Source organism: Jaculus jaculus, chromosome 4 (genome assembly GCF_020740685.1).
Source record: "Jaculus jaculus isolate mJacJac1 chromosome 4, mJacJac1.mat.Y.cur, whole genome shotgun sequence".
Taxonomy (NCBI): domain Eukaryota; kingdom Metazoa; phylum Chordata; class Mammalia; order Rodentia; family Dipodidae; genus Jaculus; species Jaculus jaculus.
In genome coordinates this window covers 179,834,086-179,889,610 of record NC_059105.1, presented here as the reverse complement: position 1 = coordinate 179,889,610, position 55,525 = coordinate 179,834,086, and the positions used below count along the sequence as shown (strand labels likewise).

Sequence of the window (55,525 nt, the reverse complement as noted above, 5' to 3'; positions counted from 1 at the left end):
GTCTCCCTTTGTGGCAAAGGTTCAGTGTATATGCTTATTGCTTGTAATGCAAACCACCATGTATGCAGATATCATCTGGCCCCTGTGTTACCTTTTGATAATTGGGGCTTGGGACCCTGACATGAAAATAGTACTTGATACACTTTTGCTATATAAAGCAAACCATCCTTTACCACTGGGCTCAGGGGTTTTGTGTCTTCTGCCAGCCTCTGTGAAACTGACAGCCATTATTAATTTGTAAGCAGAGTCAAACTTTCAGACTCAGCTCTTGACAATAGTCTTGATCAGATTGAAAACAAGTCCCTTCTGTGTATAATTTGATGAGAAGTTTTATCATGAATGAATGTGGATTCTGCCTGTTACTTTACCTATTAAAATTAAGTTCTTCATTTTAAGAAATACTTTATAAATGACATTGATATTTTTATACTAAATCGCTCGGTGTTCCTGGAATATGACCTATTTGGTTGTAATAAATTCAATATTTCCTTACTGGATTTGGTTTACTAATGTTTTTGAATAGGATCTTTTGCATTGGTATTCAGGAAAAGCGTTGGTCTGGAATTTTCCCTTTTTACTTCCTCCTTTTCCTCTCCTCTCTTGTGGATTTTTTAAAGCCATATTTTCATATTCTGGACATGTTGACCTTAGAGAACAAATTATGAAACTTTCCTTCCTTGCTATGCTCTTATTTGTGTAAAATGGTCTAATTTTTTCCTTGAATACACAATAGGATCCCCTAGTACAACTGTTTGGCCCCTAGTAGCTTCTTCCCTGAAGATGTTAGTGCGTATCTAATCTCTTCATTATATCTTCACTTTATCACATCTTATTTTCTTGTGCCTTTGCATTGGATGGCCATGTTTAAATATATTTTCCTATTCTAATATGTGTATCTGTTGACATAAGTTCCTTTTCATTTCTTGTAATTTCTTTTCTTTCTTTCTTTCTTTTTTTTTTTTTCTTTTTTTTTTTTTTTTTTGGCCTCAGCCACTGAAATCTAATGCCAGACGCTTGTGCCTCCTAGTGGACATGTGTGACCTTGTGCTTGCCTTACCTTTGTGCATCTGGTTTACATGGGATCTGGAGAGTTGAACATGGGTCCTTAGGTTTCACAAGCAAGCACCTTAACCCCTAAGCCATTTCTCTAGCCTCTGAATGAACTTTTGACCTTCATAGTTCCACTGTTTGTTTTCCTTTATGTATTTCTTCTCCTACATTAATATTTTCTTCTAGTGCTTTGGGTCTTTCTCCTTGAGCTCTAAACATACCTCATTAATTTTGACTTCTTTTCTAAAATAAGCATTTGGGCTGGAGAGATGGCTTAGCAGTTAAGGTGCTTGCCTGTGAAGCCTAAGAACCCATATTTAACTCTCCAGGTCCCACGTGTGTGACACCAACATGACACAAGTACACGTGGTCACACATGCACAAGGTTGTGTACATATGTGGAGTTGGATTGCAGTGGCTAGAGGCCCTGGTGTGCTAACTCTCTTTTTATCTTCTCTCACTCTGAACCTCTTGCATTAAAAAAAGGTCAATCTGTTTGGCTTGCCTCAAAAAAAAATTAAAATAAGCATTTCATATTATAAATCTCCAAATAAACACTGCTTTAGCTACAAATGTATTTTATTCATAATTCAAAATAGTTTCTTCATGACTTTATTAACATGTAATTGGCAAATTATGAATATTTATAGTATATATAGTTAGGTTTTACATGTGTATATTTATTGAAGTTATTAAACTAATATTGTTATCATGTTCCATACTTATGTCATATTGTAAGATTATTTAAGAACATTCTTTGGGCATTTTTAAACTATCCACCTCATTATTATTAACTATAATCAATATTCTTTATACTAGATCTCTAGAATTTATTTATCCTAATTAAAACATTCAAAATAGTTTACAGTTTGTAGTTTCTCTTAAGATTTCTTTGACCTGTTAACTATTAAGAATTATGTTTCACTTCCAAATTTTGTGATTTTTTTTTGTAGTCTCTTCAGTTTAAAATTGAAGTACATAGTATGTATATTTTAACACTTTTAAATTCAAACATTTTAACTAGAGTGTTTTCACCTCAGTAAATATACCGTGTGCCCAGGAGAAGAATGAACACACACCCACAGTGGTTTCAGGGTGCCGCAGTCACTCTCATTGCTGGCAGAAAACACCTGACCAAAAGCAGCTGATGAGAGGAAAGGGTTTATTCTGGCTTATAGACTGGATGGGAAACTCCATGATGGTAGAAAAAAATGTGGCTGGCCCTCACCTCCTGGCCAAGATCAAGTGGACAGTAGCAGCAGGAGAGTGGGCAAACACTGGCAAGGATAATCTGGCTATAATATCTATAAGCCTGTCCCAAACAACACACCTCTAGTAAGAGTCCAGTTCCCAGTTGCCATCAGCTGGGGATGAAGCATTCAGAGCACATGAGTTTAGGGGGGCACCAAACTGCCACACAAGCTATATAGCATGTAAAAATCAGCTTGATAAAAGTGGTTGATATTATTATTTATGTATGTTTATATTTAAAATTTCAATGTATAACATTGCATTCATTACAGATTACATAATTTATAAAATTTTTAAAAAAAGCCTTTTGTCTATGGACCTGATGTTTAAAACCTTATTATAATTGATGCCAAATTTTCCCAAATATGTTTACTAATTATTAGAGCAAATCTTTGGTATATTATGACAGTATCTGCGCTTACTAATAGAAATACCAAAAAAAGTATCTTGAATAATATGCAGTATGAGTTTGTTGGAAACCCATTGGGAAGTAAACTAATAAAAAGCAGAAGGAATTGGGTCTTATTTGTGTAATTTGGGACTTAGCTTGTTGTTTGTTGGTTCTGTTATGGTATGTTTCCTTGATGGCATCTCCTAATGAAAAATAATCACCATCACTGAGCCCCAGCCATGTGAAAGCATGTGTAGTGCACTCCACACATGGAAGTTAACCTTCGTATCCTGACAGGATAGCTCCCTAGTGTGTGAATATCTTTGTGTTCACTTCTCACATGAGGAAGCTAGTCAGTTAACTAACCTCAGGTCCATAAGAGTAGAGAGGATGACCAGGATGATGTTTGTGTTCAGTACTGCAGTTAAACATCTTAGTTCCTGGACGTGAAACGTTTATATCTCATCTCTCCTTGCAGTTACAGAGGAGCATAGTTTGCATCTCTGAGGCATGAGATGAAGCACTGGGAGACCACACATAAGCCTGTTCCAGTAATGAGGTCATAGAACTGCCAATAGGAAAGTCCCTGAAGTGCTGGGTTACTGCTAGCTCAAGTCTTGCCCTAGCATCCATTTGGAGTTTCTAGCAGATGACTGAAAAGTGAGGAATGAACATTGTGTTAAGGTTCTAGGATTTGAAAGTTGTTCATAATTGTGTCAAAACCTAATACACAAGAAAAACTGGAGTTAGGGCCCAGATCTGTTAAACTTTGAAACCTAGGATTTTTGTTGTTGTTGTTTGTTTGTTTGTTTTGTTTTTACTGTTTCTCTTTCACCAAAGGTGTAGGAATCAGTGAATCTAGCAGAAACCAGAGACAAAAGATAAAGACCTGGTGCGGTCAGGTATGGAAATGAGTGTTCTCAGTCATGCACTTACTTGAGTGCAGCTGTCAAGCATCACCTGTGTGTCTGCATTATGCTCGGCATTGAGGGTGCATCACATAAACAGTTCATAAATACCACTGTCCCCGTCAAGTAAACTGAGGAAGGTAAAACTAGCAGCTTTGTGCATGATGCTAGTGCCTAGCAATCCTGAGTGAGTCACACGTTTGTGATGCCACCTGGTACTTGAGGTTCAAGCTAATGTTGCTTTTGGTTTCCTGTGATTTTTAGGCCACTGTGATTAGAGATCAGTTTGGCAGATAATCTGGCACCTTGAAGGCCCTGCAGGCCTCCAGCCTCAAACTGCAGCAAAACACCTTAAAATATTAGGGAGAACAAGAAAAAAAGGCTCCCAGAAAGAGAGAAAAAGCAGTTCTCTGAGAGAAGAGTGTGTGAGCTGAATAGTTTATCTAGGCCCTTTCAGTGCTAGCTAATAGGTAAGCACCATATAATAGGATTTTAGGGTGAATTTAATTCCCTTATTCTGTGAACAGTGGAACCTAGATCCAGAGTAGTTCAAAGGGCTGCTACAATCACAGAGACAATAGGAGAGCCAGGAACAGTCCTTCACCACGCACTCCACGCTCTTCATTGACAAAAGTGGAAGCCCAGCAATCTTAGTAAGCTTAGAGAAATATGATTGCTGTCTGACATTGCTTCAACATCCAAACATCTGATCTTTTTTCTATTTTTTTTTTGGTATGTTTGTATGTATGATGTTTGCATGTATGGGCACATACACACAATGGCACGCATGTGGAGGTCAGAGGACAACCTCAGGGTATCATTCCTTGCCTTTGTCCTTGCTTAAAACAGTCTCTGCCTCTGCAACACCAGACTAGCGGAGCTTTGAGATTCTCCTGTCTCCCTCCCATTGCTGTAGGCACTTTGGGTTCATAGAGGCATGTGCCAGTACATCAGCTTGACATGGGTTCTACAGATCTGAACTCTGGTCATCAGGCTGGCACAGCAAATGATTTTAACCAATGAACCATCTCCTTGGCCACTTGATTGTTTGTCTAGTAACCATTATTGATCTCACAAAACTGTTGATCACAACAACTTGACATGAAAACACAGTATACAGATAGTTGGTGAATTACTGCTCTCTGTCCTTCCACCTGTCATGTAGCTCCTAGGTGATTGGCTGGCTTGATTTAATGCACACTATTTGGATAGCTCTAACAAAAGCAAAAACGTTAGATCTCCATTCAACCTCCACCCATGGAAGTGATATTTTTGGCTACTGAACTGTAGAATTTTGATTGTGCCTCCATGATGGTACTTCCTTTGTAAAATATTTTCTATTGTAGATGTTTCTACATTTGTAAATTCTTCTAGATTATTAGCTCCACAGAGTAAGGCACCACATCTTATTCATGTAGCTGGTCTGTTGAATGCTTATGACATATGGATAAACAAATGAAATGTCGCTTTATTTTTATCTTCTGCCATTCCTTCACACTGCATTCAGTAAGATGAATCTGTGACTACTTCCAGGAAAGGCCACTCCTCTCTTTCTTCAGTTACAGTAGATCATCTTAGAATAATTATGTCAACTCTGCGATACTTAATAATTACAGTGCTATCCAGTGGAGGTGATAGAACCTCAAGGTCGATCTGACGTTACATCTTCCCTTGGCCTTGTGAGGATGGACATCCTAACTTCCCACCCTGCTCATTTCTCCCACAGTTGATGGGTCTTAATAAATTGTGATTACTAAATATTTATTATTTGAGAGAGAGGTGGAGGGAAGAAGGCAGACAGAGTGAGTGAGTATGGGTGTGCTGCAAATCAACTCCAGACTCGTGCCACTTAGTGCATCTGGCTTTACATGGTGTCATAGCTTCATGTTGCTGGCAAGAAACACCCAATCAAGAGCAGCCTTTGGGAGGAAAGGGTTTATTTTGGCTTACAGACTCCAGCGGAAGCTCCATGATGGCAGGGGAAAACAATGGCAAGAGCAGAGGCTGGACATCACCTGCCAACATCAGGTGGACAACAGCAGCAGGAGAGTGTGCCAAACACTGGCAAGGGGAAGCTGACTTAAAATACCCATAAGTCTGCCCCCAACAAATCACTGCCTCCAGAAGGTTCTAATTCCCAAATTGTCCCCAGCTGGGGACCTAGCATTCAGACCGTCTAAATTTATTGGGGGGACACCTGAATCAAACTACCACACGTGAGTACTGGGGGGATTCAGAGTTGGGCTATCAGGCTTTACAAGCAAACACCTTGAACCGCGGAGCCATCTCTCCAGCCCAAGCCCCAAGTTCTCTTGCTTGTGTTTCTGGGCTCCTGACTGAGAAGAACCTGGAGTCTACAGCCCTCTCTGGTTCACTTACTCGAGCAGCTCCTGGAACTCAAAGTTAAGTACCCTACTTTATAACAGAGGACATTACAGGTGAACATACGTAGAACTTCTGTTCCTCAAGCTCTTCACCTACCAACAACTTCCATGTGCTTAGCCTGAATACTCGCCTCTCCCCCACCTCTTAAGAAGAGGCAGCATGCATGAAGTAGGTATGTTTTCCTGTTGACTGGGTAGGAAACCCCAGCAAAAGCAGTGTATTCAGATTATTATTTTTTAAATATTTTAAATATTTATTTATGAGAGAGAGAATGGGTGTGCCAAGGCCCCTAGCCACTGCAAACGAACTCCAGTCACATGTGCTACCTTGTGCATCTGGCTTATGTGGGTTGTGGGGAATTGAACCTGGGTCCTTAGACTTCACAGGTAAATGCCTTAGCCACTACGTCATCTCTCCAGCCCCTGTTAAGATGCTCTTTGGCCTCTGTGGCATTCCTTCCTACAGCTTTCAGGACAGGGCCCCTCAGGAATGAGGAGGATCTTGGGACCTACTAATCAGATAAGAGTAGGTCAAAGAGCTTCTTTATAATCAGCTTCAAGGCAGAAAAGCAGGAGGAGATTAAAACATCTGTGACCCACCTTGCAGAACACAGATTATAATTTCAATATCCTGTCTTGGGCAGAGAGTTATGGCCAGGAACTGCTGATGAATTCCAAAGCAGTTATCACAGTATGACAGAATGGCTCAGCTCATTTCTACTTTTTCTTTAAGGCCTGAGTCAGATGTTTCTCCAAGAAGTTGATTTTTCTTTTTCTTGTTTTGTTTCGTCCCAAAGTGGAAAGCTAATGTCCTGACAGTCTTCATGTAGAGATGACAGTGTGGCTCCTGAGCTGTTCACTGTTTCCAGGCCCCTTCAACTGACTGCTAGAAAGGGTCTTTCACTCTACTTCCCTTCTTCTCTCTCTCATTCTCTTTCCTTCCTTTTTATCCCATCTGTTATATATGCATATTAAAAGATAAAATATTTGGGCTGGCAAGATGGCTTAGCAGTTAAGGAGCTTGCCTGCAAAGCCTAAGGACCTGTGTTCTACTCTCCAGATCCCACATAAGCCAGACACACAAAGGTGAGGCAAGCGCAAGGCCGTATATGCCCACTGGGTGGCACAAACATCTGGAATTTGATTGCAGTGGCCGAGGCCCTCATGTGCCAATTCTCTCTCTCTCTCTCTCTCTCTCTCTCTCCCTCTCAAAAAAGAAAAAGAAATGGAAAGAAATGAAAAAGATAAAATGCTTAATACCTTCAGTTCAAATTCAGGAGCCTTGCACACAATCTATGCACTAACTTCCTCTACATTACACAAATGCTCCTTTCACATGGAGAATCCCAGTTCTCAAAGGCATAGGGATTTGTAGAATTAGATTGATTATGTTATTGATTTTACTCCACATTATTCATGTGAGCCTTATTATTCTTGCGGAAAAGACAGATGTTTGGGTTTCTGTTAAACTAGTATTAAATCTTCTTGTTTAAGTTCTCTAGTTGCTTTCTTTTGAGCTCCCCCTCACTTTGTTTTTAAAGACAGGGTCTTGTGTAGCCCAAGCTTGCCTGGAACTTGCATAGCTGAGGATATGCCTCCTGCATCCACCTGCACTGGGATTGTAGTTGTGTTAAGGATCAAATTCAGAACTTTGCGCTACCACTTCTTCAAATATTTTTATCTATTTCTTTTGTAAAAAGTTAGTCTTTCACTTTCTACATTTGTTCAAGACATCATACATATTCTATTATGTTAACTCACTCATGTTCTTTGTTTAGTTTTTGCTTCCGAATTAAGCTAATTTTTAGAATTGTTTTCTGAGTTGCTGCCTCATTGAAGTTTTCTGGCATTCATGTATTTTGTAATTTTAGCTTGTTAAAAATCTATTCTGTGGACATGTATTTCTCACACATTTTCTTGTTGGCAAGGAAATTATTCTGTTCTTTATTCTCTTATAGCTTTGTATGGGACTTTCCTCAGTACTTTCCTGCCTCTAAATTAGTTTCATCAAACACTATTGTTCATTTGTATTCAAGGCAACATCTCATAGCCTAGGCTGGCTCAGAATCACTAAGTGGACCAACTGGCCTTTGAACTTCTGAACCTCCTGAGTGCTGGGATTATAGGCATGCACCACCATGCCTGGCAGTCTCTTTCTGGGTAGAGTTAATAATAATGTGATTTTCTCTGTTTCCTTCCTCTACTTTTTCATAAACGCTTTCTTTTCTTCATCTGTATTATTCCTGTCCTATTCCACTTTGATGATGCTCCTCCAGTTTCTCCTCAGTAGAGCTAGGGTCCCATCCTGGAAGTCAGCCAAGATAGGTGAACCTGGAGATTAGCCTTTGTGGTGATTTGATTCTGGTGTCCCCCACAAACTTCAGTGTTCTGGATGCTAGGTTCCCAGCTGATGGAGATTTGGGAATTGGAGCCTCCTGGTGGCAGTGTATTGTTGGGGGCAGGCTTATGGGTATTATAGCCAACTCCCCCTTGCTAATGTTTGGCACACTCTCCTGTTCCTGTTGTCCACCTGTTGTTGGCCAGGGGCTGATGTCCACCCTCTGCTCATGCCATTGTTTTCCCTGCCATCATGGAGCTTCCCCCTTGAGCCTGTAAGCCAAAATAAACCTCTATTTTTATTTTTATTTTTTTTACAAGCTGCTCTTGGTTGGGTGATTTCTACCAGCAGTGTGAACCTGACTACAACAGCCTCCTTCAACCCCTTTAGTTTTTTTTGTTGTTGTTGTATATGTATTTTTTTGTTTGGTTGTTTGTTTTCCAGGTAAGGTCTCACTCTTGCCCAGACTAATCTGGAAATCACTCTGTAGTCCTAGGCTGGCTTCAAACTCACAGCAATCTTTCCTGGCTCTGCTTCTCAAGTGCTGGATTACAGGTGTGCACCACCATGCTGGAGGCAACCCCTTTAGTTCTTAGAGCAGGCCCTGTGATGAGCTGTTGCTGGATAGGGCACAGATATCCAGGTGAGCTGTTGTTTCCATGAGCTGTGGGGGTCTGCACTGAGTTCTTTTTGGCTCTTTGGGGTTCTCATCTGACATGCATCATTGGTCCCATCACATCCTTCCTTTTCTACTTGTGCTGTGTGCCCTGAGGGTCACTGTGTTTTCTGTTTACTTTTGTATATGTTATTTATTGAGTTTTTGGTTTCGTTACTCTGTTATGATGCTTTGCTTTAGTTGATATAGTTGCTTTGTTTTGATGTGAAGATTGGATAAGATAAAGAATGCCATCATCATCACATATTCCTCAAATAATCAATGGACTCTTAAACCATGAGCATATGGTTTTGAAGAATGTGTTTCCTGCTCTGGGGTGAGGGGTGTTTCAGTGGTTGAAGGTGCTTGCTTGCAAAGCCTCCAACCTGGTTTCAGTTCCCCAGCACCCATGTAAAGCCAGATTCACAGTGTTATCTTCCTTTTAATAAAGTTCTTTGAATGGGAGGAAGTTACATTCATTTCTGTTTCTCTTGTTCCCTCTCTAATAATAATAAAAATAAGATGCTTTATTATGAATAGATTTGTCTTCTCTGCCTTTGTATGAATCTTACATATGAACAATGTTTATACAGGCAATGGAAGTTTTGTCCTTTCTCCACCCTCTTCCTTCCTTCCTTCCTTCCTGTCTTAAAACAAACCAAGTAAGGGTTGAATGTGTCTTCCAAGTTTTGATTTACGTTCAAGAGAAATTGCAGCAGATTGTGTCTGACTCCCACCTGTATCCCTTGCGCTCTCCACTTCTTGAACATTGCCCAAATTCCACTTGCTGATATTTGCATTTCTTTGCCTACAAGATTCCTCTGGCCACCATAGCCTGCTCTACCTACCTGAGCACAGGTTGAAGCATTAATTCTGCTAGGGGATTAATCTACTAACTGGTGAGAGTAGGTGTATGCTTTGCTGAATAGTGCTGCACCCAAAGAAGTTCATAACCTAATTCTGGAAACTCTGAATCTGTCACCTCAGATGGGGAACCATACTTCGTAGGTGGTTAAGTTCTGACCTTAAGATGGAAGCTTGTTCCACATTATCCAAATGAGTTCACACTTATCATATAGATCCTTATGAGCAGATGGGAGATCCTAGTTAAAGGAAAGTCTGGAAATGCCATGTCGCTAGTTTTGGAGATTGAGAAAGGGAGCATCTATCAATAAATACAAGTGGGTACGAGAAACTGAAAAGGTAAGGACACATTCTACTATAGTGCTCCTAGATGCAGCCTGTTAAACTTGGCTGTGAATGGCTGGAGAGATGGCTTAATGGTTAAGGCACTTGTCTGCAAAGCCTAAGGACTCATGTTCAACTCCCCAGGTCCCACCTAAGCCAGGCACACAAAGTGATGCAAGTGCAAGATCACAGGTGTGCACAAGGGGGCACATGTGTCTGGAATTCAGTAACAGTGGCTGGAGGCCCTGGTGCACCAATCCTCTCTCTGTGTTTCTTTCTTTTTCTCTCTTTTTCTTTCTCTCTCTCTCTGTCTGTCTCTCTCTCACTCACACACACATACACACACATTAAAAGGAAAAATAGGCCAGGGATAGAGATATGGCTTAGCCATTAAGGTGCTTTCCTGCGAAGCCTAAGGACCCATGTTCAACTCTACAGCTCCCATGAAAGCCAGATGCACAAAAGTGAGGCAAGTTCAAGTTCACACATGCCCACTATGTAGTGAAAGAGTGGAGTTTATTGCAGTGGCTGAGGCTCTGATGTGCCAATTCTCTCTTCCTCTCTCTAAAATTAAAAAAAAAAAAATTTAAAGGCCAACCTGTTGGGCTTACCTTAAAAAATTTTTTTTTTGGCAGTGATCCCTAAAACTGCTCTAAAAAAACAGTCTATATAAAAATTTAACTGTTTCTTTATTCAAACTTTATAACTATAACCTTAGAAGGACAAATTTATGATGCCAAGTGTTTTGAATATATTCCTTCAAAATTCTTTGGCTCATGATGGGAGCTAGCTCAATGATAAAGACCAGATTAAGAATTGCCTTCCCAACTAATCCTATTTCAAATTCACCTGGACTTGAAACTAAAACTACTAAGATTAAAACAGGAAAACACTTCAAAGTTTAAGAATAGGCAATGACTTTCTGAATAGGACTCCAATAGCTCAGGAACTAATAGCATAAATTGACAAATGGAATTGTGTCAAATTAAAAAGGATTCTACACAGTAAAGGGAACAATTATAGTGAAGAGACAGCCTGAAGAATGGGAGGGAAAAAATTGTCATCTATTCATCTGGTTAGGGATTAATATCCAGAATGTATAAATAACTCAGAAAATTAAACCAAAAGAACAATCCAATAAATATCAGCCAACTGAACAGTTTTGGAAAGAATTACCAGTGATGACCAATAAATACATGAATACATGTGCAACATCCTTAGCTATCAGGGAAATGCACTGAGATTCCAACTTACCCCACTCAAAACAGTTATCATCAGGAAGACAAAAACAAATGTTGGTGAACCAGCAGGGGGAAAGTGAATACTTACACACTATTGGTGGAAATATAAATTAAGTACAACCAATATGGAAATCAATATAGTATTTCCTCAAAGCAGAGGAAACTAGAAACAGAACTACTAGATGATCCAGCTATTCTATGCCTGGGTGTATGTACTTATAGAAAACAAGACAGAGTAACAGACATTCCTATATGTCCATGTTTATTGTGATGCTATTCACAATAGCCAAGGTATGAAATCAGTATAGTTACACACCAGTGGATGAATGGGTAGAGAAATTATGGTGAATGTACATTTAGCCATGAATATTGAAATTATGTCATTTGTAGGAAACTGTTTGGAACTGAAAGTCATCATGTTAAGTGAAATAAACTGTAAAGACAAATATCGCCTATTTTCTGTAATATACACGAATCTATATGAGTACACCATATATGATGAAAATAGGGCACTGTTCGCAAAGAGGAAAGGTAGTTTAGCAGGATGGAGGAGAGGAATAGAGAGCGTAATGGGTACTGAATAGGATCAAAGTACAGGATACACATATTGAAAATCATAATGAAGGGCTGGAGAGATGGCTTAGCAGTTAAGGCACTTACCCACGAAGCTTAAGGACCCAGGTTCAATTCTCCAGGTCCCATATAAGCCACGTGCACATGGTGGCACATGCGTCTGGAGTTTGTTTGCAGTGGCTAGAGGCACTGGCATGCCCATTCTCTCTCTCTCTCTCTCTCTCTCTCTCTTTCTCCCTGTCTGTCTCTAATAAATAAATAAATAAATAAATAAATAAATAAATAAATAAATAATAAATCTTTAAAAAAAAGAAAATCATAATGAAGTGCCTTATTTTGCTGAATTCATACATGTTAAATTATACAGGTCTTCCAGAGTGCAGGCACTCAGGCCATTTCTTGTGTTGTGGCAGGTTGTCTGGTGTTGACCAGTGTTTGCCTTTGCTTTCCTAACGCCGTTTCAGAATAGATGCATGTGTGTGTCCGTGCACACTGCTGCATGGGCACGTGTGCAAGCACCTGTGGTTGTGTTTCCTGAAAACTCAAGATACATCATACTGACGTTTTTGCCCTTTACGAAAAGTAGCTATGGAGCACATGACAAATGACAACAAATTCTGGCAAGAATTTGGGGAAAGGAGAGGCCTAGGAACTGGAAATCAGTATGGACGTTTCTCAAAAAGGTACCACTATACCATACAACCCAGCCATCCTGTTCCTGGACAGATACCCAAAGGGCTGTACAGCCGGTGACAGAAATGCTTGCTCATCCATGCTCATAGCTGCTCCAGTCACAATAGCTAGGAAATGAAACAATCTGGACGTTTATCAGCTGATGAATAGATCATGAAAATATGGTATACTTGTACTTTAGAATTCTATTTAGCAACAACAACTGGAAATTTGCAGGAAGATGGATGGAACCGGAACATTATACTAAGTGATGTGACTCATGTAGAGAGACAACATCTCCTATTCTCTCACATGCAAACCATAAGTTTTCTTCTCAGGCTGACCAGGAATTCACTATGTGATCTCAGGGTGGCCTTGAACTGATGGCGATCCTCCTACCTCTGCCTCCTAGGTGCTGGGATTAAAGGTGTGTGCCACCATGCCTGGCTACAAATCATAAATTTTAATGTTTGTATGTATGTAAACAAGGGGTAGGTGAGAGTGAGTATAGGCTAAAAAACTAGACAGGAGAGCAAAGGGGGAGCGAAGGGCATTGAGAAGGCAGCAGGGTGGGAAAAGTACACACATGATATGACACGAGGAACGGTGTGACTGGGGAGGAGGAGCCAAGGCTCTTTCTAAATTAAAAACGATGGAAATTGCTAGATAGGACTTTTTAAAGGAAAATTTCAATAAATAGGAAAATTTCAATAAATCAAGAACAATTAAAATGCTTCACAAAACAAACCACAATGGAAATACAGCTAGCAAGTTGAGAAGAGATTAATAATACTTAACATGCAAAGTATTTACCTTTGAAAAAGATAGTAAACAGGGCTGGAGAGATGGCTTAGCGGTTAAGGCGCTTGCCTGCAAAGCTAAAGGACCTCGGTTCGATTACCCAGGACCCATGTAAGCCAGATGCACAAGGTGGTACATACATCTGGAGTTTGCAGTGGCTGGAGGCCCTGGTGTGTCCATTCTCTCTCTCTCTCTCTCTCTCTCTCTCTCTCTCTCTCTCTCTTCCTCTTTCCCTCTCTCAAATAAATAAAAAATAACATATTAAAAAAGATAGTAAACAAACTACTATGATTCTAATGTCTTGCTAAGCAGCTAATTATGCATGAGCAAACATTTACAGATGACAGACATCCACAGATTGGTTCATCTTCATTAAGCACAGAACTCTTAAGCAAATGGAATGCTTTATGATTAGGATGGTCGTAAGAAGATAAATAGGAGTGGTAATGGTTCAGTTAACTACATTTGCATAGTCTTATAATTTCCCTCTAGAAATGCTCATTGGTCTCTCTAGGTATCAGGCCCTGGATGTCAAAAATGTTCTTATCTTTGCCCTAGCAATTCCACGGTTGGAAAATCACCTAAAACACATCAGAGCAAACAATGTTTATATAAAACATTACGGTGCTGGTGAGAGGGCTCACTTGGTAAAGCAATTAGGGTGACACAAGCATGAAGACCTAAGTCTGGAACCCCAGAACCCGTCTCCAATGCCAGGCACGGTGATGTGTGTCTGTAATCCCAGAGCCGCGGAGGCAGAGATGAGGAATCTCTGGGACTCACTTTCTAGCTGTTCTACATGAACCAATAAGCCCTGAGTTCCATGTGATAATCTTTTCTCAAAGAATAAGATGGAAAACAACTGAGGTAGACTCCTGACATTGACCTCTGACCTCCATGTGCATATATGCCTACGCATATACTAACACACACACACACACACACACACACACACACACACACACACACACACAAGCAACCTAAATGCCCCACAATGGGAAAATCATAATATTAACTTCAGCTATTTAAGTCCATGCTACTCCATAGTATGCTTTCTGAATTACATGGAGAAATGTCTTTGATAAGGGCAGGGGAGGAGCCTTTCAAGGAAACTCAGAAAAATGCTAAAATCTGCTCAGAGGGTTGATAGAACATGTTTACCAGATCTGTGCTGAGCTTCCTTTTAAATGGCTAATTCGGACGATTGAGGTATATGATTATTTGAGTTGGTTGGCACAGACTAGAACTAGAACTCAGAGGAGTAAGTGGGGCTGAAACTCAGCCAGTTAGCATTGTCCTGGCTCTACTGAGTTGTCAGAATATGCAATCCTGCATCTCTGAACTGGCTGGTTAAAGGCAAATAGTTGCTGACCTGAACTCTGGATTCATTTCCGACTTTCTGGGCTCACTTCTTGTCAGCCTCTGGGAAGCTGTCTAAGTTCTTTGGCCATCATATGACCTGACTGGTCCCTTACTATGCTGTTTTGTGTGTAGCTATTACCATTCCCCATACACTTTCGGGGCAAACTTATCCCAGATTATTTGATCTAACTCTTCCCTGCATTTTGGCTTTGGGCTACGGTTCATTTGCACATCCTTCTTGTAGTCATTGTTCTGATCTCGCCTTCTATGATCAGTTTTATTATAAAGAACAGTATCAAAGGTTGGAGAGATGGCTCAGTGGTTAAGGTGCTTGCTTGCAATGCCTAAGGGGGCTGGGGTTTGATTCCCTAGTACTCACCTCAAGCCAGATGCACAGCGACATATGCATTTGGTGGTCACTTGCAGTGTATGGTGGCTGTGGAATGCCCATTCTCTCTGTCTATCTTCTGTCTCTCCCTCCACTTGCAAGTAAATAAGATAAAATAAAATTTAAAAAGTAAAAGGAAGTAAGTAAGATAAAATAAGATAAATAAGATAAAATTTAAAAAGTAAAAAGAAGAGTATCAAAACATACGAATCTGTTAAGAACAAGCAAGAATGCAGCTTCTTCAGGGCCAGGAGAAGAGCAACCATTTCAAAGCAGGTAGCTTTTCCCTCCAGCATCTTCCTGGAGAAACAGGCTGATGTTTGTGGGCCATGCTTCCTACAGGATGCCCCCTCAATAATTTAAAGTGTGAGTTTGGCTTCCCACCTTGGCTGCCCTCACACATCACACACACATGGCTGTGTGGGCTTTTTCTCTTCAAGTTTGCCCTCTGCCATCTCACACAAGCATCTTCTATCATGTATATATTTAAATTATAAAGTCATGTAACTAAGGGTCATGGGAAACTTTTACCCTGGGAGGATGCAGATACACATCTTTTTTAAAAAAATGTACTTTATTTATTTGTGAGAGAAAGAGGCGGGGCGGGTGGAGGAAGAGAATGGGTGCACCACTGCAAACGCACTCCAGATGCATGCGCCCCCTTATGCATCTGGCTTACGTGGGTACTGGGGAATCAAACCGGGATCCTTTGGCTTTGCAGGCAGATGCTTTAACTGCTAAGCTACCTCTCCAGCCCCAGACATACATCTTTACACCAAATAGAGCTCAGATGGCAGACCAAAGTACAGTTACGGCAATACCAGTTCAGTGAACATTGAGTTTGTTGGGGGGGGTCACTTATGGAGCATAGGGAAGGGTTACTTATAAGAACGTGGGGCCCCCAAAGCAGCCACTTTGATGGAGATTCCTGTGTCACAGTTACTCCTTGGATGCTCCTCCCTCAGCCTCAGGATGAGGACTGACTTACAGAGCATCAGGACCCAGAGCAGCTGCACCCAAGGAGTCTCATTCCACCCTGAAGATGACCTCACCATGGCCACTTCTAGAAGCTCCTTGTCCCTGTGGGGGAGTGTGAGACCCCAGAGCAGCCCTGCAGTGGGACTCACTACGCTCCTCCCTCAGCCTGGGGGTGAGGGCTTACTGACAGAGCAGGGAGACACCACCTTGATGCAGCTCATTGTTCTAGATCTTTCACTCTTTATGCCCTATCTCCTCCTGAGCTCATGAGACTTTGTGTTACAGTACACAGGCTGGCATAAGGTGTGCCTGAATCTCAGGTGGGGATCTAATGACCCTCCACAACTTCTCTCATGAGTTGACCCAACTGCTTTAGATGAAGCTGGCAGTAGTTGCACCTTCTAATGCGGAGGAAATTTGCCATACAGCACCGGGCAGAGGAATATGAGTGGAGCATGTACCATGCAAGAGCTGAGAAGCCTTACGCTTTATTTTACTCAGTCCCCATCATGCTTTCAGCTATCCTTATGTCTATGATTAGAGAATGTGAACTCTCCATGTTTTTGTTTGCTGTATTTGTTTTGCACACTGACTAATTTTCAGTTTCTTCTAAACTGATTAATTTAATCATGAGATTTTTACTATTTTCTTTTCTTCTTCTTCTTTTTTTTTTATCCCAAGGTAGGGTCTCACTCTGGTGTAGGCTGACCTGGAATTCACTATGTAGTCTCAGGGTGGCTTCGAACTTACGGTGATCCTCCTACCTCTGCCTCCTGAGTGCTGGGATTAAAGGCATGCGCCACCACGCCCAGCTAATTTTTACTATTTTCAATGCAATCCTACCTCCTCTAAAGGAGATTCCTGTGGAAAACATTGCTGTTGAACAAAGGGTAAGAGAAAAATAAATAAATATGGTATGTGCAGTCTATGCATCTTCATAGTTTTCACGCGTTGTTACAATGCAATAGTCTAGCTGGGCTGTGAATTATTATTTTTTTATACAAGTGCAGGGGTGGGAAGGATTGGCCAGCCAGGGCCTCCAGGCACTGCAGTTGAACTCTGGATGGGTGTGTCCCCTTGCATGTGCGCATGTGTGGCCTTGTGTGCTTGTGTCACTGAGCGTCTGGCTTGCGTGGACCTGGGGAGTCAAACATGAGTACTTAGGCTTCCCAGGCAAGAGCCTTAATAACCACTAAGCCACCTCTCCAGTTCATGAAGTCTTCATCTAACTATCTGGTGTCTGTCTCAGATGACTTGAACCTGTGTCTGTTTTTTATTGTTTTTTTTTTTTTTTTTTTCAAGGTAGGGTCTCACTGTAGCCTAAATAGACCTGGAATTCACTCTGTAGTCCCAGGCTAGCCTTGGCTCTGAACTCACATGATCCTTCTATCTCTGCCTCTGCAGTGCTGGGGTTAAAGACATGTGCCACCACACCTGGCTGCATCTGATTTCTTTTCAAGGTGAAAAATCTGAACTATGGTTCATTCTCTCCTCTTGTCTCTGAGGTCTGGCTTTTGTCAGTTCTTTGCCTTACTTTGTAAGGGGTGCATTTGATAAGAAATATGTTGGTCATTTCCATTTCATTAATTGACATTTTGCCACAAAAGTGATGATGAAAGGGCCACCAAGAGAAAAAGAGATCAATTTTTTTTTTTTATTAGAATAAAGAGGAATCAGATCATGAGGCATGTTTTTTTTTTGTTCTTTTCTAGTGGTATTCTAATGACTCCAACTGAGTAAGCATTAAAAAGCCAGCATGCTGGGGTTAATGGTCAAGGATCTTGCCTGCAAAGCCAAAGGACTCAGCTATAAACAAAATAAAATAAAAAAGATTTTAAAAAAGCCAGCATGCATGCTGATAAGAGTGTCAAATGCACATAAATATCTTCTCTTTAAATCCATTAGATTTTTGTAGGTTTCATTTCCCCCCAAAATTTACCTGATTAGCATGGACCCTTACATGAAAAAAAAAAATCTTCAGTGTAGCAAATCATTAAAGTTTTAAGTTGAGATCAACAAAGTTGATAAGATTTTTTTCCCCCTCTGGTTTGGGATGATATCCTGAGCTCTGGAACTCACTTATAATGTAGGCCATTCTTTAACCTCTTGGGCCATCTTAAGGGGACATTGGCCTTGCTTCAACTACCACAAGAAGTTTGCACTCTGTCCTGGGCACAGAAAAAGTACTCCCCCAGATGTTTACTTGATCACTAACAAGAATTCTAAGAGACTACTTAGAGTTACTCTGTGTTACCTCAGTAGAGATCAAGATACATGGGCATTTCAGTGGCAACAGTAAACTGATGTCAAGAAGTTAAAATACTAGTTGATTGCATTTTTGAACATCAGGAACCTTGGAACCATTGTCTTTTTGAATCACTGTCTATAGGATAACCTTGCTAATGTTAAAGTTTGGCCTTAGACAAACACTATCAGCCTCTGAGGGCAAGTCTTCCAAAACCAGGAATCAGCAGTTCTCATCTGAAATCTCAGCTGATGGCAAATTGGTTTGGGTCCTTCTGTTATAAGCTAAACTGGTTATTCAGTGTGGTCTGAGGGGGAAACAGTGCCACAGCAGCCTGACACTATCTAATTTTGAACTTTCCGTTTCTTTCTTTTCTGCTTCATCTAGAAAACAGCCACAGAAAGAAGGTGGAGAATGGAAGTTTCCTTCAGATGATGCTCTCATCTTTGCTTTGATCTTTAATATTTAGAAAGAACATGTGGCCAATACTAACGTTGATCTTGCTCCACTGATAGGTGTATACAGACTGAAGACAGCCGCCCTTCCCTCTTCAGTTGAGGAAATGCATCCTGTCACTCATTTGCTCCATAACCTCAGATATATCTTCATTATTTTCATGCTAATAAACATTCTCATCTTATGGTGACATGATGTTCAGGGGGGGTGGGGAGGGGACCTAAGATATTCTACATAAAAGAAGTTTTAGAATCATAAGCTATGAGAAGGGGGAAATGTATGCTTACCATAGGTACTTTACCATGAATTTTCTGAGCTTCATCTGATTAAAATTTCCATCTGAAGGCTAGAACAATTTAGGTTTTTTTTTTTCTTTTTTTTAAGTTTACTTGTTCATTTCTCTTTGAGAAAAACCTCAAGGTGGTGCACGTAGGGTGAGAGAGAGAGAGGAAGAAATTAAGGACTGAGCTGCTTCTCAGATGGGTATTTGAAAGTGAGCAGAAGATTTACCAAGAAGCAAAACCACAGCACAGGCGTCTCTGTTCACTTACTTTCTCAAAGTCACTCAGGCTCTTCTCACTGCCCTTGGTGACTTCTCAGACGCTGCTGGGGTGGCTCGGTGACCAGGCTCTGAAGAACTTGGGAAGGGACGCCACAGAGGGAGCACTGCTCCCCATCCCTGAGAAGCAAGGGAATAAAGACGTTGCCTCCATGCTGGGAAACGGCTCAGCGTTTGGGGACCTCATCTTACTCGTCCATCTGGGCCTCTGGAGCATTCATGGTAAGACACCTACTAAGATGATTTCTGATTTTGTTCCTCAGGACCCATTCTCCTTGTTAGGCTTAGTGGAGGGGCATGTTTGTGTGCAATGGGCAATTGTGGATCAAACAAAGACATTAAATTGACTCCCTAAAAATGTTACAGGATATAAACCACTGCATAAAACAGCAGACACTGAATCCATAGCTTGGCCAGTTTTCCTACAAACATGTCCTGATAGTAAGAAGAGAGAACTGAGTATGTGTTATAAACAGTCCAAATTTGTCAATATTACTCATAGATCTTTCTGGCTTCATTAGCAATGGTGGATAGCATGCCCCCTCCAAACTGACTCCAGCAGAATGCTGTCATGCTCATTAGACTGGGACAGATTGGATAAATGGCTTATACCTGTCTCTGTGGTTCCTTTTAAATAATGTTCTGTAAGTACAACCCCTATGCTTGCTTCTGTGGTCTGCGCTGTAAGACTACAAAAGAATATACGCTAAGAAATAGAAGAGCAGGGCTGGAGAGATGGTTTAGCAGTTAAGCACTTGCCTGTGAAGTCTAAGGACCCCAGTTCGAGGCTCGATTCCCCAGGGCCAACGATAGCCAAATGCACAAGGGGGGCGCACGTGTCTGGAGTTCATTTGCAGTAGCTGGAGGCCCTGGTGCGCCCATTCTCTCTCTCTCTCTCTCTCTCTCTCTCTCTGCCTCTTTCTTTCACTGTCTGTTGCCCTCAAATAAATAAATAAAAATACCCCCCCCCCAAAAAAAATTAGAAATAGAAGAGCAGAGAATCACAGTACTTCTATTTTCTTGGATGCAATGATGATGTGAGTGCCAAATGAGCTTGGGAGACAAGTTTGGATTTTGCAGAGGTGGCACTGGCCTGTCCCTACGGACCTTACAGTGATACAGGACCCACATGCTGCAAAGGGAGATCTATGAACAGCTACCAGAAGTTTCTGATTCCTTAATTCTGGTTTTAAACACGATTTTAAAAAGAAGAAGAAGAAAATTCTCGCACTAACAAACAATGTGACCAGTTTGGCTCTTTCTGTTTTTAACTAGAAAATATAATCACCCAAGTACTATGGAACATCATGTTTCACACTAGAACTGTGTAGTTTGGCATTGAACCTTAGGACTCCAGAATGTCACATTTAACCATGTGGAAAGAAATAACCATGGCTCGCCAGGCATTGTCCCCTATTTGGAATATATTTATGGTGCACAGCCTGGATATCCGAAGGACAATCCCATACAAATATCTAATGTGGATTTTGTCCTTTTGCTCAGACTTTTTCATGACTGTGTTTCACATTGAGTTGACTAGGTGCTTAGATATCAGCTGAAGTTTTCTTCTTTTTTGGGGGGGGGGGAGTAGGGTCTCACTCTAGCTCAGACTGACCTGGAATTCATTATGTAGTCTCAGGGTGACCTCGAACTCACAATGATCTTCCTACCTCTGCCTCCCAACCTTCAACCAGATGCCTAAAGCCAGTCTCATAATGACAACCATGGTTAAATGTTATTAGACAAAATCCATTTCAGGTTATTATTTACTAGCTTCTGTGACATAAAGGAAAATATTTTCAGTATTATACCACAATTAAAGTTCCATACAACTTCCATTCTTTCTCTAAATGTGCTGTAGCCTAGTTTTTAGTGAAAATAGACTTGGTTATTAGAGTTGGGTTTCTTATTGGCTTTGTCACTTGCAGTATTGATTCAGCTACATTTCTTATACTCTCATCTTTAATTTCTTCCTTTTTAAAAATACCTAAATTATGGCCTTTGGTGATGGCTAATAAGTGTCTGTCCATAGCAAGTGTACATGATAAAAGTTTGATGAATGCTATTGGTGATTCTACTAAAAGTATTTTCATCATTTATGTCCCCCAAAATTGAATTAAATGAAAAATAAAGTTTAGCATTATTCTTTAAAGCAGTTGTTTTTAATCTATTAATAACTGTGTGTGGTGCATGCCTTTAATCGCAGGACTTGTGTGGCAAGGTAGAGAGATCACTGTGAGTTCAATACCATCCTGAGGCTACATAGTGAATTCCAGGTCAACCTGGGCTAGAACAAGACCCTACCTCAAATTTTAAAAAAAGACCAATATGTACATATTTATGGAGTACAATGTGATGTTACAATATATGCACACCTTATAAAGCTAAACCAAGTGAATTAACATATATTATCTCACATGTTCATCATTTCTTGGTAGTATGAATATGTAAAATGTATTCAGTCAGCAGTCATGCTGTGACTAAAGCTTATTCCTCTGGTCTACTTCAGACCTTATGCCCAAAATCCCCCTAGTTGTTAAGTTTTAAGGATAAAATATCTTGTGTAAAATATTTAGCCCAAATTGTAGTGAATCAATACATTTGGTAAATGAAGTGAAAAGACTGACATGTATTGGCCAGGTATCTTATGTAGCCATTAATACACTACATTGGAAAGATGGCTTAGTGGTTAAGGCGCTTGCCAGCAAAGCCTAAGGACCCAGGTTCAACTCCCCAGAGCCCACATAGGCCACATGCACAAGGTCATGCACATGTACAGGTAGCATATATGCATAAGTCAGCCCAAGTGTCTGGAGTTTGTTTGCAGTGGTAAGGTCCTGACATGTCAATTCTCTCTCACTATCTCTCGGAAATAAAAAATAAATAAATAAAAATTAGCCAGGCATGGCAGTGCACGTCTTTAATCCCAGCATTTGGGAGACAGAAGTAGGAGGATTGCTGTGAGTTCAAGGCCTCCCTGAGATGACATAGTGAATTCCAGGTCAGCCTGGGCTAGAGTGAGATCCTATCTTGAAAAACCAAAAATAAATAAATAAATAAAAATTAAAAGGATATCAGTAAAAAAAAGAACATTTGGTGAGGGAGAGCTGAGGGTAGCTCAGCGACAACGCATTTGCCTAGCACACATGAGGCCCGTAGTTCTATGCCTAGCAGCAGAAAGTAAAACAAAACAGAAAAAAAGGTAACATTTTGCAAACGTTATTTTCTCAAAGTTATTTGCTCAAGTCCTTAAAATTACATTAATCACGGCCTTGCTGTACTATTTACACTAGCACATGCCCAAAGTGTTTAAAGATAACTTAATAACACTTTACCTCACTAATATGAGGTATTAAGGAGTGAGGCTACATCCATGACAAGATTGGAAACTCATGTGCTGTTCTCTATGAACTTGCTGCTTAAAGTCTTTCTGTATAACCAAATAATGTTTGTGTTTCTCAAAGAAAAGTCAGAGGGATACTTGCTTCTGGCATATGCTGCCTCACCTATGAAAGTAAAGCATCAACACCTTCTCCTCGTGGGCAAATCATGCTCAGAAGATGGAGGCTGCAGGAGGGCACTGAGCCCCAGACCTCCTATTTAGTAGAAGGCCCACTGGGTGCTTCAACTCTGTCTGCAGTTAATGGGTGGGTGCTAGATCTGGAATAAAGGCAGTCGGAAAGTTTGGATTGATCGTTGGTTGTTGTGATTTGAAAATCATCTTAGCCTGGCCCAGTTTAGGGTAAATAATTATATTTGGCTTCTTTGAGAACACAGTGGGCAGGGCCTTGTCTCTGTTTGCTTCTTGCCTGTGTCCTTTTCAGAATTTATTTATTTATTTGGGGTGTGTGTGTGCGCACGTGCGTGTGTGTGTGTGTGTGTGGGTTTGGGCCTGCTGCATCACACACGTGGAAGGGCAGATGACAGCTTTTGGGTTGGCCCCTGTCTACGTTCCACCGCATTTACGGAAGGGCCTCTCGTGGTTTTACTGCTCCATTCAGACTTTTGGGGACGTTCTCCCGTCTCTGTCTCCCTGCTCACTGGAAGCCCTCTGGGTTACAGAAGTCTGTCTCTGCTTCCTTTTTCTTTTTTCCTGGGGAGCAGGGGTTCAAGGTACGGTCTCACTGTAGATCAGGGCTCAGGCTGACCTGGACTTCACTATGTAGTTTCAGGGTGGCCTCCACACCCGCCTACATGGCTTCCTTTTTCTACGTGGGGTTTGTAGATTTGAACACAGGCGCTGAGTTGAGCAGCAAACACTTTATCCAGTGAGCCATCTCCCAGCGCCCTCTTTCTCCTTTGTTGGGGTAGTTCCGGGTGGCCATGGATCCACATTTAAATGCCGCACTCCAGATCACACCATGTGTCATTTCACCAAAAGTGGGCTTTGTCTCTGGGTCAGAGCAACTGCACCCAGGCTGGTGACGCTCTATTAGCCTTTGACATTGTGGAACACTGTTTTAACAAAACTTTTCTTTTTTCTTTTCTTTCCTTTCCTCTTCCCTGCTCTCCTCTCCTCTCCTCTTCTTTTCTTTTCTTTTCTTTTCTTTTCTTTTCTTTTCTTTTCAGGGTACGGTCTCACTGTAGCTTCGGCTCACCTGGAACTCACTCTGTAGTTTCAGGCTGGCCTCAAACTTGTGACTATCTTTCCTACCTCTGCATACCAAATTCTGGGATTAAAGGAGTGCACCACCACGCTATCAGACTTGTGTTTATGACTCCAGCTATTGTTCCCATTGAAATGTGTACCATATAACACTAGTACCAGAGTGATGTCTTCTACCAAATGACAAATACTTGCTGTATGTCACAAGTCTTGCCCACTTATGCAAATGTTTAGGATCACGTTCCATAGCTTCAAGACTTCCTGAATTAAGGCATGAACACATTGGTCCTTGGGCTGAATATATCCGTGAATGGACTCTGTAAGACTGAAGGGCTCTTTACTTTGCTGTAGCTTACTTTGTCGCAGAATTTAAAAAAAAAAAATCATTTTTTTTTTGTCATGCTGAAGTTGAAAACCATTACCCTGCCTCCCTGGGACTTTCCCAGCAGATTTCCATCATCTGCAAGTTTTGCTTTTACTTAGAGTTCAGAATTGTTGAAAGAACATGTTCACAGGCACTTACAATCAGATGTGAAAGCTGGAACAAACCTTTTGCTCAGTCCCTCAGAGGGAAGCTCTGTGGTTCAGTAGTTACGACTGGATCTTTAAAAAAAGACTTCCTGGATTAGCATCTCATCTGTGTCGTTTCCTGGGAATGTGACTACAGCCTGCTTAGAGCTCAGTTCCTTACTTAAAAAAGAAGATGTGTTAATTGTATAGTGGTGTTCTGTGCATCAAATTTCTTAATTCTGTAAAATGCTCATAAGATGCTGCCCCCTTACTTTGGTTCTTATGTACTTTTTATGTTTTATTTATCTATTTGCAAGGAGAGAGAGAGAGACAGAGAGAATGGGTGCACAAGGGCCTCTAGATACTGTAAACAAACCCCAGATGTGTGCGCCACTTTGTGCATCTGGCTTTATCTCCGCAGCTCAATGCTTACATTCTTTCTGCCACCTCTTTCACAATGGTTCCTGAGCCTTAGAGGGTGTGATAGAGATGTCTCAGTGCTGAACACGCCATCATCATCACTTTCTTTTTCTCAGCACTATGGTGAGTTTTGAGTTCCCCAGTGGTCACTGCCATCTAAAAAGAGAAGCTTCTCTAACTCAAAGTGAGAGTAACATTAATATATGGGCATAAACATAGGTGTTTAGAGTTTGGTAGGCGTAATATATCCATTTAGGCAGATAGCACTAATAGTTCCCCCTCGAAGGCTTATGACCTTCACAACCACAGCATTTTGAGTAGGTTTTCAGTACCAGGCATGGATTCCCTCCCAGTCCAATCGGAGAACACTTGGTTTCTTGCAAAACAGACAGGCCACTACACCAATCGGCACATTTGACTTAGCTGTTCAGATTATTGATGACTTCAGTCCCCCAAAGGCTGCATGCTGTGTAGCACTTTCCAGCATCCTGACAGCTAGTCAGCAGGTTGACGGCTTCTAGCTCAACTCCAGCTTGGTTTCTCAGTGACCTGTAGCCCCAGCATGTGCAGTCTTCAGCAAGAGAGACTTACTGTCTTCTTATTCTATCATGACTGTCATTCACCATGGCTATCTCTATGAAGTGTTATCCTTTTTTTCTGCACCTATATCTGTGTCTCTATGTGTAGGGGTGTCGCTTTTGATATTCTCAGAATCTGACATATATCATTTGAAAGTCCTGTGAAATAAAGTCCAGGGAGATGTTTGCTAAGCCATCTAGGCTACTCATAGGACATCAGGTTTAGCCAGTAAATATTTCTTTTTAAAAATATTATTTATTTTTATTTATTTGAGAGCGACTGGCAGAGAGAAAGAGGCAGAGAGAGAGAGAGAATGGGCATGCCAGGACCTCCTGCCACTGCAAATGAACTCCAGACACATGTGTCCCCTTGTGCATCTGGCTAACGTTGGTCCTGGGAAATCAAGCCTTGAACCGGGGTCCTTAGGCTTGACAGGCAAGCGCTTAACCACTAAGCCATCTCTCCAACCCGCCAGTAAATATCTCTAAGACCTCTTTTCCTCCTTCCTAATTGCCATGTTGATCTTATGACAACAACCTGGAACTTGCATACATCGCAGACCATGGTTTAGAAGTCACCTCAGGGGAAGCTGGGGCATTCAAATTCTATCTGTATGATCCTGGCTTCCTTTACTTTCCACTGTAGAAGCAGATGGGGAAGATGGATGTTGTGGAACTATTGACAGTTTTTGTCCACATAGATGTGGTGAAATACACGTGATGCTTTGAAAATGCCAGTTAAACTCAGGGCAACATTTCAGCCGCAGAATGTGCTGGAGAGTAAGGAGATATTTGGCCGCAAGGTGGTGGTGAGATCCCTCCTATATTTCTGAACACGAACTTGACATGCTCTTACTTTGGGAATCATAAGTAAACAACCTTCCACTGACAACAGTATTTTTAAAAATTCATGTGGGGCTTTTTTGTTTATTTTTATTTATTTATTTGAGAGCGACAGACAGAGTGAGAAAGAGGTAGAGAGAAAGAGAGAGAATGGGCATGCCAGGGCTTCCAGCCACTGCAAACAAACTCCAGACATGTGCGCCTCTTTGTGCATCTGGCTGACTTGGGTCCTGGGGAATCTAGGCTCGAACTGGGGTTCTTAGGCTTCACAGGTAAGTGCTTAAATGCTAAGCCATCTCTCCAACCCTCCATATTTTTTTATAAATATATTTTATTTACTTATTTATCTGAGAAAGAGAAAGAGCGAGCAAGAGAGAGAGAGGGAAAGAGAATGGGCATGCTAGGGCCTTCAGCCACTGCACATGAACTCCAGATGCATGATCCCCCTTGTGCATCTGGCTTACATGGGTCCTGGAGGGTTGAACCCGGATCCTTTGGCTTTGCAGGCAAATGCCTTAACTGCTAAGCCATCTCTCTAGCCCCTCCATGTTGGTTTTTGATACAATGAAAGAGGCTTATCAATCCTTCTGTCAATAGCTTTTAAGATTGGCCTTTCTTCCTAAAAGCTCTGTGACCAAGGTGGAGGGCTTAACATCTCTAGAGGACATGGCCCACTTGCACGAGGCAACCAGTGTAAATAACAGTATTCTCTAAATTGCTGGTATAAATCATTGTTCTTTAGGAAAATTAACTTGGCCAAAACCTATGTTGTTCACTGGAGATAATTATATATTACCTGCCTAACTAGCTACCAGAAATCACCCTTGTCACACAGAGTAGGCAAGGCTCTGTGAAGTGACATGCAGGTGAATGCTGTAGCTTGGAGAGCCATGACAGTGAGAACAGGGTAGATCCAAAGAGGACATTTGCCACTTGAAAGAGACATGGAAGTACCAAGAACAAACTTGGAAAGATCATCCGATAAAATGTTTTACTTCTTCGTTTTGTCCATGTCAAGCCTCGCTTATTAGTACAATTCTGTAACATTTTTTTCACATATAAAGAATAAAACCTTGCCAGCCGTGGTGGCGCACGCCTTTAATCCCCACACTCCGGAGGCAGAGGGAGGAGGATCACGGTGAGCTCAAGGCCAGCCTGAGGCTACATAGTGAATTCCACATCAGCCTGAGCTAGAGTGAGACCCTACTTCAGAAAACAAAAACAAAAAAACAAACAAAAAAGAATATAATCTTTATATGAAATGATATTCCTTTCCAGTTCTATATTTGCTAGATATGTGTAGCAGCCATTGTACACCACTAGGAATCCCTCTGAAAGCAGCCAGGGATAATTTTTGAAGCAGAGACACTAAAGGAATATATACCTTTGAGTTTCCGTCTCATCTCGGGCACACACCAGCTTTATAGCTTTAACTACTCAACTGTGTTAGGCTTACAAATGTATTGTATTGTAAAAATAATAATAAAAAAACACTTGGTTGTTTTCATTGGTCAGGATAGTCTAAGAAAGGTTTCCTATGCGTTCTCATTCACGACAGCTGTGTCGCATTGCAGCCTGTTGGAGTCAGCAACAGACCTGCATTTAAAATCTATTTCTGGGCTGGAGAGATGGCTTAGCGGTTAAGCACTTGCCTGTGAAGCCTAAGGACTCTGGTTTGAGGCTCGATTCCCCAGGACCCACGTTAGCCAGATGCACAAGGGGGCGCACGCGTCTGGAGTTCGTTTGCAGTGGCTGGAAGCCCTGTCGTGCCCATTCTCTCTTTCTCTCTCCTCTCTGTCTGTCACTCTCAAATAAATAAATAAAAATAAAAAACAAAGAAAAATATTTAAAGTCTATGTCTGATTCTTCAGGTAGATCATGACCTATGGCAAGTGGCATATCTGTTCCAACACTCACTTTCTTCAACTCAATGTAAACATAATACTAGTAACTACTTCAAAAAAATCACTGCAACAATAGATTGAAACAATATACAAATGGCCCCTTTATTAAGATGACTCAACTTACAATTTTTCAACTTTACATTGGCACAAAGGTAATACAGATTTTTTTTTTTTTTTGGAGGCTACACTTCAAATTTTGAATGTTATTATTTTCCTAGTTTAGCAATGTGATATTACAGTTCTTGCAGTGCTGGACCGTGACCTCAGTCAATCATACAATCACAAAAGAAAATAACCAATACTGTTCAGTGTAGTGTGTTGCCAGTGGTTTTTGAATAGGAGCACTCAAGTAATTCCATCAAATGTGACCACCCTATTATGAAATAGGCTTTATATTAGATGATTTTGCCCAACTAACTGTAGGCTAAAATAAAGTGTTTGGGACAAATTTAAGGCAGGTTAGGATATGGTGCTTGATAGATTAGGTTTATTAAGTGTGTATTATTAAGTAGAAACTTTGTATTGCCCCATCATATGTTGGTACCATCATTCCCCTCCTCCCTGCCCCCATTCTGCTGAGGGCTCTTCTTAGAGGGATTGCTGGTATTCACCATGGGGCTAGAGGTTAGGATTTATATAGGTCATTGTAGGAGGAGGCAGTGCCTCAGGATATTCCCTCCCACCCTATGGCTCTTACACTCTTTCCACACTCTTTTCCATAAAATCCCTTGGGCCTTGGTGTGTGTGTGGGTGTGTGTATGTGTTAAGTCTACTTTCATGTTGAGCTTTCCACAGCTTCTGGATTTTGGTTTACAATATTTTCAACTTGTGATGGGTTTATGCACATGTATGTTTGATGCCTAAAAGTACTTAGAACATAATAAGAACTTGAAAAATATATTAGTCATATCCCTACTTGTGGCCCTCCATGCTGGGTCCAGGCGGTATCTATCTACAGCACATTGATAAGTGAGGTGTGGTGAACTTGGGGGTAAAAAGTGATGAATGGGGAACAGTGATTCTGGAATCAATCTGCTAAATATGGCTTAAATTATACATGTGTTATGTGACTTTATGACCTTGAAAGATCTCTGTTTATCTTACTCTTAAATATCTCAAGGACAGGAAATGACCCTGTCAAGTGTTAGAAAATGGTATTTCAAATACTAAAATTACTATTTTTAGACCTAAACAATTTCAGAATTATCCCAAATAGAGCAAATAAAGAAACTTGATTTAAAGTCTTTTATTGCCCTATACTACTAGCTTTAAGAAAGTTTTTGATTTTTTTCCCAGTTATATCATGTAACTATCAGATAATCTACCATAGAAGAAACTGTTCTGAATAAATATCACATGAAAGCTAATTTAAACATTTCACATATGATAATAAGATGGTATATTTTGAGAGAAGTGGATTTTTAAGAAAAAATAGTAGTATATGACTTTGAAAATTCTTTAATTGTCTTATTTCATAATCTTTGCTTTTAAATTATGGGCATAGTACCAATTCATACTATCTGTTTTCTGTATTTTAATATATATTTGTTTGTTTATAAGGTAGGGTCTTACTCTAGCCCAAGCTGACCTGGAATTCACTATGTTGTCTCAGGGTGGCCTCGAACTCACAGCAACCCTACTTCTGACTCCTGAGTGCTGGGATTAAAGGCATGTACCTGGCACCTGTTTTCTTTTCTTCTTTCTTTTTCTTTTTTTTTTTTTTTGTTTTTTTGTTTTTTTGTTTGTTTGTTTTTTTGACGTAGGGTCTCACTCTAGCCCAGGCTGACCTGGAATTCACTATGGAGTCTCAGGGTGGCCTCGAACTCACGGCGATCCTCCTACCTCTGCCTCCCAAGTGCTGGGATTAAAGGCATGTGCCGACACCCGGCTCTATCTGTTTTCTTGTGAAGTTAATTCTTTCCAGTTCCATTTTACTAAGGGAATTTGCATGGTGTGTGTGCATGTGTGTATGTGTGTGTTTTCCAAAAGTGTCCAGATTGAGGCCTCAGGATTACTGATGTGTGATTACAAGGCTGCCATTGTTATGTATGGATTTGCCGGTAACCGGGTTCAAGCCGACACAGGGTTCCTAGCCCTCAATTTGCTAGAGAGGGTGCAGCTGCCCCAGCAGCCATCACCTCCTTTCCTGTCACCATTCCCGAGTTCTAAAGTGAGCAGAACATAACACCAAGTATTGTCTAGAGACCTGTGTTCTCCCATGTGTGAAAACACTTCTCCATCTGCAGCCTCCCAAGCATGTATCTGAAGATTTGTTTGTTATTATCGCATCTCCTGATAAAGTTGAAGCCTTGCTGAATGTCACAAAATCACTGATATGTTATACCTTTGGTGATCCTTTTAGTTTTCCAGAACTGTTTACATTTCCACATTCATCTCTGGTCAGTTCAAATGAAGTTAATCTTCACTCATTATTGTCATTATTTTCCTTTAATGAATGTACTAGGTTTTTTTTTTTTTTTGAACTTTCTATAAGATTGCAAGGACATTTCAATAGAGGGATAGATAGTGAATCTAAGTCATAATTCCTTTTATAATAATAGCTGTAGTTGAGGCAAGGTTGCTGAAATAAACTGACCCATGTCACACAGAACAGCATGAGACATTCCTTAGGGAGTGGAGGTGGTATTAACTGTGGTGATGGCAAGAGGATCAGACTTTCCTAGAGATGGGCCTGGGATTAGGAAGGGACTCTGTCTCTTCCACAGCACCTTTCTTGACTGACCCAGTCAAAAAGGCTGCTTCCAATTGAGGATCAGAAAGCTCTGAGAGATTTTTGCATGTCCAATATAACCAAATAAAATCTACTTATGAATTTCAATTGAAGCTGTCACATTCCTAAATTGTCATGGGCAGTAAGTGGGATGTCCAATTCCTGAGGTATGGGCAATAAGGAGGGACATTATTTGTATTGACTACTGTTAATTATCATCATGTATTAGAAATTATGGATAATGTCAGTGGTGAAATATGTCACCCCACAAAATACCTTTAAAAATAATTCTAGGGCTGGGGAAATGGCTTAGCAGTTAAGGTGTTTGCCTGCGAAGCCTAAGGACCCCTTGTTAGCCAGATGCACAAGGGGGTGCATGTGTCTGGAATTCATTTACAGTGGATAGAGGCCCTGGTGTGCCCATTCTCTCTCTCTTTTTCTTTCTCAAATAAATAAATAAAATATTTAAAAAATTCTACATTCTACAACACCTCTGAATAATTAATTTATTATTGTTTAATTTTAATAACTTTTTTTGGTTTTTCTTTTTTGGATTTTGAGGTAGGGTCTCACTCTAGCCCAGGCTGACCTGGACTTCACTATGGAGTCTCAGGGAGGCCTCCAACTAATGGCAATCCTCCTACCTCTGCCCCAAGTGCTGGGATTAAAGGCGTGCGCCACCACACCTGGCTTGAATTTTAATAACTTTTATGTAAGCTTTAAATTAATGTGTTGATAGCATTTATCCTTCAATAAAGATTGAAGTCTATATTCAAGTTAACTCAGAAAACTATAGAGTTGGCCTGAGGCATATATGAGTTCATTTAATTGTGTTGACATTTAGAATGAATTATACTACATTCCCGCCTTAATCCACCTTGGATACACAGCAATATAACATGAGTGATTGAGACAAGGAAGTACAACCAGGAGCTGTGTCATTTTTGATAGTAACTGAGTTGAATTTTTGTTATTTGTTTTTGTTTTGAAAGCAACAAAACAGGGCTGGAGAAATGGCTTAGCAGTTAAGGCGCTTGCCCATGAGGCCTAAGGACTCATGTTCAACTCTCCAGGTCCCATGTAAATCAGGCACACAAAGTGATGCAAGCATGCTAGGTCGAACATAATCACAAGAGGGAACACAGTCTGGAGTTATATTATAGTGGCCGGAGGGCCTGAGGTGTGAATTCTCTCTCTCACTTATACCTTTCTCTATATACTCTATACCTTTCTCTCTTTCTCACTCACTCTCAATCTCTTGCATAAAAATAAATGCCAATCTGTTGGGCTTGCCTTAAAAAAGTTTTTTTTTAAAAAAGCAACAAAACAGTGCAAACTATAGAGTGCAACATATTTGTTTGGTACATAATGAAACATACATGTATGTTTAATATCTTGTCAATTGACATATGTTCTTTTTTTGTTTTGTTTTATTTTGAGGTAGGGTCTCACTCTAGCCCAGGCTGACCTGGAATTCACTATGGAGTTTCAGGGTGGCCTGGAACTCATGGCAGTCCTCCTACCTCTGCCTCCCGAATGCTGGGATTAAAGGTGTGCACCACCATGCCCAGCGAAATATGTTCTTTTTAAAGTGCTAATTTTTGGGCTGGAGAGATGGCTTAGTGGTTAAACACTTGCCTGTGAAGCCTAAGGACCCTTGTTCAAGGCTCGATTACCCAGGACCCACGTTAGCCAGATGTGCAAGGGGGCGAATGCATCTGGAGTTCGTGTGCAGTGGCTGGAAGCCCTGGCGTGCCCATTCTCTCTCTCTGTCTGTATCTGCCTCTCTCTCTCTCTCTCCCTGTCACTCTCAAATAAATTAAAAAAATGAACAAAAAATAAAAATAAAGTGCTAATTATTGTACAAGTATAGAACAAACAAAAAAACCTTTATATTCATGCTATAATTTACTAGTTGCCTAAATTATGGATTGAAGAATTTCACTTTCTATAAAGTTTCTCTTACCAGTTTAATCTATTAGTAGCCAGGTGTGGCAGCATAGACCTGTAATCCCAACACTTCGTAGTCTGATTCAGGGGGATTGTGAGTTTGAGGCCAGATTGGACTATACAGCAGTGAGTTCCAGACCAGCCTGAGCTATAAAATTAAACCCTGTCTTTAAAAAAAAAAATCATACTAGGTAGTAGATGTAGTAGTTTGAATTAGATGTCTCTCATAAACTCGTGTATTCTGAATGCTAGGCTTCCAGCTGATGGCAATTTGAGAATTAGAGTCTATTGCAGTCTATTGTTGGGGAAGGGCTTATGTATATGATAGCCAGCTTCCCCTTACCAGTGTTTGGCACACTCTCCTGCTGCTGTTGTCTACCTGATGCTGGCCAGGAGGTGATGTCCACACTCTGATAATGCCACGTTTCCCCTGCCATCATGGAGCATTCCCTTGAGCCTGTAAGACAAAATAAACCCTTTCTTCCACAAGCTGCTCTTGGTCAGGTGCTTTGGGCCAGCAACACGAAGGTAACTGACACAGTAATGTTGGTCCTAGTTGAGTGGAGTTGTTGCTTCTAGAAACATGACTGTGTAGCTTTGGTCTTTTGGGACTGATTTGCAGGAGGAGTGTGAAAGGATTTGAAACCTTGGCCCAAGTCTTTACAATGCTAAAAGTACAGTTTGATGGATTCTAGTCGGAGTTGAGATACCTGAATGCAATGAGAACTATGGACTGTGGAATTTGACTTGTGAGGGGAAGAAAGAACTTCGTTGGCACTGGTCTTTAGGCAATTTGTATGAGAAATGTGCTGCGTTCTGCCTGCCTGTGTCCTGAGAACTGGTGAAGGGTTACCTTGTGTAGAAATGTGCTGGTGTGAGTAGACAGATATGGCACAGAAAGAAATATAAGTCTCAGGCTGAGGACAGTGCCAGGGCAGCTGCAATTGTTTGTGAAATTACAATTGCTGAGGCTGGTCCAGCTCTTCTCAATTGGGACAGCAGGTGGAATGCTGACTCTTTTGAAAGTAGAAGGGCCTACAGGAGTGTCCTGTTCTTCAAAGTTGACTGTATTCCCCACTGGATTAACAAATTGGTAGCCCACCTGGTACTATGGAGTATAATAAATGCAGAAATGACAAGATCATAGATTTGGAATGTGTTTTTTTTTTTGAAATTGCTGTGGGCAATGTGAGGAGGGTTGTTGCAAATCCCTGCATGGAGACCTAAAGGAAGATGAGATTGAACTGTGGTTTGCAGTGGAGACACCAGGACTATAGAAAGGCTGCCAAGGGGAGCCGCAGGCACTAGATGGTGTTTTCCTAGGCCTGTGAGCAGCCCAGCTGGAGGGGTGGAATTGGTACTCCAGAGACTAGTTAGAGATGTAGGACTTGGAGCTAGGGTATATAATGTTACCATGTTTATTTTAAAGCTCATATTGATTCATTCTTTTGTTGCTATGCTCAATGCTATCTTTTTCAGTATGAAGTCTTAGTCTGTGCCATTGTTTTTATTTTGCTTTTGGTGTTTTGTTGTTGTTTGTTTGCTTTTACAGCTAACAATGAAGAGACCTTGGACAATGGGGGTATCTGAACAGTATAGGGATTAATAAAAACTATGGGGACATTTAAAAATTATTTTTATTTATTTATTTGACAGAGAGAGTGAGGAGAGAGAGAGAGAGAGATAAATAATGGGCACTCCAGGGGCCTCCAGCCACTTCAAATGAACTCCAGGCATGTGTGCCCCCTTGTGCATCTGGCTGATGTGGGTCCTGGGGAATCAAACCTGGGTCCTTTGGCTTTGTAGGCAAATGCCTTAACCTCTAACCTATCCCTCCAGGCCATATGGGGACTTTTAAAGTTGGATTGAATGAGCTATAGTTTATATCAGGCATGGTGATCAGTTTATGGCACCCAGGGGTGGAATGTGGTGGTTTGAATTAAGTGTCCCCCGTAAACTCTGAATGCTAGGTTCCCAGCTAATGGCAATTTGGAAATTAGAGTCTACTTCTCATAGAATGCTGCAGCTAGAAAGCAAGTTTAACTGTACTACTAACACCAGGCTAAATGGAATGGTTATATATTACATTACAGTAAGAACAGACACTGCAGACTAGAAATTGCTGTCACCAGTTCTCACAATTTGTAAGTACTTGAAACAGGTATGGTCAGATAAATGTTATCAGTTTCCACTGTTTCCATGGCCTTTGTAAATATTCCCCTAAATTAGGCACTGCAATTTCCCATGGTACATAAGAAAAGTTTGAACATCCCCCAACTATGCTTATTCCTTTAACTCTGAAAAAACCAGTGTGCTCCCTGCCACTCCCAGAAAACCACGACCGAGCGGTGTATCAGCACCTTGAATTGGTCATAACATGTCTGAACTCAGTGTGAAGACTTTGCCTTTCTGTTTCCCCAATCTGCCAACACCTCACCTGTCTCTGCCCTGATTACCAAGGGGCAGTTCATTTACTGAGGTGTAGCTTAGCTTGCATGGCAGGTGGTTCATACCTGTTGACAGCATTTCTCTCCTGTTGGTATACAAACTTACTTCCCATTTGAGAGTGAATTCCATGAAGCCAGGCATTGGTATCATGCCTAATTGGCACACCTCCTTACCAACTCGCAACAGTTGCTATTAGGCGCTGGTGAACTTGAAGTGAAAAAGAGTGGTAAATAGTAACTTTACTCCCCAAAAATGTCTTCATAGGTAATTATGTCTCGCCAGTTAAATAGTGAGCTCTTTGAGGATAAGGTTATTTTTGTCTACAGTATCTTGTTTTCCACAATTCTTCCAGAGTCACAGGCTCCAGTAAATGTTACTAACTTACCAAAGAAAATGAAAAGGGAAGTAAAAAGGTTGAGATGGTCTCTAAACTTTAGGGAGAGGAACAGACTTTGGAGACAGTGTTTCACTTGGCCTTTCTACCTCTAGCCTCCTTGCATTTTTGTTATATATCTAACCACATCCAGGTATTGTATTGCTTGACACTTCCTTTTAGTAAATGATCTGATCCTTTCTCTTCAAGTTTTTGGAAACCTCACCCTTATAACTTACCTGTAATTTGCTTTCATTTTTATTCTATTTGTTTTGTTTTTTGAGGTAGAGTCTTACTGTAGCCCAGGCTGACCTGGAATTCACTATGTAGTCTCAGGGTGGCCTTGAACTCACAGTGATCCTCCTACCTTTGCCTCCCAACAGCTGGGATTAAAGGCATGTGCCACTATGCCCAGCTCATTCTAAATTTTTAAAACAAATAAAATAGGAAGTCTTAAAGTGAACTTGTTTGAGTACTCAACACAGTTATAAATAAGTAAATAATCAGAGTTTCTAACAGTTCTCTACAGGGCCCTTCTGTCAATCTGATTCCTGGTAACTTAGTCAATTTCCAGTTACTTAAAGCATGAATTGATGGAGATATGAGCAGAAATTATTATAGTGAATGGTTTAGGAAGTGTTAGGATATAGCTAAAATGAGATTATTCATGTGGCAAGGGTATAGGAATAAAAGCTGAACATTGTTGTAGGTAGAGAGGCAGGGGAAATCCAGAGACACAGCTTCTTCCTCAGTTTCCATCTGGCGATCAGTGTGATCAGGCCCTTAGGCCTCTTCATCTTTAAAGACAGTTTTGACTATAAGCTTAGTTATGCTTATGCCATTATAATTTGAATTCTATAAATCCGTTTAGAAGAATGCTTGGAGATGAGTGAAAAGTGTCAATGAAGGAGATGGATGGGGTATGTTGATGAGAAAAATAGTTTGGAACATCAGAAGGATAGACTAGGAGAGAACTATGAGGGTGGAGAGAAAATAACTTAAAAATACTTTTTCAATAAGACAGGAGTGGTGGCACATGCCTTTAATCCCAGCACTTGGGAGGTAGAAGTAGGAGGATTGCCGTGAGTTCGAGGCCACCCTGAGATGACATAGTGAATTCCAGGTCAGCCTGGGCTAGAGTGAGACCCTACCTCGAAAAACCAAAAGAAGAAATTTTTTTCAAGACCACATGTTTAACCTTAATTTTAATTGAAAAATAAAGATGCAAATCACCTCAAGGTGCTTAACTAAAAAGAATCTTGGCCCATTTTTCTTTGTTACACCAGCTGAGGGAATCTGATCCATAATAATTCAATGGATTATAATCTAAGATATATGATGAGTTTATGGTGATGCCAAAAGGCTTTTTAAGTGGTTGTCATAAATACGCATTTATGTTGTTTCTGTTATGCATGGGTCTCATTTTTTGAAGTAAACATATGCTTTCTGTGTGAACTAGAAAATGACAATGGAATTGTAAGAATTATGGATAAAATGAGTTATAATTTGGATTTTGAAATATCTACTTTGTCTGTCTAGAGAAGGTCTCTTTCTCATGTGCCCTGTCAGGTTTATTTTAGTTGTTGAAATTACACAAGTACATTCTAGTGTTAATGTTAATATAATATAACTTATTCAGTGTCATGGAGAATTTAAATTGCTCTTTTGTTTTATCGCTCTTTTCATTCTTTCTCTTGGAAGTTTTTAAAAAATATATTATTTATTTGTTTATTTGGCAGATGAAAAAAGAGTGAGTATGGGCACTCCAGGGCTTCCTGCCCCTGAGAAAGAATTCCAGCCAGATATCACTTTGTGTGTCTGGATTTATGCTGCTACTGGAGAACAGAACCCAAACTGTCAGGCACTGCAAGCAGCACCATTAACAGCTGAGCCATTCTCCAGCCCTCTTGTGGAAGTTTTAAGACAGGATCCTGCCAGGCAGCATGGACTCTTCTAAAGATCACTAGGTAGACCAGGCTGGTCTCAGACTTGCAGCATTCCTCCTGTGCTAAGCCTCTCCAGGACTGGGACCAGAGGCCCGAGTTACCAGCCCTGGCTTGTGCGATGCATTTCAGAAATACTTTAAAAATACTAACTGCCGGGCATGGTGGTGCACGCCTTTAATCCCAGTACTCAGGAGGCAGAGGTAGGAGAATAGTATGAGATTGAGGCCACCCTGAGATGACATAGTGAATTCCAGGTCAGCCTGAGCTAGAGTGAGACCCTACTTCAAAAACAAAGCAAAAGCAATAAAAATACTAACTGAGGGAATTTTGGAACTGAAAATTGGAAGATCTTATTTCCAGGAAGAAAATTTTCTTTCCCTAAAACAGAGGGAGGCATGTTTTCCATATGTCTGGTCAGTGTAGAATTTACAAAAGAGGTAGAATACTGTCTTGCCTTTCACTTGGAGAAATATAAATATTTTATGGGCTAGAGAAATGCATTAGTGGTTAAAGGCACTTTGTGTGCAAATCCTGATGTTCTGAGAAGAGAGACAAAGGAGAAAAAGAATATGAGTGCTAAATAAATTTTTAATTTTTTTGTTTTTATTTATTTATTTTTATTATTGTTTATTTATTTATTTGAGAGGGACAGACAGAGAGAAAGTGGCCAATAGATAGATAGATAGATAGATAGATAGATAGATAGATAGATAGATAGATAGATAAAAGGAGAGAGAGAGAGAGAGAGAGAGAGAGAGAGAGAGAGAGAGAGAGAGAGAATAGGCTCACCAGGGCCTCCAACCACTGCAAACCAACTTCAGATGCATGCACCCCCTTGTGCATCTGGCTAAGGTGGGTCCTGGGGAACTGAGCCTCAAACAGGGGTCCTTAGGCTTCACAGGCAAGTGCTTAACTGCTAAGCCATCTCTCCAGCCCTAAATAAATGTTTATTTTTAGTGTGTCAATATATTCCAGTCACTGGCTAGTGAAGGTTAAGTAATAGGAAATGTTATCTAGGAAAATTATAGAATTATACTTGAGAAATCTCTTTGGCAGAAATGTTTGTAGTAGAATTATGATGTGCTGCCAATTTTAAATTTGCTTTTGCTTTTTAGGTGGAGGATCATGTAAACTACAGCTTTATGTCAAGAGACATTCAGCGTATTCCATCTCAGCAGGACAGTTCTTTAAGATGGAGTGTCCTGTGGAGTACTGTGACAACAGACCGAACATGACCTGGTGTAAGTCCAGCGGGATGCACTGTTTACCTCTTGGGGACAGACGTCAGCTGCGCACGACCTGGGAAGAAAGGCGGAACGTTTCCGTTTTTATTCTACATTTTGACCCAGTGCTTCCTAGTGACAATGGATCATACAGGTGCTCTGCAAGCTCATCGCATCAAGTTATTCACAGCCACTTCATAACCATCTATATAACAGGTGAGTTTTCCACCCCCAGACCACCTACTGATTTTCTCATCATGCTGCCAGGAACAGATTGATCCGATTCTCAGGTGATAAAGTTAGAAATGGAACGCTTGTACCACATGTACAGTTGGTCTCACAAAACTGTGCAATGCAGGAGTGCATAAGGGGTGTGTGTGTGTGTGTGTGTGTGTGTGTGTGTGTGTGTGGTGAGCAAATTGGAGGAGAAAAAAGTGTAGTAATTGTTGTAGCCTTTAGGGATTGCAAATTTTATTTGATAGGTTCCAGGGTAGATTACTGGGCTCGAGAGATGACTCAGCAGTTAAGGTACTTGTCTACAATGCCTAATGACACAGGTTCAATTCCCCAGTACCCATGTAAAGCCAGATGCACAAAGTGGCACATGCATCTGGAGTTCTTTTTTTTTTTTTTTTTTTAGTATATGTGCTGCCGAAGCGAACACACATCTGGAGTTCTTTTACAGTGGCTAGAGACCCTGACACACCCATTCTGTCTCCCCCCCCCATGTGTAAATAAATAAATAAGTAGATCACTGAAGTATTTGTAAAGCAAAGAGTAAATGCCAAAATTATAGATAGCTTTGTATTCTTTTTCTTTCATTTTTCCCTTACCTTTTGCTGATTACAATGTGTAGAAGTTATGTTTGCCATGCTCACGTAATTGCACACTTGTTAGTAATGCACATTTTGCCTAGAGGAAAAAGTGTGTACAAATTGTGACAGACCTGAATTGCCCAATCTTGAGAAAGAAGGTTCCTCATTTCAAATCTTACTATGCAACCTTAGTAGTCAAAACAGTGGTACTAGGGCTGGAGAGATGGCTTAGCAGTTAAGGTGCTTGCCTGCAAAGCTAACGGACCCAGGTTCAGTTACCCAGGACCTGCACAAGCCAGATGCACAAGGTGGCGCGTGTATCTGGAGTTCGTTTGCAGTGGCTGGATGCCCTGGTGCACCCATTCTCTCTCCTTCTCTGTCTGTTTCTCTCTCTCAAATAAATACATAAAAATAAAATATTGAAAAATAAAAACAATGTGGTAGTCACTTATGGATAGGCATGGAAATCAACATAATAGAATTGCACATCTAGAATAACCCTCTATGCAATCAATTAATTTTTGGCAAGCAAATCAAAATAACTCAATAAGGAAATCTCTTATTTATTTATTTTCACACACAGGGAGAAACAAAGAAGAGAAACAGAGAGAGAGAAAGAGAGAGAATGGGTGTTCCAGGGCCTCTAGCCACTGTAAACAAACTCTAGATACATGTGCCACTTTGTGCATCTGGCTTTATGTGGGTATTGAGAAGTTGAACCCAGGTTGTTAGGTTTTGTAGGCAAGTACCTTAACTGCTGAACCATCTCTCCAACCCTGGAAAATTTCTTTTTTAAAAAGAAGGTCTTTGAAAAACAGCAACTTAGGATTTAGCTCAATGGTAGAGCTTGTATCTACCATGCTTGGACCTCTGGGCTTGAATCCTAGAACTGTAAGGCAAAAAAGAATCACCAAAACAGAAAAAGAAAGAAAAACTACCCCAGACAAAAGATGTCATGACAATCATATCTAAACATAGAAAACATTTGCCTTTAAACCTTCTGCTTCACAAAAGATAAATCACTCAACGTGGATCAAAGATTTAAATATAAAACTAAAACTGTAAAAACTGCATTTATGTGCAATTACAAATCAGAAAATTTGATCTTAATTTTGGACTTTATAATCATTTTGCAGGTATGATTTAAAAAACATAAGACAACAATAAAACAGATGAGTTAGACTAAATAAGAATAGCAAACTTTTCTCCATCGAAGGACACTATCAAGAGTGAAAAGGCATCCCACAGAATAGGAGAAAATGTTTGTAAATCATGTATGTAGCAAGAGAATATTGCCCAGAACATGTAACGTATTCCATAGTTCTTTCCCCATGCCTTACTGGGTTGTTTCTGAATTGCATATGGAACCTCTCAACTCTAGTTGAACATTCCTACATGCTATGGCCACATTTTTATTGTGATCTCTTCCTATAACATTCCCACCATTAGCAGAGAATCCATTCATGTATGTCCACCTGTCAAAACTATGCCCTTCCTCTCAAGCCCAGCTCATCACCTAAGTTCCCTGGAAATTCCAGATTGCCTCAGGTGAATGGATACCTACTTTCTGTCATTGTTTAAAGCATTCATTGACTTCCTATAAAAACTCAATTCACTTGTTGGGAAATCAGTTCTAATTTTAACTGATTATATATTCTCTTTTAGCGAAATGGTAGTCACAGTGAGTCAAAGGGAAAATTCCTTTTCCTCTTGAACCTGAGCATATTCAGTGAACTACCAAAGAAGTGGACAAAGAAATTTGCTCTGGAATGATGTTTAAGACCATGCTGGCTGCTGATAAATTTTGGAGATATGATACAATTAATTTTTTCCCCTTGAAATATCTTTCTGAAGGGATCTTGGGAATTTTCTCATTTTTATGTACTATTTTCCTTTGCTAGTTGTGTTCGAGATAGGATAGGTTTGTGTAAGGACAAGCGTGTTGACAGACCCGGGCTTGAGTGTTCTCAGAAGGCAATTGTCTCCCACAGTGAGGAGTGGATCTAAAACTCTGGGCTTCTCAACTTGCTGTCAGGTGGCAACTTCACCCAAATGGGGTAGTCTTCATCTGTGTAGCAAAATGAGTGGGCTGGGAAAGCAGGAAGTGAAAGGCACACTATTTGTTTCTGAAAGAGCACAGGAAATATGTCACTAACACTGTGTTTTCCTTGCAGCCCTCCAAGCCTGCTAAATGCTGGCTTTGTTAGTTTGCTGGTGTCAGTGGTGACAGACGGGCTGTGTTGTGTCTAAGGGGTGAGCAAGGGAGGACCAGAGCAGGAGAAGGTGACACTGTGCTCAACCATCTTCCTGCGGGCCTGGGAAGAACTCATTGACTTTGTGTCCTTTGATCTCTGGGAGAGGACCCATGAATTGCACATACTGAATTTGAGCTGCATTGGCAGGTTCCCCTCTTCCAAGATTGGCTCTGGTTTGAGACACAGCCAAAAGTGTAGCCTTTCTGCTTCCAGAACCAATTGTAATACCTAATATTGCCTTTCTGTTTCAGAACAGACACAAAATAATTCAGAACGCCTGCTAATAAGTAAGTATTGAGCCAATCACAACTGGCAAATTTGTTTGGTATTCAGAGAAACGATGGCAGTAGGCTCTTCCTAATTGAGTGGGTTGTTTGTATTAGATTATCTGTATTTTGCCATCTAGCCATGTACTGCCTCCCCCAGACGGCCGGGCCTGTCACTCCTGGCCATGACTGACTGCTTGCCTCACTTAAGCAGCAGCTGCAGCGTGAGCCGTGTCACATGCATCGCCGTGCTGAATTACCAGCTTGCCTTGAGGCTTCAGTTACCCTGACCAGTTTTACCCCTAAAGCTAGTATCTAAGGGGGGAAAAATTACACAGAAAATAAAATAATTGACTTCACTAATTTTGATACTGTGTTAACAGTAACCCCAAATTAAAAAAAAAAATAGATCTTGGGCAGGAGAGATAGATGGCTTAGCGGTTAAGGTGTTTGCCTGCAAAGCCAAAGGATCCCGGTTCGACTCTTCTTGGTGAGCCTGATGCACAATAGGGTGCATGCATTTGGAGTTCGTTTGCAGTGGCTGGAGGTCCTGGCACACCCATTCTCTCTCTTTCAATTTCTCTCAAGTAAATAAATAAATAAAATATATTTTTAAAAAATAGATCTTACTTCATAACCCTAAATACACAAACATGTAAAGAGCAGTTTCATGAAGTGGGCCATACTTCTTTGGAGTGTTTGGTGTTTTGTTGTGGTGAGGAAGGGGAACAGGAAGTTCAGCAGATTCCTTAGCTTCTCCTCACTGGAAGCAGGATGGATCCCCACCCATCTGTGATTCCAGAAATATCTCCAAACATTCCCCCTCCCCCAGCAGAATTATCTTAATCAAGAACCACTGCTGTGGCATACATGATGCACTGTGATATTTTCTGTTCTGTTTTGTTTCATTTTTTAAAATAATATCGGAATCCACCAAGTTGTTTTACAATGTAGCAATGAGTTGCAGTGGAGCCTGGGCAAGCAGGGCTCGATGAATGAATGTTCACACCGATCAAAGAATCGAGCATTAGTTATGGGCCAAGCAAAGCACATGTGTTATAACCAAGTGTGCGTGGTGTTTGGAGGCAGCTATGAGTTGTGAGACAGAGCAGAGGCACTGTGCTGAGAGAAAGTGACTTTGGCATCAGAAAGGTCAGCTTGAGTGCCATCTCCAGGAACACTTGTCTTGGGTGATAGGACCACCCTGAGTGGTGAATTCAGGGAATGTATGGGAGGGCTTTGTGAAGTAACTGTGAGAGCTGTGAATGGCTCTAGCCGAATGAAAGATTTCAGTGAAACATAAAAAAAATAAGTGATTGAAGACACGGCTCTGGGCTTCTTTGGAAATCCCTCCGATGGGGGAAAGGAGCCATCATCACCCTTACAATTCCTTCGTTCAGGTTCTGACAAGGCAGAAGTGTTGCCAGCCAGTCCTAACGCAGCTCAGATTTGCTGACTGTTCTCAGTGTTGCTTAATATTCCAGATGCAACCAGTGGGTCAGGACCACCCTCCCGGACGGAGGCCGTGGACATGCCCTGGCTGGCTTACTGTCTGCTTCCTTTGGGGGGATTGCTCCTCATCCTCATCATCTGTTTCTGGCTGGTCCATGCCCTGAAAAGGCGTCAAGGTGGGTTCCAGTTTTCCCCCTGCCCCTGTGTGCCTCACATTTGGGGATTATTTTTCTGGGCTGATAAATCTATAGTTGAGCCCTGTTATTTTCCTTTGGGGTAATGATTTCTGGGAGCCTATTCATCTGCTCCAATCCAGGGTTCTGGCTGTGAGGGCACACTGCTGGGACCCTCTCATTCTACTTGCCCCAATCTTGGGTTTGTATAAGAAAGCTCTTTGTCAGTTTTAACCAAGTTGAAAGGGAAGTTGGGGTCATCTGTTGGATGACCATGTCTGATTTAAGCCTTCCGTCTTGTGATTTCTCACACTGTGTGGATACACCCTTGTTCAAACAAAGAAGCACTGTCCCCGAGGGAATTCTTGTGCCTCTGCTTTTAATTCCTGTCATGAGTGCATGTTTGAAATGAATTTTCTTCTTTTTTAAATTTTTTTTTGTTTTTTATTTATTTATTTGAGAGCGACAGAGAGAAAGAAAGAGGAAGACAGATAGATGGAGAATTGGCACGCCAGGGCCTCCAGCCACTGCAAACGAACTCCAGACGCATGCACCCTCTTGTGCATCTGGCTAACATGGGTCCTGGGGAATCGATTCTTGAACCGGGGTCCTTAGGCTTGACAGGCAAGCGCTTAACTGCTAAGCCATCTCTCCAGCCCGAAATGAATTTTCATTTAAACAAGGCTGCATTTAAGAAGTGTGGCTGTGTCTTTTGCTCATTTATTTTCTATTGGCACTGACACAAGCAACTTCATTTTGGTCCTGACAACTTCTGTACCTCCAAGGTTCAGATCCAAGTTCCTTAGTGCCAAGGCACCTCCCTCACAGAACTAGTATTTACCAAAAATGTTTCTTTTAAAGAGAAATGCTGATGGCTAGCAGAGAGAGAGAGAACACTGGGAAATTTTAAGTTACTTTTTTTTTTTTTTTTTTGGATTTTCAAGGTAGGGTCTCACTCTAGCTCAGGCTGATCTGGAATTCACTATGTAGTCTTACTGTGTCCTTGAACTCACAGAAATCCTCCTACCCCTGCCTCCCAAATGCTGGGATTTGGCTATGATGAATGAGGTATAATATTTTAGAACAATAATACCTTTCTACTTTTGAAAACATTTCTTCAATATCACCACTGAGCATTTAAACACAAGAGAGGAATGCACAGAGAATTACAATTTCCTCTGATCTAAGTTTTTTTTTTTTTTTTCTTTTATAAAGCATGCATTTGGGCTGGAGAGATGGCTTAGCGGTTAAGCGCTTGCCTGTGAAGCCTAAGGACCCCGGTTCGTGGCTCGGTTCCCCAGGTCCCATGTTAACCAGATGCACAAGGGGGCGCATGCGTCTGGAGTTCGTTTGCAGAGGCTGGAGGCCCTGGCGTGCCCATTCTCTCTCTCTCCCTCTATCTGTCTTTCTCTCTGTGTCTGTTTCTCTCAAATAAATAAATAAATAAAATAAAATAAAAGAAATAAATTTAAAAGCATGCATTTATTTATTATTTGAGAGAGGACAGGAAGAGAGAGAATAGGCTTGCCAGGGCCCCCTGCCATTGCGAGCAAACTCCAGATGCATGCACCACTTTGTGCACCTGGTTTTACATGGGCACTAGGGAATCAAACTGGCTTTACTTGGGTGCTGGGGAATCAAACCCAGGGCTTTTGCAAGCAAGTGCCTTTAATTGCTAAACCATCTCTGTAGCCTCTAATTTTCTTTTTCTTTTCCTCCATGTATTCCCACCCCTTTCCTTTGACACTAGTTGTAGTTTCTACCAGCTGTTGCAGCTGAGCCAGACAAAGCATCGTTTTATTTACTTGCTACAGGAGACAGCTTTGCCTGGGTCTAGGGGCTGCCAGTGTTTTGGATTGAGGCCTTTTGGTGTCTAGAGCCTTCTTGTAATGCTGAGGAACACTCTATAACCCAGCTCTACATCTGCAACTCCACAGCTCTTGTCATGGTCTTCCTGTAGTCTCATGTTTCCTGAGACAGCTAGAACCACTGTCAAGATTTCATCCAAAGGGAAGTGGCACCTATGTATACAATAAAAGCATTTCTCACAAGAGTATGAAATGTCCTCAGAGCGACAACTTCTAATGTTTTCCAAGTGATACACTAGATTCCGTCCCTTTCTCTTGGATGTGCCACAGACAGGTGTGGAGTGAAAACTGAGGGGATGGGAATGGGCCCATGCATTCTCAGAAATGAGGTGCATGTATGTGCTTAGCAGCCAGGATCAACACACATAGTCTCTGGTTTGCAGTGGGGTTGGCGAAGTGGTGGATTTTGCTTTCTGAACTCCTTTTGCTTACTTATTCCAGGGAAAGGAAAGAAGCCTTCTGATGTAGCGGGAAGGGAACTCAACCTGGTATGTAGGCTGCATCTATGAAGACAGATGCACTTTGTATTGTACCATTCATAGATTTTCCTTCAGAACTTTCATGTGACACTGTGAGCCAACCTTGTTCATTCATATGCATGCACACACATATTCACACACAGAGAGAATGCTTCGATGTAGCCAAGGTTCTCCAGGACTAGTAGGTCTCATGCTTTGGGAAACAGAAAAGTCAGACTGAACCATGTAACCCTGGCTCAGTTCTATTGTATTAGATTCAAGATATATTATATCTTATTTTATTATATAGATTCAAGGTATTCATTTAGTTTTGCAAAAATAGCCTTAAATTTTCTGAAAGAGGATAGAGAGTTAATGAATGAATTAACCCTCAAATGGCTTTACTTATGAGTTATTTATCATGAGAAATTAAAATAGAATCATAGTACCTAGATTTCTTCATGAAACTTCCTGGCAGATCACAAGGCATGATTTCAGACTCAATTACTATGAGAATGTGGTAGCAATTTATGTAGGCTCTCCAAGGAAGAGACCAGCAAGACAAGGAAATGTTTGGAGGCCTTGGCCATATAGTGTTTGGAGAATAAATTTAGGCCTTTATTTTGTCAAAGTTGTGTAGTTATTGTAACCAAGGAAAGAATGGATGATGAGGTGATATGTGTGTGAAAGACATGTGAAGCTCTTTAAAATATAGTCATAAATGAGATGGTGTGTGTGTGTGTGTGTTTTGCAGGAAGACGTTGAGGTAAAGAGGCAGTAAGCTTCCTGAAAGCTCCAGAATTCCCAGAGGCAGATACAACCAGTTATTCTACATACAATATTAAATGGTATTAGCATCCCATACCCATGTCAAATTTTAAATCAATATGAAGACTTGATAAACCTGTATTAAGTTCCTTGTGTGTGTGTGTGTGTGTGTGTGTGTGCCCATGTGTGTTTGCAGGTGTGTATGGAGATCAACATCAAGTGTATTTTTTAGCTATTGCCCACCACCTTATTTTTTTTATAAGGCTCAGAAATCTTCCTGTCTCCACTTCCCCATTACTGGGATTACATGTTCATAGCTAGCTTTAAAAAAATATTTTATTTTTATTTATTTATTTATTTGATAGACAAAGAAGGAGAGGGAGAGAGAGAGAGAATGGGCATGCCAAGGCCTCTAGCCACTGCAACTGAGCTCCAGGCATGTGCGGCACCTTGTGACCTTGTGCATCTGGTTTATGTGGGTTCTGGGGAGTCAAACCTGGGTCCTTAGGCTTTGTAGGCAAGTGCCTTAACCGCTAAGCCCTTTCTCCAGCCCCATGGCTAGCATTTTAAGTGCTGGTGATCTGAACTCAGGTCCTCATGCGTGCAAGACAAGTACTTTAATCACTGATCCATATCCCTAGCCTCAGTAAACCTGTATTGAATTCTTTTTTTTTTTTTAACTTTTATTTATTTGGGAATGACAGACAGACAGAGAGAAAGAGGCAGATAGACAGAGAGAGAGAGAATGGGCGTGCCAGGGCCTCCAGCCACTGCGAATAAACTCCAGATGCATGCGCCCCCTTGTGCATCTGGCTAACGTGGGTCCTAGGGAATCAAGCCTTGAACCAGGGTCCTCAGGCTTCACAGGCAAGTGCTCAGCCGCTAAGCCATCTCTCTAGCCCCTGTATTGAATTCTTAAACATTAGTAGACACCGAGTTCAGTGCCTAAAAATTTGTTTTCTCAAATAGTCAAGTCACTGTGTCTTCTTTCAGTCACCTAGCATTGCTGCATTACCAGCAAGTTGCCTCACTGGGAGGTCACAGCAAGGGTATCAGCCACTGTTGCCTCGTTTCTCAGGCACGTGTGCAGGATAAAACTTGGCCAAGAGGATGTAATAGATATGTTACTGCATGTGTCACAGTGAGGATTTCCATGGACCACAAAAGGCATTGGGATGGTCAAAGATCATGAACCTAATAACTTAGAGGAGTAAGGTCAACTTTTAAGAACATAAATTGGCTGGCAAAATTGAATTTAACTATCAAAATAAACCCTCTCGGGCTGGAGAGATGGCTTAGCGGTTAAGCGCTTGCCTGTGAAACCTAAGGACCCCGGTTTGAGACTCAGTTCCCCAGGTCCCACGTTAGCCAGATGCACAAGGGGGCGCACGCGTCTGGAGTTCGTTTGCAGAGGCTGGAAGCCCTGGCACGCCCATTCTCTCTCTCCCTCTATATCTGTCTTTCTCTCTGTGTCTGTTGCTCTCAAATAAATAAATAAATAAATAAAAAATATTAAAAAAAAACCCTCTCATGTTAATGTAACTTTCACATTTTCACCAAGTGGATCCTTTGCATATCTAGGAATGGCTGACTAATAACTGAAAAAAAAAAGTGGGGAAACATGAGGATTCACTTTACTTTTAATTTTTGCAAGTTCACCCCTGCTTCAGAATCTCTAAAACACATGAAGATATTTAAAAGTGCAAGATATTTCTTATGATAAAAATAGCAAGTGGAATAATACTCTAAAGCTTTAAGCTTTTTCTTTCAAAATGGGCATCAGTTTTTCAGTTGGTCTAAAATCATAATTACATATCTCGGGTAACTCAATATTTATTGCTTCAGTTTGGCAGGGTCTGCTCCTTCCAATTTACATTTGACCTTTTAAAAATTCAGTGCTTTGGGGCTGGAGGGATGGCTTAGCAGTTAAGGCCTGCAAAGCCAAAGGACCCATGTTTGATTCCCCAGGGCCCATGTTAGCCAGATGCACACGGGGCCACATGCATCTGGAGTTTGTTTGCAGTGGCTGGAGGCCCTGGTGTGCCCATTCTCTCTCTCTCTCTCTCTCTCTCTCTCTCTCTCTCTCTCTCTGTGTGTGTTAAATGAAAAAAAACAACATAAAAATTAAAAAGAAATTCAGTGCTTCATTAGTACTGACCATAGGATTATAAACTGTCTAAAATTTTCATGGGTTAGTTTCTGCTTTTCCTGTGAACCTGGGCTGTGCTTTTACCTTAAAAGGGGTTTGGAAGTATGCTATGATCTCAAAAAGGACTAGGTAATGGGGTGGGAGCATGCCTTTAATTGGGAGACAGAGGTAGGGGGATTGCTGAGAGTTCAAGGCCATCCTGAGACTACATAGTAAATTCCAGGTCAGCCTGGACTACAGTGAAACCCTACCTCGAAAAACTAAAAACAATAGCAAAACCGGATTCACACTGAATCACAAAACCACCACATGGAAAGAACGTAGGCGGGTCTCAGAATTGCACTCTTTGGGCAGGGAGCGGGCTCGGTGCTCAAGGGCTGGGCTAGTCCTGGAAAAAACAGTTAACTTTTTCATCCTCTAATCATCCAAGTCTACTGAAAATGTAGATACTAAACAACATAGGTGAGGAGAGATTATTTCTCTCAACGGGAAGGGGAACGTTTGGCTTTTTCCTCATGGTTTGATAATACTTAATGCCTGGCTTTATGTGGTGTGTCTTTTTTTCTTTTGCAGGTTGATGTTCCCCAGCCCTTTGAGAGTGAGCGAACTGAAGCAAGTCCCAGGCCAAATGTCCACACACTGCCCTCAGAAGCAGAAATTTATAATAACGACCCCTCGTTTAGGATGCAGGAAGGGCTGGAAGTTTATTCTAACCCACAAGTGGAGGGAAATAAGCAGGGCATTGTTTATGCTTCCCTGAATCATTCTTTTATTGGAAGGAACCCAAAGCAGGCAAGGAGTGTGCGAGAAGCCCCAACGGAATACGCGTCCATATGCAAGAGAAGCTGACGGCAGCCCGAGATGGCCAAAGAGCAGCTTGTGCTCCCTCTTTCTGGACTGAGCAGGATGGTGACCCCACTCCCTCAGCCTGGGAACCCACCCACACGTCGAGGTGCACTTGTTGGTGCCTGACTCCTAAGGGTGCGTGGGACATATGACTAAAAGTTCTCCTGAAAACTTTGGGAAAGTTTTATATGAGAGCCTTAAACAACACAATTTTCTCTGCAAAGCCTTTTTATATCCTGAATATCAAAATAATAGAACACTTAAATTTATCAACATTTTAGCCAATGTGTAAACTTAATTTATTTTTGTTTTGGAGCCATCAGGAAAACTTATAAGAAAGAAAGGTTTGTCTGTCTGGATCTGTTCACTACACACTCTTGAAAAAGAATGTCATAAAGACAGTAATGATTGTAAATGATTGTTCCCAATTTTCCAGGATAAGAAAATTTCCTATGTCCATCTATAGCTAGTGTTTCTTAAGTATAAAGGAGAAATGATTTTACACTTGATATGGGAAAAGATTGAAAAGAGTGATCGTTGGAATACAGATACTTTAAATGGAAGTGAGATAGACGTTCCCATCCCAGACAAACAAATGGTCACCTCTACCCTGTTAGACTGCGAAGCACAATTTTCAGTTAATGGAGCAATGATCTCTACAGCATTTGTGGTTAAGTGGCAGCAACAAGTGTAGAGTGAACTCAAACTGCCTCAAAATGCTTGACTTGATGTCAAATTAAAAGAACAGCTATTGGAATGGAAGAGTCCAGAATATATACATACATACATACATACATGCATGCATATATATTGGTTTTTTGAGGTAGGATCTCACTCTAGCTCAGTCTGACCTGGAATTCACTATGTAGTCTCAGGGTGGCCTCAAACTCACGGCGATCCTCCTACCTCTACCTCCCAAGTGCTGGGATTAAAGGTGTGCACCACCACGTCCAGTAAGAGTCCAGAATATTTTGTGCTCAGTAAGAGTCAACTTACTTTCATTAACATCTGGATCTTACTATCTTATGAAGGAATCAGGGAAAAGTCTGTGTAATGAAATATGACATCAGCTACTCGTTTTAAAATACTGATGTTGCAGCCACTTAAGAGGACTGTTAAGCCTTCCAGGTTTTCTGAACTTCTAACTACTTGAATTTGAACTTAGAACTTTATTCAACAGCCTGAGGCTAGAGTTCTCAAGTGCTGCTAATGAGTAAGGCAATAGTCCTTATATAAAGTGGATGGGAAAAGCTAAAATCCATGAGCTGCTGACCAAATGAATGTGGCCGGCGTATGTGCATTGCATGGGTGTGCATCTGCACACAGGTGTTGGTGCATCGAAGGAGCATGTGACTTAGAGCCAGCCATGAGACAAGAGAAACCAGTCAAACCGATACATTTTCAGTGCACTTAGGAAGCACACACTTCTGGAGTAAATGAGTCATTAAGGAAATAACTTACTGGGCTGGGGATATGATTCTAGCTTGCAAAGAGCCTGCCCACCTGGGTTCAATTCCCCCCCCCCATGTAAAACCAGACATAAAATGTGGGATCAGTATCTGGTGTTCTGTTTGCAGCAGCAAGAGACCCTAGTATACATGAACATATGTGCAAATAAGTAGATAAAATAAAAATAAATAAAATGATTGATAAAGTAATGAGATTGGGAGTGTGAGCCCAACACTCCCGGCGCAGTGAGGTTTTGCTGTGAAGCTTTTCCTACCGAATACTCGCTTTGAGTTTTCTTCTGTGGATCTGGAGTGGCAGAGACTGTTTTTTGAGCCACTGTTTCCAACCAACTCTAGGTAGGCTTTTTCCGTTAGGCTGCACTTGTGCGCAGTTTATGCAAAGGAGACATTGAACTAGCTGTCTTCTCATCTGAAGGGTTAAAAATAGAAACGGGAAGCATGAGATGACAGGTGCAGCTGTGCTCTTATCCGATCAACACACAAAGTCGAACAATTCTTTCATAACTGTCTCCAGTTTTGAAAACAAAAACATTTCTGTCTGCTGTATTCTCAACATAGCTTTACAATAATAAAAGATAATTTTGATAGTGATTTCAGCTCTACGAATGATCTATTATTATGTTTGTATCATGCTTGTCAAAGATCACAAATCATTTATGTTGCTAGTTTTTCTTTTCTTTTCTTTTAAATATGTGTTGGTGGTGCATGCACAGGTAGAGGCCAGGGGACAATTTCAGATGTCATTCATCAAGAATACAACATTCCCCAACCATGTTTGTGAGATAAGGCTTCTCACTGGCCTAGAGCTGGCCAGCTGGGCTAGACTGGCTGGCCACTGAGCTCAAGGACTCACTTCCCTCTACCTCTCTGGTGCTGGGATCACAATTACAAGTCACCATCCAGGCAGTGGACATGAATTCTAAGGACTGAACTCAGGGACCTCATTTATGCATAGTGAGGCAGACAGCTTAAGGTCGCTGAGATGAACTTTCAGACCAGGCACACCTATGGAAGAAAGGTTTTATTGAAGATAGAGGGGGAGTTCCCCAATGGCAGAAGAAGCTCTTCCACATTCACAGGTCCAAGTAGAGAGAGAGAAAAAGCCATCACCAAAAAGCAAGCAACCACCCTTCAGGAGCTCCAGACAGAGCTCAGGCGCTTTGTGTATCTTTAGGCTAGAATTCCAAATCCACCCCCACACCGTAGGACTGGACCCTAAGATCCACCCAGTGACCCCTCCTCCAGCCAGGTGGTTGCAGATCTAAATTACAAACTTTAACAAAATCCTGAATATATCGGGGGCCATCTATTCAAACTACCACACATACCAAGCACTTACTGAGTTATGTCTTTAACTCCCCCCAATCCTTCTTCAAAGATATGTGTATTTTCCTAAGTAAATCTATTTCCATATTATTTTCATGTCCATTTAGTTCATTTACAGGTGTTAGATAATTTAATAACTTTCCATGCATTTTAAGATTATTGGGTGATCCCAAAAGAAAGTAAAGTTATTAGCCGGGTGTGGAGGCACATGCCTTTAATCCCAGCACTTGGGAGATAGAGGTGAGAGGATCATCGAGAGTTCGAGGCCAACCTGAGACTACATAGTTAATTCCAGGTCAGCCTGGACCAGAGTGAGACCCTACCTCGAAAAACCAAAAAACAAAAAGACAAACAACAAAAAAAAGAAAGTAAAGTTATTAAAACTTATTTGAAATTAATTTTATATTTGCTTTTGACCAAAAAATGTGTGGACTCAACTGACAGATGATTCTTACATCTCATAGAATATTTAAAAAAAAAAAAAAACCCAAAGCACAATACAAACAACTTGTTAGTCTGCAAGTTGCCAATTCCTAATTAAGACATTATGATTCAGAAGGCCCAGCATTTAGCTCTGTAGTCTTTTTTAATGTTTTATTTTCATTTATTTATTTTTTTAAAATTATTTATTTATTTATTTGAGCGACAGACACAGAGAGAAAGACAGATAGAGGGAGAGAGAGAGAGAATGGGTGCGCCAGGGCTTCCAGCCTCTGCAAACGAACTCCAGACACGTGCGCCCCCTTGTGCATCTGGCTAATGTGGGACCTGGGGAACCGAGCCTCGAACCGGGGTTCTTAGGCTTCACAGGCAAGCGCTTAACCTCTAAGCCATCTCTCCAGCCCTCATTTATTTATTTGAGAGAGAGTGAGTAAGAGAGAAGGAGCTATAGAGAGAATGGGCATTCCAGGGCCTCCAGCCACTGTAAACGAACTCCAGACGCATGTGTCACCTTGTGCATCTGGCTTAGGTGCATCCTGAGGAATCAAACCTGGGTCCTTTGACTTCTCAGACAAATATCTTAACCATTAGACATCTCCACAGCCCAGCACTATGATCTTTATCTTTAAGAAGCACATCGTGGGGCTTGAGAGATGACTCAGTGGTTAAAGGTGCATGCTTGCCAAGCCTGACAGCCCAGGTTCAATTCCCCAGCACCTGTGTAAAATTAGCTGCACAAAGTAGCACATGCATCTGGAGTTCCTTTGCAGTGGCTAGAGATCCTGGAGTGCCCTTTCTTTCTCTCACACATGTACACACTCTCTCTCCCTCCCTTTCTGTTTACAAATAAATAAATAAGAACATGGGCTGGAGAGATGGCTTAGCGGTTAAGTGCTTGCCTGTGAAGCCTAAGGATCCCGGTTCGAGGCTCGATTCCCCAGGTCCCACGTTAGCCAGATGCACATAAGGGTGCAAGCATCTGGAGTTCATTTGCAGTGGCTGGAGGCCCTGGCACACCCATTCTCTCTCTCTTCTCTCCCTATCTGCCTCTTTCTCTGTCTGTCACTATCAAATAAATAAAAATAAAACAAAAAAATTTTTTAAAAATTAAAATAAATAAATAAAAATATTAAATTTTACATTATTTTTAAAAAGCACACTGGGTAATTTTGATGTTTTCTAATGTCCACAATTTGAAGAGATGTGAAATAGTGGTTAGGATTGTTACATATAGTTTAGTTGATTAGTTTTGTGTACCAAGATTGTCTGGTTCCCAGAATGGAAAGCCCTGTCATATCTAAAACATAAGGGAATGGAAAGAGGAGAGGACAATTTCAACAGTAGTGTTGCATTCATCAAAGCTAAGCAGAAAGGGTGGAGACTTTCTGTGTGCCTTTCCCCAGCCACATGCTCAGCCTCCCCCACGTCAACACCTGCTCAGTCCTTCTTGTTGAATATCATTTTATCAACTGGATGCATCATTGTTTACTCATTCGCCTGCAGGAAATTTTGGTTGCTTCCAAGTTCTGGCACTTATGAAGTGCTATAAACATTCGTGTATAGGTATTTGTGTGGGAATAAGTTTCCATCTTATTTGGATAAAAACCAAAGGAGATGATTGCTATTCCATAAGAAATTGCTATAAAGTGCTTTGCAAGGTGACTATATCACTTTTCCCTCCTGCCAGCACCCAGCCTGCATTTGCTATTGCCAGTGTTTCATCATTCTCCTAAGTGATAAACGATATGCTATCGTTTTGACTTGAAATTCCCTCAAAGCATGTGATGTTCACCATCTTTTCATCGCCTATTTTCTGTCTCTGTATCACATATGTTCATATACTTTGTCCTAATCTACAGAGGTTGTTTTTTCCCTCTCATTTTTGTGATGCTCATGGAACTTAATTGTTACTATGATGGTAGATACATTAGACTGCAGGCTTCCTAAAGATGATATCACATTCCCATTTACTTCCACAGCCCAGTGCTTGGAATGTGTTAGAATTAATAGTCTTGAAAGAATGACTGCTACTATCTGAAAAGTGTGTCATCTACTTCCTCTGTATCTGCAGGATGGTCCTCAGATCAGCATGAGGAACCTCCGGGAGGCTGATAGTAATATGAAATCACAGATAGGACATACTGAGCAGGAATCTGCAGTTCAGCCAAGTTCCCAGGTGATCTGTGTGCGCTCTGCGCCTCCTACAATCTACTCAGCCTTCTCGAACCCATCTTATGCTAAGCCAAGCAAAGCAGGAAGCAAAGACC

The 55,525-nt window shown here is 41.1% G+C and overlaps 1 protein-coding gene across 1 annotated transcript; it reads left to right on the top strand.

Annotated features, from left to right (window-relative positions):
• Nucleotides 1-11,768: 11,768 nt before the first annotated feature.
• Nucleotides 11,769-50,240, top strand: Btla (B and T lymphocyte associated). The gene is made up of 9 exons (XM_045148427.1): nt 11,769-11,937; nt 12,563-12,662; nt 13,967-14,099; nt 19,482-19,662; nt 38,865-39,188; nt 42,294-42,329; nt 43,793-43,936; nt 46,243-46,289; nt 49,750-50,240. Exons 1-9 carry the CDS (start codon nt 11,769-11,771, stop codon nt 50,023-50,025), a joined length of 1,410 nt encoding a protein of 469 aa, XP_045004362.1. The 3' UTR covers nt 50,026-50,240.
• Nucleotides 50,241-55,525: the final 5,285 nt, after the last annotated feature.

What these genes read in the sequence shown, in the direction of transcription:
- Btla (XM_045148427.1), top strand. Translation starts at nt 11,769, where the DNA reads ATGAATATTGAAATTATGTCATTTGTAGGAAACTGTTTGGAACTGAAA. An exon ending in CTGGTGAGAGGGCTCACTTG is followed by an intron (nt 14,100 to 19,481) that starts GTAAAGCAATTA and finishes GTGACTTCTCAG; the next exon opens with ACGCTGCTGGGGTGGCTCGG. An exon ending in CATAACCATCTATATAACAG is followed by an intron (nt 39,189 to 42,293) that starts GTGAGTTTTCCA and finishes TTTCTGTTTCAG; the next exon opens with AACAGACACAAAATAATTCA.